Source organism: Oncorhynchus tshawytscha, linkage group LG26, assembly GCF_018296145.1.
Source record: "Oncorhynchus tshawytscha isolate Ot180627B linkage group LG26, Otsh_v2.0, whole genome shotgun sequence".
NCBI classification, from domain to species: Eukaryota; Metazoa; Chordata; class Actinopteri; order Salmoniformes; family Salmonidae; genus Oncorhynchus; species Oncorhynchus tshawytscha.
Window position 1 is genome coordinate 31,402,703 of NC_056454.1, and position 72,089 is coordinate 31,474,791.

General features: G+C 42.7%; 1 protein-coding gene across 1 annotated transcript; it reads right to left on the reverse strand.

The window, feature by feature from the left end:
* Positions 1-826: 826 nt before the first annotated feature.
* LOC112225530 (5-hydroxytryptamine receptor 2A-like) lies at positions 827-27,458 on the reverse strand. The gene is made up of 3 exons (XM_024389572.2): positions 25,976-27,458; positions 8,293-8,493; positions 827-1,978 (listed from the first exon to the last, which is right to left on the reverse strand). The coding sequence occupies exons 1-3, from the start codon at positions 26,451-26,453 to the stop codon at positions 1,122-1,124; spliced, it is 1,536 nt and encodes a 511-aa protein (XP_024245340.1). The 5' UTR covers positions 26,454-27,458; the 3' UTR covers positions 827-1,121.
* Positions 27,459-72,089: the final 44,631 nt, after the last annotated feature.

Sequence of the window (72,089 nt, forward strand, 5' to 3'; positions counted from 1 at the left end):
AATATGTATACATTTATGAACAACTAGCTTACTAAGATGAGTAATGATTAATAAATGGTGAACATACTGTTTGTAAATACCTTAAACGGTTTGTAATCCCGTACTTTGCCCAAAAACTTACACACTTTGCTTCTTCTTGGTCTGCAGTTAAAAACCAGGTCTGCTTTGGCCAGTCAGACATACACACTAAGAAAATGACTACCACACACTCACAAAGGATTCCATTTCTATTTTACTTTGATCGGAAACAGAAATCATTTAATTTGTGTCAAAAATAATATTGTACGTTGGCTGTCCCCCTGGGAATATCGATGCCACAATAAACTCCATCAAATAACACCAAACTCTTTCCACTGGAGTTAGACGTGATTACCCAGGCAACATCAACATTTTATTGAAGATATATTTTTTAAACATCAGTTCAACGCTTGAGTAGGGTTGAGATCAGAGGACCTTGTAGTAAAGTCGAGATGGTGGGTTCACCATGAATAAGAGGGAGGGGTTATAACAACAGATCACATCAATCATACTGTAGGTACAACAACACTTACTTCTAAAGGCATGGGACTCATTTGAACTAAGGTTGTTTAGTCCATTGATCTATGCCTAGGAATCCCTCAACATATCTTCATTTAGCCTACATCCCACCATTACACATTTCTGTATTTTAATACTGCGTCAAGGAAAACACAAGATCACAAGATAGGTTTCTCTCTTTGGTTAATGACAACAAAAACAGAACATACAGGTATTTATTTACGTATGTGCACAATGTATACACAAATATAGATTTTGTATGTGGTGTATGTTGTTTGTTTTGGGGGGGGCTGGCTGTTGCTGATAATATAGTATTAGCTCAGTTGTTCTCTTCTAGTGTTACTAGTTTAAGTTTTTGTGAGGCAGGTATTGTCTTTCCTCTCTCTGTTCTTCCTGTTTCCTATTTCCCTGTTTCCTGGCAGCATGAGTCTCACCCTGGAACTACTGAGCATGCTCCAGCACAGGAACCCCCATTCCAAGTGTTTCCCTACCAAAACAAGATGGAGATCTAAATAAAAATCTAATAAAAACCCAGCACATTCCACTAGGATTATGGGAGATTGAGTCCTTACAGGCTCACAGCCTCACACACAGCTGATGCTCTCATCTTTGTCCCTGGTTGCCTTCTGTTTGTGTGAGTTTGATTTGGTCCTCACAAGGTTTCGTAGGGAGTCCCTGGGTCCTCCACTGCTGTGGACCCCATTCCTGAGGGACCCCATTTCCTCCAGGGGCAGGTGGGTGGAGTTGTAGGCCAGCGGAGGGATGGTGTTAACCAGTATGAGCTGCAGAGGCTTCCTCTCCGGGCTGTACTGGCAGCGTACGTAGCGGGAGAAGGCTGCACGGTACGTCTTGTTGAACAAAGTGTACACCAGAGGGTTGATGGCTGAGGAGAGGTATCCCACCCACACAAACACATTCAGCAGCCCCCCCATCACCCCCGGATCACAGTTCACAGGGTCGCACACCACCGCCAACACATTGGTGATGAAGAAGGGACACCACATGACCACGAACAGGAAGAAGACCATTCCCAGGACCTTGGAGGCCTTCTGCTCGTTGCTGATTGACTGCATGGTGCGACGCCCGTACCGCGGGTCCACACCGACCCCACCGACCCCTCCTCCTACTCCTCCCGTGTCACGGCTGAGCGAACGCCTGAAGAAGAGCTTCTCTGAGGAGAGTGAGCCCTGCGGGAGGAAGCCCAGGGTCAGGGTGGCGATCCTCTTCGGCCGGGGCACCAGCTGGTCCAGGCAGAGGGTAGCCTCGTTCTGCAGGGCGCTGATGGTGAGGAAGTAGGTGAACACCATGATGGTGAGGGGGATGAAGAAGGCCACGAAGGAGCCCACCAGGACGAAACTGTCGTCTGTCAACAAGCAGCTGCCCTTTTTAAACACCTTGGTGTGGTCCCGCAGGCCTAGGACGGGGATGGGCATGGAGATACCTACAGAAAGACACAGAGGAGAGAGAGGTTAGTTTAGTATGAGGTGTGTGTGTGTGTGTGTGTGTGTGTGTGTGTGTGTGTGTGTGTGTGTGTGTGTGTGTGTGTGTGTGTGTGTGTGTGTGTGTGTGTGTGTGTGTGTGTGTGTGTGTGTGTGTGTGTGTGTGTGCTTACATGTGTGTGTATGTGTGTTCCACTTCTTATTTAAGATTTCAAATTGAAAAAGTAAAAGCAATTTTGTACAGCTTGTCTCTGCCTAAACGGTAAATAGCACTGTGGCACTTCAAGATTGTGCCAGTAATATCAAAATGCCTGGCCCTATAATGTACAGATCATTCTACGGGCAAAGCACACCTGTTGCTCATTCCCACCATAAATCAATCCACCACGGCAGGATCCTCTGGCATCAATAATGCAATAGTCCTCATATCACCACTGTGTGCCCACCAGGACAGATAAACCCTGCAATTTCCCCTCACAGGCCCAGCATTAGTGTCATTAGTGTCCAATAACTGGATTTGTGAGGGAGAGGGACAGAAGCATCTGGAGCCATTCACTAAGGCTTTCATCCCCATTGCAACACAGTGAGATGCAAAGACTAATAACCTTAGGGAGGGAGTGCAACTGGCCTGAAACTGATGGCCATTTTGGGGCTTAGACCAGGAAAATAGAGGGGGACGGTTGCCAGAACCAGCTCCAATTAAGATCACATCGCTTTAGGCTTTGGTAACAGATTCAATGATTTACAACCTCACATTTGCAAGGGCATTAGCCTATTTCCCCAATTCTGTCTGGTCTGGCATCTAGATCTGAAGGAATTAAATAGTCCCTCGTTTTTTTCACCATTTTACTACAGACCTGTCAAATTTAAGAGGCAAACATCCATCAACACACCTGCTGAATTCTGAAATTAAATAGACATTTAGTCTCTCTTTCTCTTCCCCCTGATAATCTCCTTCCTCTAAAGATAGAGGAGCTTGGAGAGAGAAAGGTGAAGTTTTTCTTTGAATTGATGTTTTCTTAACCACTATTTTTTGGCTGGCTTAGAGAAAATGCAGAAATGCAATTTCGTCAAGAGTATTAGCAAGTTGAGAAAGAGAATTCTTATTGTGTGTGGGTTGGGATGTGGAAGCAGTTGAAAGAGTCAAGACAATATTTTGTTACCAGATGGCCTTGGAACCCTGAATCAATCATATGACTGAAGTCCAACAATTCTTAATGTAAGCCTTTGTTTATGTTCCTGTATCTTTACTTCATTCTTCCCTAGTATTACAGGTTGTTTGGACTAGCTTCACATTGCCCTGGGTGTGTGTTCAGTGGTTCCCTGGGTGTGTGTTCAGTGGTTCCCTGGGTGTGTGTTCAGTGGTTCCCTGGGTGTGTGTTCAGTGGTTCCCTGGGTGTGTGTTCAGGGGTTCCCTGGGTGTGAGTTCAGTGGTTTCCGTAAAGCAGAGCAGCAGCAGCACCCCTGGCCCAGCAGTTGGAGACAGGCCAAAGAACACATACCTGATCCAGACATCTCAACCATGTTTCCACACTAACACGTCAACACCAGAGCCACAGATACACTGAGCTCCGGGTTAGAGATCACACTAGACAAAGACCTAGGATCAGCTCACCCTTCCCAAAACTTGAGCTTAACCTCAGGAAGAAGAAATGCTAGGAGGATAAATTTATTCCAATAAATACAGCTCAGCTAATTATCCCTCCATGTTTGCACAAAATCTTTCTGTGGCAGTTACATTGACATTGAACTGCTGATGCCAACATGTACATTGTTATGCCTTTGGTAATTGCGTGTTTCTTTGCTGAAACTATACCCAGTGTGTCTGAAGAGAGAGACATATAGCTCCAGGGAAGACACATCACAACATGACAGAAATACAGGAAGTTGTAGGAAGCTCCTGAATGATTTAATAGAAAGAGAAAGACTGCAGGTTACAAAGACCAAAGAGTATTATTATTTAATTGAGATTTGCAGTCTTAAAAAAATGATTAGTTGATATGAAACGTTTTTTATGCCATGGTTCAGGAACTTTCCTTGGTCATGGCGATTAGAGGTGTGTGTCAGTGTGAGGGTGTTTGTGTGTGTGTGTGTGTGTGGCTTTGTTTGTGCATAATGTGTGTGGCTTTGTTTATGCGTAATGTGTGTATGTGTGCACATTCGTTGTACAGGATGAGGTGTGTACGGGTAGACGTGTGGTCTGTGTATAGGTGGGATTTTGTAAGGTAAGTGATCTCTCTCTGTGGTAGGAGTCTTGTACAATAGGCTGGGCAGTAGCAGCACTGTGTTCCAGGGTTTGTTTGACAGCATACATCATCTCAGTTCTGTGTAACATCAGCTACTCTTCAGCTTCTATTTCTCTTCTCTCTTTCTTGGTCTGCCGTGTACAGATGGACGAGAGGAGAGGGGGATGATACATAACATGAAGATAAGCAGCAGTGACATAATCTTATTTAATTTGCAGGCAGCAGCGTATCATATGATAACTTTCCGCCTGGGGCCTGGAACCTGTGGAATGGTGAGTCATATCAGGGGTTCATTCCTCCCCACGTTGTGTGTTGTCACATAGAACCAGGGAAGCAGAGAGAGACAATGTCTCTCCCTGCCTACCTGGGTCTCTACACAGCATGACTGGATCATTAGTGGTGGTATTGAGACATTGGTTTGAAGCAATGGAAAGGAGCCACACAAGTCTGACAGGCAGTTTTTATTTATGATCTGATCGACCCTCTAATATTCTTAAATTATATACAAATTTACGTCTGGTTATTTGAACCCTAAATGTTGATGAAACTTCTACAGCAGGGCATGTCTCATTTTAGCAGCAGCTTCAGCGTCGATACAGAAATATTTGGGTGTGCTGACTTTCACGCAACATACAGTGGGATGAAAAAGTATGTGAACCCTTTAGAATTACCTGGATTTCTGCATAAATTGGTCATAATATTTTATCTGATCTTCATCTAAGTCACAACAATAGACAAACACAGTCTGCTTAAACTAAAAACACAAACAATTATAATTGTTCATCTCTCTTATATAAACATTCACAGCGCAGGTTGGAAAAAGTATGGAAACCATTGGATTTAATAACAGGTTGACCCTCCTTTGGCAGCAATAACCTCAAACAAACGTTTTCTGTAGTTGCGGATCAGACCTGCACACTCAGAAGGAATTTTGGACCATTCATCTTTACGAAACAGTTTAGGTTCCACAATATTCTTGGGATGTCAGGTGTGAACCGCTCTCTTGAGGTCATGCCACAGCATCTCAATCGGGTTGAGGTCAGGACTGACTGGGCCACTCCAGAAGGCGTATTTTCTTCTGTCGAAGCCATTCTGTTGCGTCACCTAACTTGTGTTGAGCTTCAATTGGCGGACAGATAGCCTTACATTATCCTGCAAAATGTCTTGATAAACTTGGGGATTCCTTTTTCCATAGATGCTAGCAAGCTGTCCAGGCCCTGAGGCAGCAAAGCAGTCCTAAACCATGATAATCCCTCCACCATAGTTTACAGTTGGGATGAGGTTTTGATGTTGGTGTGCTGTGCCTTTTTTTCTCCACACCCAGTCTTGTGTGTTCCTTCCAAACAACACAACTTTAGTTTCATCTGTCCAGAGAATATTTTGCCAGTAGTGCTGTGGAACATCAGGAGCTCTTTTGTGAACTTCAGATGTGCAGCAATGTTTTTTTGGACAGCAGTGGCTTCTCCCATGGTGTCCTCCCATGAACACCATTCTTGTTTAGTGTTTTACGTATTGTAGACTCATCAACAAAGATGTTAGCATCTTCCAGAGATTGCTGTAAGTCTTTAGCTGACACTCTAGGTTTCTTCTTAACCTCATTGAGCATTCTGCGCTGTGCTCTTGCAGTCATCTTTGCAGGATGGCCAATCCTAGGGAGAGTAGCAACAGTGCTGAACTTCTTCCATTTATAGACAATTTGTCTTACTGTGGACTGATGAACATCAAGGCCTTTAGAGATACTTTGTAACCCTTTCCAGCTTTATGCAAGTCAACAAATCTTAATCTTAGATCTTCTGAGATCTCTTTTGTTCGAGGAATGGTTCACATCAGTCAATGCTTCTTGTGAAGTGTTTTTTATAGGGAAAGGCAGCTTTAACATCTCCAATCTCGTCTCATTGACTGGACTCCAGGTTAGCTGACTCCTGACTGCAATTAGCTTTTGGAGAAGTCATTAGTCTAGGGGTTTACACACTTTTTCCAACCTACACTGTGCATGTTTAAATGATGTATTCAATATAGACAATAAAAATACAATAATTTGTGTGTTATTAGTTTAAGCACACTGTGTTTGTCTATTGTTGTGACTTAGATGAAGATCAGATCAAATTCTATGTCAAATTTATGCAGAAATCCAGGTAATTCCAAAGTGTTCATATACTTTTTCTTGCCACTGTACATGACACATGTTTGTTCTGTATGGAGCTAAGTCTGACGGCTTGATGCACCAGACTGCTTTAGTGGCTCAATCATTTCCTTTTCATGCTAGGCCATTGACTTGATCAGCTGGATATCAACTAGGCCATTATAAAGTCCTGATTGTTCAGTCGCCTTGGCTTTTACACTAAATAATATAGACCTTGAAACTCAAATTACAGTTGCTTATGAGTCATTCTCCTTTCATTCCCTCATTCACAGCCTCCATCCCTCCTTTGCTCTCACCCCACGGCACCTGGTGCCTTGCCCATATCCAACAGTAAAATGTTCAAATGTGGGGAGTTTTACAAAGACTTGGTTCTAAATATGCCCCTCCCCCAACGACCACACTTTTTTATATGAACAAATACAGACACATGGTCTCTGTCTGTCTCTCTCAAGGGAGCAGCATACACACTACCATTCAAAAGTTTGGGGTCACTTAGAAATTGCCTTGTTTTTAAAAGAAAAGCAATTTTTTTGGTCCATTAAAATAACATCAAATTGATCAGAAATACAGTGTAGACATTGTTAATGTTGTAAATGACTATTGTAGCTTGAAACAGCAGATTTTTTATGGAATATCTACATAGGTGTACAGAGGCCCATTATCAGCAACCATCACTCCTGTATTCCAATGGCACATTGTGTTAACTAATCCAAGTTTATAATTTTAAAAGGCTAATTGATCATTACAAAACCCTTTTGCAGTTATGTTAGCACAGCTGAAAACTGTTGTACTGATTAAAGATGCAATAAAACTGGCCTCCTTTGGACTAGTTGAGTATCTGGAATATCAGCATTTGTGGGTTCGATTACAGGCTCAAAATGGCCATAAATAAATAACTTTCTTCTGAAACTCGTAAGTCTATTCTTGTTCTGAGAAATTAAGGCTATTCCATGTGAGAAAATGCCAAGAAACTGAAGATCTGGTACAACGCTGTGTACTACTCCCTTCACAGAACAGCGCAAACTGGCCCTAACCAGAATAGAAGTGGGAGGTCCCCGGTGCACAACTGAGCAAGAGGACAAGTACATTAGAGTGTCTAGTTTGAGAAACAGACGCTTCACAAGTCCTCAACTGGCAGCTTCATTAAATAGTACCCGCAAAACACCAGTCTCAACATCAATAGTGAAGAGGCGACTCCGGGATGCTGGCCTTCTAGGTAGAGATGCAAAGAAAAAGCCAAAATGAAGCTGCCAGTTGAGGACTTGTGAGGCGTCTGTTTCTCAAACTAGACACTCTAATGTACTTGTCCTCTTGCTCAGTCTTTCTATTCTGGTTAGGGCCCGTTTGCGCTGTTCTGTGAAGAGAGTAGTACACAGCGTTGTACGAGATCTTCAGTTTCTTGGCAATTTCTCACATGTAATAGCCTTAATTTCTCAGAACAAGAATAGACTTACGAGTTTCAGAAGTAAGTTATTTCTTTCTTGACATTTTGAGCCTGTAATCGAACCCACAAATGCTGATGCTCCAGACACTCAACTAGTCCAAATAAGGTCAGTTTTATTGCTTCTTTAATCAGAATTTTTTTTTGCTGTGCTAACAATTGAAAAAGGGTTTTCTAATGATCAATTAGCCTTTTAAAATTACAAACTTGGATTAGCTAACACAACGTGCCATTGGAACACAGGAATGATGGTTGCTGATAATGGGCATCTGTATGCCTATGTAGATATTCCATTAAAAATAGCTGTTTCCAGCTACAATAGTCATTTACAACATGAACAATGTCTACACTGTATTTCTGATCAATTTGATGTTATTTTAATGGACATAAAATGTGTTTTTCTTTCAAAAAACAAGGACATTTCTAAGTGAACCCATACTTTTGAATGGTAGTGTACTTGTACAGGCTTTTCTTCCTGTTTCTTACCCACAGAGATGGTCCAGACAGCCATGATCTTGAGGCGGGCCTTGGTTCGGGAGTTGAAGCGGCTGTGGTGGAGGGGGTTTCTGATGGCGATGTAGCGGTCCAGAGAGATGGCACACAGGTGCATAATGGAGGCTGTGGAGAACAACACATCCAGATAGATCCAGACAGGGCACAGGTCAGAGGGCAGGGGCCACCAGTAGTCTGTATGGGGGAACACAGAGAAAACAATGAGCTCTGGAGAAGAAAAAAAAAATCTTTCTTTTTTTGCAGGGGAATTAAACAAAGATTACACAAGGCTGTCTTGTAATGGGAATACCAGTTACACAATATACAGTATGTGAGACTTTTAACACAGGTTTGTTTTTATGAAATCGGAGTTGGTTGTAAAACAAATTTGCAGTGGCATTGTGACATTTTTACAGAGTTGTTGGGTAATAATATCCTCTAAAAAGCTTCTTATGAGGTGACCAAAACATCAAATTGAAAGCATCAGATGCGTGGAGCCAAACCCTCTAAAACACAGACTTAAGCTACTTTAAGACACATACACACTGAGGTTAACACTCACAGCGCAAGGCAGCCTTTCACAGAATGTAGAAGGCTTTTTTATAATAAAATATTACTCTTGAGAAACTGTAACTACATCCCCCACAAAGACAAAACTTAATACAACCTCCAAATTAAAAGTTTACACAGTGACGTGCCGAATAAAGACCAGGCAGCAGAATCTGATAGTATGCGACAGATCCCCACACCAGGCCAACACAAATACACTGCCTGGATAATAACCTGGAGATAGGGAATGTCACTTTTGCATCCACAGTCAGACGTGGCAGTTACACTGTTTCTCCATTTTATCCTCTATTTCTCTCTCGCCATGGGGGAGTCACAGTCTCCCTCACTCCTCTCCTCCAGGTGAAGGAGAACCTTACATAAAGCCTGTTTATTTGGACTCAGTGACTCATTGTCATCACCATGGTCACGGACTGACTATGTGTGTCTCTTTCTCTTCTTCTCTCTCCATCGCTCTGCCTTTCTCCTTCTCTTCTTTCCTTTGCATGTCTTTCGTCCTTATCCCTTCTTTCCTTTTTCTCTCTCTCTATCTCCCTCTTTCATCTTTCTGAGGTAGAAAGTCATTAGACATCCAGCTGTCTCAGCATGCACCTCTGTGGTAAGATATTTCGGTCTGCCCATCTGAATGTTGAAATGGATGGAGGGAAGATAGAGGGAATCGGGTAGGGGAGATAAAATGGAGGCAGTCCATGTTTGCAGATTAGGATCTTATAATGATGATGTGTCACCTGCAGCCAATATAGTGTAGTACATTCCCTTATCTCTAATCAGTCTGCCTGAGTTGTCTCCATCCCACCCTGCAGGATTTAGCCTAAATTAGTCTTTCTGATCTGCAGCCAGAGAAGCAGAGAGAGCCTAATGATGCTGGTTTAAGGCCTTGCAGAGCAGCCACAGTGAATTACCCTTCAGTGCTGTTCGCAGAACGACCAATAACCCCAGTGACAAGAAGACTGCTGAAAAGTAACATTTTCACTCTTACTTTTCAGAAACCCAAAAACACTTGACACTGCAGTATTTTACAGCTCAGGCAGAGAAGTGCACACGCTTGTCTGAACACCCTAAGATAGAGGACACGTTCAGTTAAGTTCCAAAGAGGGAGGCTGTATATGTCCATGCAGATATTGGCAGGGGCATCAATTTGGGAACTGGAGACAAATGAAAGAGCTTTTCTCCTCAAACTTGCTGACACCTTCAAGCTTGTTTGCCTTCCCCCTGACCAAAGCTGCATTTGTATTTCCTACCAAACAGAGTGAGGAATGGTGAGACAGAGTGAGGAATGGTGAGACAGAGTGAGGAATGGTGAGACAGAGTGAGGAATGGAGAGAGAGAGTGAGAGAGAGTGAGAGAGAGAGTGAGAGAGAGAGAGTGAGAGAGAGAGAGAGAGAGAGAGAGAGAGAGAGAGAGAGAGAGAGAGATAGAGAGAGAGAGAGAGAGACATGGTGAGCTAGGGACCTTCATGACCACACAGTGTATACACCAAGTCTTTCATCAATGACAGACACAAAGAATATCTCCAAAGACCGCTAAAGGATTTAAGTTATGTGGACCCAACCGGCATAAAGAATTCTGAACAGGTTCTTTTTCTGACTTTATCTGGTTTAGTACTTCCAGTGATGCCTTATGTCAGGGGTGAATAGTGTATTTCTAACATGTTTCTCTTTACTCTATTTCTCCATCTCCCTTTCTCCCCCTCCTCCTCTCGCTCTCTGCCTCTGTAGGTCTAGATCAGGGGTGTCAAACTCATTTTGCACCCGGGGGCCGCGTTGGGTCTTCAACGAGGTCCGGAGGGCCTCACTGAAAATGTGTTATATTTCCTCAACGTCAGAAGAGGCAAAAAATAGTCCTCTATCCAACGTTTTGGGAATTTCCGATGCTCCCTGACTGTCTTGCTTTCATTCCGGTGATTATTAGCAACCTGGACACAGTCAAGAAACTTTAGGTCCATTATTATTTCTAGACAGTTAAGATTTTGTTTTAAAGTAAATTGAGTTTGCTCCCCCACAAAATATATATATATATATATATTTTAAACGCTAGCCATATGTTTGACACTTCTTTTTTCCGGATTCCACTTAAGTCCACTTGGAAAAGACCATCTGTAGAAATTCAAAAAGGTTACCATCCAGAATTAATCAAACTTAATAAAGCCTATCTCTCCAAGAACATGTGAAATCAACTCATTGACATGAAAGCTCACAGAACTCTAATCCACCAGGGCCAATACAATGGGTAAAAAAAGTGTTCTGACAAAAACAATCCTGTATAATGGCTGGAAGGCCTTTCGATTGTGATTCTGATTCAGAACATCAAGAGGTCTGCTCCTTTGAAAAGAGTAGAATCACAGTTATTACATTCGGTGCAGAACCTAGAAACACACCGTTGGACCATGTGAATGTGTGTATGTTGAAACAGGAAATATGTGTGTAATGATAACACTACGCTTCAAAATCAGGTGTGTCTTTAGAAGGAGAGCTGGAGAGAATTTGGAGATGGGAGAGTGGGTGAATATTTCTGAGATAGAATAGAGGAGAGTAGAAGGCAATTTGCCAATGTGTCATCTTCAGGCTCAAAGAGTGTCAGTCTATTCCACGCTGCTCTGATGGCACAATGACAGGAATAATACAGTCCAAATGAACAAGTTGCCTGAGAGAGAGAGGTGAAAGGCAGAGCAGGTGGGGAGAGAGAGTAAGAGAGAAAGAAGGAGGGAGAGCAGAAGGGAATTCATCCGCCAATTCTGTAGCAAAACGTTTCTTAAACGGAAACGAACGAAACGGGGAGGGACCTACAGTGCATTCGGAAATTATTCAGACCCCTTGACTTTTTCCACATTTTGTTACTTTACAGCCTTATTCTAAAATTGATTAAATTGTTTTTCCCCCTCATCAATCTACACACAAAATCCGACAATGACAAAGCAAAAACAGGTTTTTCAAAATGTTTGCCAATGTATCCCAGAACCCTCTCGGAAAAATTACATTTACATAAGTATTCAGACCGTTTACTCAGTACTATGTTGAAGCACCTTTGGCAGCGATTACAGCCTTGAGTCTTTTTGGGTATGACGCTACAAGCTTGGCACACCTGTATTTGAGGAGTTTCCCCCATTCTTCTCTGCAGATCCTCTCAAGCTGTCATGTTGGATGGGGAGCGTCTCTGCACAGCTATTTTCAGGTCTCTCCAGAGATGTTCGATCGGGTTCAACTCCGGGCTCTGGCTGGGCCACTCATGGACATTCAGTACTTTAGGTGTCTTTTGGCAAACTCCAAGCGGACTGTCATGTGCCTTTTACTGAGGAGTGGCTTCCGTCAAGCCACTCTACCATAAAGGCCTGATTGGTGGAGTGCTGCCGAGATGATTGTCCTTCTGGAAGGTTCTCCCACCTCCACAGAGGAACTCCAGAGCTCTGTCAGAGTGACCATTGGGGTCTTGGTCACCTCCCTGACCAAGGCCCTTTTCCCCCCGATTACTCAGTTTGGCCAGGTGGCCAGCTCTAGGAAGAGTCTGGGTGGTTCCAAACTTCTTCCATTTAAGAAATTATGGAGGCCACTGTGTTCTTGGAGACTTTTAATGCTGCAGAAATATTTTGGTACCCTTACCCAGTTCTGTACTTCTACACAATCCTGTCTCAGAGCACTACGGACAATGCCTTCGACCTCATGGCTTGGTTTTTGCTCTGACATGCGTTGTCAACTGTGGGATATTATATAGACAGGTGGTGTGCCTTTCCAAATCAAGTCCAATCAATTTAATTTTCCACAGGTGGACTCCAATAAAGTTGTTGAAAAAATTATAATTTCATCCATTTTAGAATAAGGCTGTAAGGGGATCTGAATACTTTACCTGAATCTATCCAACTGGAAACTCTGATTTGCTCTGTTAGCTTCCATTTGGTTCTGAAACGGTAAACCGTTTCCGTAACGGATACACCCAGGCGAGAGACCGGAGACAGAGAGTGGGGAGTGAGAGTGAGAGCATAGATGTACAGTAACTCATATCTCACGTTGCCCTCTTTAGCTGGTTGGGTTCTCTCCTCTCTCACCTGTCTCATGTGACCCTCAGACGTCTGCTGTCATGGGAACACATCTGCTGTCTGTCCAATAACTCAACCTCATACTGCCTGTATGAGATACTATAATAAAACCATATACTCCAGTATTTCTTACGAGATCCTATGAAAAGAAAAATATTGTCTGAATCCAAACTTGAGATATGTGTCGCTCTTGAGTAAATTATGCATGGAAACTCAAATGCAATTTAAGTTACAGTACCCACGTGGATTTATTTTAATTTACTGTTGAAGTCGGAAGTTTACATACACTTAGGCTGGAGCCATTAAAACTTTTTTTCAACCACTCCAAAAATGTCTTGTTAATAACAAACTATAGTTTTGGCAAGTCGGTTAGGACATCTACATCTACTAGGACATCTACTAAGTCAATTTTCCAACAATTGTTTACAGACAGATTATTTAATTTATAATTCACTGTATCACAATTCCAGTGGGTCAGAAGTTGACTGCCTTTAAACAGTTTGGAAAATTCCAGAAAATGATGTCATGGCTTTAGAAGCTTCTGATAGGCTAATTGACATCATTTGAGTCAATTGGAGGTGTACCTGTGGATGTATTTCAAGGCCTACCTTCAAACTCAGTGCCTCTTTGCTTAACATCATGGGAAAATCAAAAGAAATCAGCCAAGACCTCAGAAAAAAATTTGTAGACCTCCACAAGTCTGGTTCATCCTTGGGAGCAATTTCCAAACACCTTAAGGTACCACGTTCATCTGTGCAAACAATAGTACGCAAGTATAAACACCAAGGGACCACGCAGCTGTCATACCGCTCAGGAAGGAGAGGTGTTCTGTCTCCTAGAGATGAACATACTTTGGTGCGAAAAGTGCAAATCAATCCCAGAACAACAGCAAAGGACCTTGTGAAGATGCTGGAGGAAACAGGTACAAAAGTATCTATATCCACAGTAAAAACGAGTCCTATATTGACATAACCTGAAATGTGGCTCAGTAAGGAAGAAGCCACTGCTCCAATACCACCATAAATATAAGCCAGACTACGGTTTGCAACTGCACATGGGGACAAAGATCGTACTTTTTGGAGAAATGTCCTCTGTCCTGATGAAACAAAAATAGAACTGCTAGGCCATAATGACCATTGTTATGTTTGGAGGAAAAGGGGAACGCTTGCAAGCCGAAGAACACCATCCCAACCGTGAAGTACGGGGGTAGCAGCATCATGTTGTGGGGGTGCTTTGCTGCAGGAGGGACTGGTGCACTTTACAAAATAGATGTCATCATGAGGAAGCAAAATGATGTAGATATATTGAAGCAACAGCTCAAGACATCAGTCAGGAAGTTAAAGCTTGGTCTCAAATGGGTCTTCCAAATGGACAGTGAACCCAAGCATACTTCCAAAGCTGTGGCAAAATAGCTTAAGGATAACAAAGTCAAGGTATTGGAGTGTCCATTACAAAGCCCTGACCTCAATCCCATAGAAAATTTGTGGGCAGAACTGAAAAAGCGTGTGCGAGCAAGGAGGCCTACAAACTTGACTACGTTACATCAGCTCTGTCAGGAGGAATGGGCCAAAATTCACCCAACTTATTGTGGGAAGGTTGTGGAAGGCTACCCAAAATGTTTGACCCAAGTTAAACAATTTAAGGCAATGCTACCAAATACTAATTGAGTGTATGTACATTTTTGACCCACTGGGAATGTGATGAAAGAAATCAAATCTGAAATAAATAATTATCTCTACTATTATTCTGACATTTCACAGTCTTAAAATAAAGTGGTGATCCTAACTGACCTAAGACAGGGACTTTTACTAGGATTATAAGTCAGGAATTGTGAAAAACTGAGTTTAAATGTTTTTTGCTAAGGTATATGTAAACTTCCAACTTCAACTCTACAGGATGAACATGAGGTCTGATGGGGTGAAAAATCAAACTATCTCTTCCCACACCTTGTATCAGACATTTTCTTTTATGATCTTCATCGACAGTTCAGTATATGTAACCAACTCTGATTATAGCCACTGAACAAAAATATAAACGCAACATGTAAAGTGTACATTTTATCAATAGCAATTTGAATGCACAGAGATACCGTGTTGAGATCCTGAGGCCCATTGTCGTGCCATTCATCCGCCACCATCTCATGTTTCAAAATGATAATGCACGGCCCCATGTCGCAAGGATCTGTACACAATTCCTAGAAGCTGAAAATGTCCCAGTTCTTCGATGGCCTGCATACTCATCAGACATGGCACCCATGTTTGGGACCTGGCACCCATGTTTGGGATGCTCCCGATTGTCGTGTGCGACAGTGTGTTCCAGTTCCCGCCAATATCCAGCAACTTCGCACAGCCATTGAAGAGGAGTGGGACAACATTCCACAGGCCACAATAACAGCCGGATCAACTCTATGCAAAGGAGATATGTTGTGCTGCATGAGGCAAATGGTGGTCACACCAGATACAGACTGGATTTCTTATCCACTCCCCTACCTTTTTTAAGGTATCTGTGACCAACAGATGCATATCTGTATTCCCAGTCATGTGAAATCCATAGATTAGGGCATAATGAATGTATTTCCATTGACTGATTTCCTTTGAAAATGGTTGCAGGTTGCATTTATATTTTTGTTTAGTATATATCACAGGCAGACCCCTAGCACAGTAAAAAGGTTTACTTCCATGTTTGGAACATGAAGAGTGTCCTCTGTCCTCCTGCTGCTTGATGGACCGACACAGTAATCGCAACTTCTCTTATCTCTGATGTACATGTATCATGTATCATGTACAGTATATATCCCAGTTGAATGATAATGAGCTGGTCCTCTGAGATCATTTCTCTGGTCTGATCTTGGCTTGTTGCTCTGACTTTGAGGTTACTGAGCCCTGTCTGCACAGCTGGAAACAGACTTTGGAGGGGAAGATAGTGTAAAGTCATCTGGTGACGAGACTGATATCAAAGGCTTTATCCACAGAAGCAGGAGAGAGTAAATTCATGCTTTGTCACATGCAGAGAAAACAACACACAGTCTTGTCATCAGGGGAACTCAGGTCAGAGACACTGGGGTAGGGAGGTATGACAGCAGGGTATGAGTGAGGAAAAAGAGGGAAACTTATAATTAAGTTGAACTCCATCCATTGCCTTTTTAACTCACAATCTAATTAAGCCAACTACCACTATAATTTATGAGAGAGATAGAAAGGGCTGTTGAAGGACAAGGGACTGTCCATCTGACAGACAGAGAGTTATTGAAACAGGTGCTAATTGTGTGTGTGTGTCCATGCTTGCATGTGTGTTGGTGTGTGTGCGTGCAGTTGTGTGTCTCCTTGCGATCACTCTTGAGTGTGTGTGTGTGTAGTCTTCCGTGTAAGCTTATCATTTTGTCTGTTGAAGGGAGGTTTGTGGGGGTGTTGGCATTTCACGATTTCAGTTACTGCAGCTCACCACCTAAGCCCCCATTAAAAGAAAATTATGAACTCATCTTCCGCCTCGTTAAATCTGGGATGCTAATTAGGCGACAGACATGATATCGGTGATGGTCAAGACATAATTTCCTTTTTTTTATTGTGAAACCACACTTTCTGCACTGTTGTTCAAATAATGTGTTTTATTTAGTGTAGAATAAGCTTCTGTCTTGTCTGCATTCATCAATTTTTGGTCCTATGGACTTCATCAAGTGACATCCTAAGCAAATATGTTATCATTAAAAATATATATATTTGAATGTTTTTTTTGTATGATAATATATTAACTTAGGAGCTCACAGGCACCAAAGATATGGATGTCACTTAGGGCAGCCCCCCCGCAACTCTCTGATTCAGAGGGGTTGGGTTAAATGTAGAAGACACATTTCAGTTGAATGCATTCAGTTGCACAACGGACTAGGTATCCCCCTTTCCCTTTCCACTTGGTGAACTCAACAGGACCAAAAATGGATGAATGCAAAAAACATGTCTCTGTAACTAACAAATACAGTCATGAGTGGTAACTCTACAATTTACTCAAAAAGGCAAGGCACTCTGGGAAATATTTGAATAATGCTTTACTCGAAGCACTGTGTTAATTTAACACTGTTCCAGTGTTTGTATGGGTCCACAGACTCAACACGTTCAGTGTTGATTTAACACTGTGTGTTCATTTTCATCACCGGAGAATTTGCATTTGCAGAATGCTCAGATAGAAATGTATTGTGTAGATCAAAAATGACTGCCAAATATATTGGAAAAGTATAGAAGATTGTGTGTGGTTTATTCATGCTATTCTGTAGTCAACATGCAGTTCCAGTTCCATTAGTTGAATGCATCCAATCCAATAGTTTCAGAAAAGTAGTCACTACCTGAGATTTGTATTCACACATCTGTATTCAAATAGTTTTAAAAAGTAGTTTATTTCTGAGATCTGTATTTAAGTAGTTATTAAAGTAGTGATTTTGGGGGGATCTCTCTTCAAATAGTTATAGTTACCTCCAAAGTGAGTATTTGTTCCCCCAGAAAAATGGTTACTTTCAACAAAGCATAGATACAACTATAGTTATCCCAGGTCTTGTGTGTGTGTGTGTGTGTGTGTGTGTGTGTGTGTGTGTGTGTGTGTGTGTGTGTGTGTGTGTGTGTGTGTGTGTGTGTGTGTGTGTGTGTGTGTGTGTGTGTGTGTGTGTGTGTGTGTCCAATATGTCATGGTTGATGTCCCTATTCCTGGTCTGTCCCTATTCCTGGTCTTGACGTTGGTGTAAACAGGGTCCTGGAACTAGTTACAAGAGGACTGGAAGCAGTCAGAGACTCCATAAATCATACATCCCCAATCCATCACCTCTAACTGCTGCATTTACACAGTAAACTGCTGGTGGGCTCCAGTAGGTAGATGGTGAAACTACTAGTTATGTATAAATAAAGGCGGGAGGAGAAGCAAGAAAAGCTCTAATCTAATCCTCCTTTTCTGTAAGGGGAGGATTAGATTCCTCCTTTTCTGTAAGGGGAGGATTAGATTCCTCCTTTTCTGTAAGGGGAGGATTAGATTCCTCCTTTTCTGTAAGGGGAGGATTAGATTCCTCCTTTTCTGTAAGGGGAGGATTAGATTCCTCCTTTTCTGTAAGGGGAGGATTAGATTCCTCCTTTTCTGTAAGGGGAGGATTAGATTCCTCCTTTTCTGTAAGGGGAGGATTAGATTCCTCCTTTTCTGTAAGGGGAGGATTAGATTCCTCCTGTTCTCTTTCTCCCCTTACAGAAAAACCACATGACATTTCACATGTGAAATCAGCAAAAATGAGTTGTTATGATACGCACACAGTGCTTTTAGCTTACATATTTGACTCACATGACTACATTGCGTATGTTTATTTATACAGTAATTATTATTTAACGTGCATTCCAATATTTCTGTTACGACTTCACATCTGTGTCAACAACTGATTCAACCTGTGTTCCTACACTTTTGACTTCAAAGTAAATCTCAGCTTTGTTAAAGGTATACTCAAGAAAAACTATTATATTTATCATAGTGATTCTGGAGTAGCATTGAAACATAATAATATGCCCCACCAACATCAGACAACTATACAGAAAACCCTCAAATTGCTGAAATAAGTCAATTAAATCAATGATGAGAGTAGTCAGATGAATTTATAACTATATAAAACAGAAGTTCAGACTGCAGATGGCACACTTCTGCTATATGCAGAGATGTATTATAGGTAAGAAATGTGTAGGTGAATGTAACAGGCTTTGTGGTGCAGCAGACAGATCAGTGCACCTGAAATCCAGAGATTGTGAGTTCAATTCTCAGACTAGGTCATATTTTAGCTGAACAGTGTACCACTTATTTTAAAACAACCATACCATTACTTTACTTATAATGGCTTGGGACCATCTGGGACCTTCATGTGATGTCCTGATGACTGGTAAAACAAATGTCTTGAGAACATCTTCCAAAAATCCTAACATTCCTCTCAGCCAGTTTATGCTTGATCTGAAAATGTGGTCAGAGGCTTTGTATGGAGGGTGTAACAGAATTGTGGAGCCTCAGGAGGCATGCAGAGGCCAAATCAAGCTCCGTACCGCATCTCTGTAAACCATTCACATTTTGTAACAATGCGGAGGGCTCCGTATAGCTCCGCATTGACATTATTGGTTGATGGTAGGTGGGGGCTGGAAGTCCTGCATAAACAGAAACTAATTTCCTTGGGAAGTTCCTTCACAACAGCACTAATCTGCTCTGCGAAGCACAAAAAAGTATGTTTGCTCTGACTTCTGCGGGGGATTGACCATGCATAGCCTTTTAGGGAAAAAACATGAATGTCATGTGATCACATTTTCACGTGAAATGTCACATCTGAAGTGTTCCAAAAACACATGATTTCACATGTGAAATGTCATGCGATATGTTCCAGAAACACATTTTCTAATGATTTTCTACATGTAAAATTATGTTTTTTCAGATTTTTTTGCTATACTACAAAACTAACTCTAACTTCCTTCATACTAGACACAGAGACATAAAAAGGATATCCACAAGTTCATCTGACCCGGAGGAAGTAGATAAAGGGCCTCGTTGCCAAAATCCTGCATTATCATTTTATGTCTCAGCAGGGTCACCAGGTACATTTAAAAACAAATGTTTTTTACCAAGAACATACAGTACCAGTCAACCCAATTGAGATGGTTTGGGATAAGTTGAACCGCAGAGTGAAGGAAAAGCAGCCAACGATTGCTCAGCATATGTAGGAACTCCTTCAAACATGTTGGAAAAGCATTCCAGGTGAAGCTGGTTGAAAGAATGCCAAGAGTGTGCAAAACTGTCATCAAGGCAAAGGGTAGTTTGAAGAATCTCAAATATAAAATATATTATGATTTGTTTAACCCTTTTTTGGTTACTACATAATTCCATATGTGTTATTTCATGGTTTTGATCCCCTCACTATTATTCCACAATGTAGAAAATAGTAAAAATAAATAATAAAAACCCTTGAATGAGTAGGTGTGTCCAAACTTTTGGCTAGTACGCTATGTCCACATTCTCTCAAAAATAAGAGTATGGCTACGGTACAATGTTGCTCCCTGGTGTACAAAAAGGTCAAAGGTACCTTCAGTGGTACACAGGAACTCACATCATACTGGTCTGTATTTTTTAGGGTTCATGTGACTGCAAGGATAATCTAATATTGTGGTACATAGGGCTACCCAATATATTCAATATAAGGTACAATCATTACTGCAATTTGAAATGTAGGTGGGAGCAATGTATTGGCGGGGATTCATTAGCATATTTGGGGGAATGGTCTAAAATATGTTGTATTTGTGCCAACCGTCAGTAGAAATCTTGTACCAGTTTAAGGGATTTATTGTAATGTTGAAGAACATGGGCAACTCTTTTGTCAAGGTCAGTGCTACAATCTGTGTAAATCTTTTGAGTATCACATGCTTCCCTGTCATGAGCTTACAGAGCATTTTCCAGTAGCTTAATTCCAGCTGGTTCACATAAAGTTCATGTTTAAGTTTCAATAACTTTCTTTCAACTAGCTGCAAGTGGGTTATTGTAAAATTCACAGTTATTTACTGTAGCAAATCGGTCACACTCATTGACCTGATGGTGTAGCTGGGAAGTGAGTACAATGACATGCTGACTTGCTATAAATGAAATATGGTAAGGCTCTTTGGTATCACATGCAGCTATGTCAGGCTTTAAACACATGCTCTGGAACTTTTAGCAACTACTAAGTGTTTTGTAAACCACACACTTTGGGCTGGATGTGTAAATGTGTAGTTCATACATGCATAATCTATGAGCAGAGTTACTGTTTTACCTCAATTATCAATGACATCCCTAGTTTGAAAGCAACTGTTTCCCTCCACGTAGGCCAGCCCCTAGCAATTCAGGTTCTGTGAGCTTCAGCCCCTCGCCATATTTTAAAATATATATATATTTCACCTTTATTTAACCAGGTAGGCAAGTTGAGAACAAGTTCTCATTTACAACTGCGACCTGGTCAAGATAAAGCAAAGCAGTTCGACAGATACAACAACACAGAGTTACACATGGAGCAAAACAAACATACAGTCAATAATACAGTAGAAAAATAAGTCTATATACAATGTGAGCAAATGAGGTGAGAGAAGGGAGGTAAAGGCAATAAATAGGCCATGGTGGCGAAGTAAATACAATACAGCAATTAAAACACTGGAATGGTAGATTTGACAGTAGATGAGTATGCAAAGCAGAAATACTGGGGTGCAAAGGCGCAAAATAAATACAGTAGGGGAAGAGGAAGTTGTTTGGGCTATTTATAGATGGGATATATACAGGTGCAGTGATATATGAGTGACAGTTAGCAAGCGGCACATCATGCATCCACAGCAGAGCGAGAGCAATGACGTGGTGCACAAATCTGTACATTTGTGACATAGTACGCAATTTTCAGGGTCTGCTGCCAATCAGCAAGTAACGTTGCATGTTATCAACAGAAGAGTCAGTGAAGCCACAATAAGTTACTGGCATGTATTGCTCGTGGAAGCAAGTTGCCTGTAGGTTACTGGCAACATTTTGATAGTAAGTTATTGTGAATTTTACAATAACTTACTGACAAATTGTTTTCAGTTACGAAATGACAAATTCACACTGGTAACAAGTTTCCATTGAGTTACTGGAAAAAGCACAATAACCGCTTTACAGTGCAACTCATTACTGACACATTCTCTTACAAAGTTTGCAGAACAAACAGTGTCAAAAGAGGTGCTTGACTTGCATCGGCATAACATCGAAACACTTAAACTGCTACAACACTTTCACTGATGGTTGTGCATTGCCCTCAAACATCAAAGCGCTGGGATGATCGTACCTTACATTACAAATATTGTGTAGAAAATGTCACATTATACCTGCAAGGTACCGAACTGTACCAAGTGAGTTCATACGCTACATGACCAAAAGTATGAGGACACCTGTTTGTTGAACATCTAATTCCAAAATCATTGGCATTAATATGAAGTTGGTCCCCCCTTTACTGCTATAACAGCCTCCACTCTTCTGGGAAGCCTTTCCACTGGATGTTGGAACTTTGCTAAAGGGACTTGCTTCCATTCAACCACAAGAGCATTAGTGAGGTCGGACACTGATGTTAGGCGATTAGGTCTGGCTCGCAGTAAATGTTCTAATTCATCCCAAAGGTGTTCAAAAGGGTTGAGGTCAGGGCTCTTTGCAGGCCAATAAAGTTTTTCCACACCACTCTCAAAAAAATAATTCTGTATGAACCTCAGTCGGACTGCCAGATGGTGAAGCATGATTCATCACTCCAGAGAAAGCGTTTCCACTGCTCCAGAGTCCAATGGCAGCTAGATTTACACCACAACCAACGCTTGGTGTTGTGCAAGGTGATCTTAGTCTTGTGTGCGGCTGCTAGGCCATGGAAACTCATTTCATGAAGCTGTCGAGGAACAGTTATTGTGCTGATGTTGCTTCCAGAGGCAGTTTGGAACTCGGTAGTGAGTGTTGCAACCGAAGACAGATGATTTTTACGTGCTTCAGCACTTGGCGGTCCCGTTCTGTGAGCTTGTGTGGCCTACCACTTCATGGCTGAGACGTTTCCACTTCACAATAACAGCACATACAGTTGAATGGGGCAGCTCTAGCAGGGCAGAAATTTGACAAGCTGACTTGTTGGAAAGGTGGCATCCTATGACAGTGCCACATTGAAAGTCACTGAGCTCTTTAGTAAGGCCATTCTATTGCCAATGTTTGTCTATGGAGATTTCATGTTGTGTACTCGATTTCACAGCCGAATCCACTCATTTGAAGGGGTGTCCACATACCTTTGTATATATAGCGTATAGTGTGAAGTGTACCTGTGACTGTTTTTTTTTACCCTAGGGAACAACACTGTACCCTAACATACTGTCTATGAACACTTTCATTTAATTGTAAAAATGCAGAGCTTCTTGTAGATTTACTGCATTTTTACCGCAACTAGACAAAAATCTCAAGGAAACCATGACACAATGTTCTAAGAACATTCTAAAAATGTTATTGGAAACATTTCTGGAACAAACCGAGAACAAGATAAAACCTGCAGGGGACCATGACTGTTAAAATTGAATTAATGCCAATTATGCCTTTTAAGGTTCTTAGATGGGTGTAGACAACCTCAGGAGGTAGTCAGGCATGCATTGTGTCTGGATATCTTACAAGTCGCTTCGAGGCAAGCAACACTGAAGCATGCATGAGAGCACCAGCTGTTCTGGATGACTGTGTGATAATGCTCTCGGTAGCCGATGTGAGCAAGACCTTTAAACAGGTCAACATTCACAAAGCCCCGGGGCCAGACGGATTACCAGAATGTGTACTCAAAGCATGCACGGAACAACTGGCAAGTGTCTTCACTGACATTTTCAACCTCTCCCTGACCGAGTCTGTAATACCTACATGTTTCAAGCAGACCACAATAGTCCCTGTGCCCAAGGAAGCGAAGGTAACCTGCCTGAACGATTACCGCCCCGGAGCACTCACGTCTGTAGCCATGAAGTGCTTTGAAAGGCTGGTCATGGCTCACATCAACAGCATCCTCCCGGATACCCTAGACCCACACCAATTCACATACCGCCCCAACTGATCCACAGATGACGCAATCTCAATCGCACTCCAAACTGCCCTTTCACACCTGGACAAAAGGAACACCTATGTGAGAATGATATTCATTGACTACAGCTCAGCGTTCAACACCATAGTGCCCACAAAGCTCATCACTAAGCTAAGGACCCTGGGACTAAACACCTCCCTCTGCAACTGAATCCTGGACTTCCTGACGGGCCGGCCCCAGGTGGTAAGAGTAGGCAACAACACGTCTGCCACACTGATCCTCAACACGGGGGCCCCTCACAGGTGTGTACTTAGTCTAACCCTGTACTCCCTGTTCACCCACGACTGCATGGCCAAACACGACTCCAACACCATCATTAAGTTTGCTGATGACAGTGGTAGGCCTGATCACCAACAATCATGAAACAGCCTATAGGGAGGGGGTCAGAGAACTGGCAGTGTGGTGCCAGGACAACAACCTCTCCCGCTATGTTAGCACCAGGTATAAACGAGACTGTTGTCTCGTCCCTCTCACCCCCTGTCTCTTCCCTCTCTTCTCTCTGCCTCTCTCTCTGATGTTTCTCTCCCAGTCCCTCCCTTGATTGAAGCATCAGGAACTCTGTCATTCCCATTGCTTGTTTTTCGCCTCTCGAAACCACTTGTTTATTTTCCTCCGCTTGTCTCTCTCCGTCTGTGAATGACCTGTTGCCCTGCTATCACACATCTGGTTCTCTGACAGCAGATAATGACATGGCTTTGTTTTGTTCTGTGTGTGGTCGTGTCTGAGAGGAAGCTGCTGAGGCTCATTCTCATGCCATCTGACTCTAGTTTTGCTGCTGCTTGATTGACATGAACACTACCCGTGTCTGGCTAAATAGCTGAGCACAAACCAAGTTTCTAACCTTAGCCAAACAAACGCTACACACAGTCCACCCCCCCCCTCTCTCTCTCTCTCTCTCTCTCTCTCTCTTTGTCTCTGTCTGTGTCTCTCTCTCCCCTCTCTCTCTGCCTACTGTATCTGTCTCTTTCTATTGTTTTCTCTCTCTCTCTCTCTCTCTCTCTCTCTCTCTCTCTCTCTCTCCCTCTCTCTCTGCCTACTGTATCTGTCTCATTCTCTCCTTCTCTTTCTATTGTTCTCTCTCTCTGTCTCTGTCTCTGTCTCTGTCTCTGTCTCTCTGTCTCTGTCTATCTCTCTCTCTCTCTCTCTCTCTCTCTCTCTCTCTCTCTCTCTCTCTCTCTCTCTCTCGCTCTCTCTTTACATGTCTCAAGTCCATCATCCAGGGGATTAGTTACACTTTTACCAAGGGAGCAATCTTCCTCTCATAAAGACAGTCTAAAGAGTGAAGGTCTGAGGATAAGGGGATTATATGAAACACATCTTCCCCTAGTTCAGCAGTTGTCAGAAGACGGCTGTATGTTCTCCATCTCATGATTTAAGCAAAACCAAGAAACTAGAGCTGTAGCTATGTTTCAATCCAATTGGCGACATATTTTCATCCAAATATTCAAAAATCTGCATAAAGAAATTATGTAATTTTCCAACTAGTGGTGTTTCCACCAAACTGACTTGTTGCAGATAAACATCAGTGCATGATGACGTGCTTTTTTTCTTAAGTTTTCATGTACCGCATATAAATCTAATGATCAATGTGTTTCCATCGCATTTTCAACTTTTGTCCCAAAAACTGTTGCCTTAAATAGCAACTGTGACTACTCTGGTCTTGGCACCTGCGTGCTAGCCAACAGCTCGCAGTTACAGTGCAGGTACTGCATGCTGTGTCTGAGCCCGTATGTCTGCACGCTGTGTCTGAGCCCATATGTCTGCACGTTGTGTCTGAGCCCATATGTCTGCACGCTGTGTCTGAGCCCGTATGTCTGCATGTTGTGTCTGAGCCCGTATGTCTGCATGCTGTGTCTGAGCCCGTATGTCTGCATGTTGTGTCTGAGCCCGTATGTCTGCATGTTGTGTCTGAGTCTGTATGTCTGCATGTTGTGTCTGAGTCTGTATGTCTGCATGCTGTGTCTGAGCCCGTATGTCTGCATGTTGTGCCTGAGCCCGTAAGTCTGCATGCTGTGTCTGAGCCCGTATGTCTGCATGCTGTGTCTGAGCCCGTATGTCTGCATGCTGTGTCTGAGCCCGTATGTCTGCATGTTGTGTCTGAGCCCGTATGTCTGCATGCTGTGTCTGATCCCGTATGTCTGCATGTTGTGTCTGAGCCCGTATGTCTGCATGTTGTGTCTGAGCCCGTATGTCTGCATGTTGTGTCTGAGTCTGTATGTCTGCATGCTGTGTCTGAGCCCGTATGTCTGCATGTTGTGTCTGAGCCCGTATGTCTGCATGCTGTGTCTGATCCCGTATGTCTGCATGTTGTGTCTGAGCCCGTATGTCTGCATGTTGTGTCTGAGTCCGTATGTCTGCATGCTGTGTCTGAGCCCGTATGTCTGCAAGCCAAAGACACATTTCCATTGTTAATCAAACAATGGGACAATTACGTTTTTGATCTTGAGCTGGAACGCACTCACCATAGAGAATGGTGACCATGGAGACAGGCATGACCAGGATGCCCAGAAGCATGTCAGCAACGGCCAGCGACATCAGGAAATAGTTGGTGGCATTCTGGAGCTTCTTCTCCAGAGACACAGCCATGATAACCAGGATGTTACCCGTCACTGTAACGGCGATGACCGCCAGGATCAGCAACGCTGCCCAGTTCTTGTCCACTGCCGTCATCCCCGTTGCACACAGCGATGATGCCAGGATCCTCCCTTCTTCACTGTAACCCCTGACGCCATGAGTCCAGTTGCCTGACGGAAAGTAATTCACATCGGCGTCTTCATTCCTGTTACACCCGTTTGAAAAATTCCTGCCTCCATTTCCCAGAAGTCCCTCTGACCCGGGAAGCCAAGGTTCAGGGTTAAAGGGCGGAATAGTTACAGCTTGGACAGCAGACGAGATCAACTCTGATCCGTTCCCGTGCAGGTTCATTATGTCAGTTCCCATACACCTCCAGCACTTTACTTATAACAACACACTTACTCCTACAGGTCTCTTACAAGAGAGGAGCAATAGGGATGTGTCGGGTCCTTAAAAGTCTCCACATGGTCTCCATCATCGTGCTCAGAGCAACGTGTCAAAAAACGCCACAGAACAATAGAGGTCTATGACTTTCGCTCTGTTGCAAGTATCCCAAACCAGAGAGCAATTACCCTAAGCTCTATTTCTCACATTCAATCCTTTTCTCAGGTCCACATTATCACCTGTTGATCAGAGGTTGAATCCATTTGGATTCAGGAAAGTAGAATCATTAGAATGTGCTCAACTCTAGCACTCCAGTTTGGTGAGAAAGGTATCCACACTGTCAGATTGCACCGATTGCTCGGTTAAATCCTTACGTCATCTTAGCGATGGAGAAGATTAGACATGAGATGTGTGTGTGTGTGTCAGATAATCCTCAGGTGTCTTTGCTGCTCCTGCTAGGGTTTACAGCTGTGTGTGTGAGTGCTATGGAAATGATTCAGAAGCCTGATGAGTGACGACAGGTGTCACACACACTATCTCTCTCTTTCTCAGTCACACACACACACACACATTCACACACATATATACACACACACACACACACACACACTTCCAGCCAGGTCCGTCCTCTGAGCTGGGAGGGAGACGAGTTTTGCCAGATGTGATGGATGGAAAATCCTAGTTTGGGAAAAACAGTCACCCTAAAAACATTCCTCTACTTTTCTTCCATTTTTCCTCTTTTTCTTCCTTATTCCTTCAGCCCTTTAATCCAGCCTCATCAGAGCCTACATTGTTTTCTTTCCTATTTGACAAGTGACAGGTTGTCCAGGTCCCCTGATTATTAGGAAGTTCCCACTTCAGCCGTCAGTTACTGAGCAGTATTCCACTGTGTGCTGTTTCTGTTTTCTCACAGACACTCACATACGCTCTCCGTGCCTCACATTCTCTCTCTCTCGCTCTCTCACACACTTTCTGTGTTCTGTTCCACTCTCCATGCACCTTTCTCTCCCTCCCTGTTTCACACTCCCTCTTTCACTGCCCCTCCCCTCCCCTCTCTCACTGCCCCTCCCCTCTTTCACTCAATTTGTGTGCTCTTTCTCTCTCTCTTTCTCTCTCTGCCTCTCTCTCTCTCTTGACACAGTCCAGTTCACTGTAGGTCTTCCGTGTACACACAGTAGCATTAGAAGTTATGTGAGAGCTCATAAAAGTACTGCTTTGCATTGATAAATAAGCTGAATCCAGGGAGCATAGTGTGCATGCAGGGGTCATTCTGAGTGCTGTCTGAGCACAATAAACCCCCCTGCTGTACACACCGAAGCACCACCTTTTTCCCCCCACTCTGGGGGCTTTCACACACTTGCTTAAGCAGAAACATGTAGGAGGATATAAAGTACGACACACAACTGGGTCCTGGACTTCCTGACGGGCCGCCCCCAGGTGATGAAGGTGGGAAACAACACCTCCACGTCGCTGATCCTCAACACTTGGGCCCCACAAGCGTGTGCTGCTCAGCCCCCTGCTGTACTCCCTGTTAACATATGACTGCATGGCCACGCACGCCTCCAACTCAATCATCAAGTTTGCAGACGACGTAACAGCCTGATTACCAACAATGACGAGACAGCCTACAGGGAGGAGGTGAGGGCACTTGGAGTGTGGTGCTACGAAAATAACCCCTCACCCAATATCAACAAAACAATGGGGCTGATTGTGGATTTCAGGAAACAGCAGAGGGAGCACCCCCCTATCCACATCGACAGGACCACAGAGGAGAAGGTGCAAAGCTTCAAGTTCCTCGGTGTACACATCACTGATAAACTGAAATAATACACCCACAAAGACAGTGTAGTGAAGAAGGCGCAACAGCACCTCTTCAATCTCAGGAGGCTGAAGAAATGTAGCTTGGCACCTAAAACCCTGACTAACTTTTACAGATGCACAATTGAGAGCATCCTGTCGGGTTGTATCACCGCCTTGTACGGCAACTGCACCGCTCATCAGACTGTTAAATAGCCATCACTAGTACAGACTGTTAAATAGCCATCACTAGTACATTAGAGGCTGCTGCCCTATAAACGGTTGAAGTCGGAAGTTTACATACACTTAGGTTGGAGTCATTAAAACTCGTTCTTCCAACACTCCACAAATTGCTTGTTAACAAACTATAGTTTTGGCAAGTTGGTTAGGACATCTACTTTGTACACGATACAAGTCAATTTTCCAACAATTGTTTACAGACAGATTATTTAACTTATAATTCACTGTATCACAATTCCAGTGGGTCAGAAGTTTACATACACTAAGTTGACTGTGCCTTTAAACAGCTTGGAAAATTCCAGAAAATGATGTAAAGGCTTTAGAAGCTTCTGATAGGCTAATTGACATAATTTGAGTCAATTGGAGGTGTACCTGTGGATGTATTTCAAGGCCTACCTTCAAACTCAGTGCCTCTTTGCACGACATCATGGGAAAATCAAAAGGAATCAGCCAAGACCTCAGAATTTTTTTTGTAGACCTCCACAAGTCTGGTTCATCCTTGGGAGCAATTTCCAAACGCCTGAAGGTTTGAGTTAGATTTTATTTTTACAGGGACAGTGCACATTAATCAACGTTTCAGTAAAAGTGCCGGTTTTAGCCAGCCGGCTAATTTTCAACAGCAGTCCCTGGGCAGGTTATTAAAAACAATTACAATATAGACAATCATTGAGCAGTGAACACACGCAGAGCAACATAGGACAAGCAAGACATAGCATACAGACAGAGCAACATAGAACAAAAAGCAGCAAGACAGGTACCAAGTTCATCTGTACAAACAATAGTACGCAAGTATAAACACCATGGGACCACGCAGCCGTCATACCGCTCAGGACGGAAACCCATTATGTCTCCTAGAGATGAACGTAGTTTGGTGCAAAAGTGCAAATCAATCCCAGAAGAACAGCAAAGGACCATGTGAAGATGCTGGAGGAAACAGGTACAAAAGTATCTATATCCACAGTTAAACGAGTCCTATATCGACATAACCTGAAAGACCGCTCAGCAAGGAAGAAGCCACTGCTCCAAAACCACCATAAAAATGCCAGACTACGGTTCGCAATGACCTCTGGTCTGATTATGGGGGTGCTTTGCTGCAGGAGGGACTGGGGCACTTCACAAAATAGATGGCATCATGAGGGAAGACAATTATGTGGATATATTAAAGCAACATCTCAAGACATCAGTCAGGAAGTTAAACTCGGTCGCAAATGGGTCTTCCAAATGGACAATGACCCCAAGCATACTTCCAAAGTTGTGGCAAAATGGCTTAAGGACAACAAAGTCAAGGTATTGGAGTGGCAATCACAAAGCCCTGACCTCAATCCCACAGAAGGTTTGTGGGCAGAACTGAAAAAGCATGTGCGAGCAAGGAGGCCTACAAACCTGACTCAGTCACACCAGCTCTGTCAGGAGGAATGGGACAAATTTCAGCCAACTTATTGTGGGAAGCTTGTGGAAGGCTACCCTAAACGTTTGACCCAAGTTAAACAATTTTAAAGGCAATGCTACCAAATACTAATTGAATGTATGTAAACTTCTGACCCACTGGGAATGTGATGAAAGAAATCAAAGCTGAAATAAATCATTCTCTCTACTATTATTCTGACCTTTCACATTTTTAAAATAAAGTGGTGATCCTAACTGACCTAAGACATGGAATTTGTACTTGGATTAAATGTCAGGAATTGTGAAAAACTGAGTTTAAATGTATTTGGCTAAGGTGTATGTAAACTTCCAACTTCAACTGTATCACTGGCCAGTTTAATAATGGAACACTAGTCACATGAATAATGTTTACATATTTTGCATTACTCATCTCATATGTATACTGTATTCTATTCTCTTCTACTGCATCTTAGTCTGTGCTGCTCTGACATTGCTCGTCCAAATATTTATATATTCTTAATTCCATTCTTTTACTTTAGATTTGTGTGTATTGTGTGTATTGTTATGAAATTGTTAGATATTACTTGTTAGATTTTACTGTACTGTTGGAGCTAGAAACACAAGCATTTCGCTACACCCACAATAACATCTGCTAAACACGTGTATGTGACCAATAACATTTGATTTGATGTGACACATAAAAATAAACATAACATATTTAGGTACATACTCAAACATACATACATGTATGCACGCATGCAGGCAGACAGGGACAAGGAACACAGACATTTCTCTGCATCCAACAGCATGAGCTTGAGTCATGAAAGAGATAGCGGTAATGCTAGGATAAAATGGGATTAGGATGATAGAGATAAATGATTGAATGAGCCAAAAAAAGAAGAGAGAGAGAACAGATGTGCCTTTGGCTAACTGTTCGTGTGTTGAACCTGAAAGAAGATTCTGTATAATGCAAGCCAGTGTGCGGTTGAAAGGTGTTTCTGTTTTGTATGTTAGTGTTTCTTAAGTAGATTCCTTCCCATTTTTACATTTTAGTCCTTTATCCAGAGCGATGTAAAGTTAGTGCATTCATCTTAAGATAGTGGGGTGATATGTCTTCTCCTGTCACTGTACTGGAGATTCATTATCTCCCTTATTAGTAGAGTAGTGAATAAATACAATGTTGTATCAACTCATACAGCAGATACAGTGGGGCAAAAAAGTATTTAGTCAGCCACCAATTGTGCAAGTTCTCCCACTTAAAAAGATGAGAGAGGCCTGTAATTTTCATCATAGGTACACTTCAACTATGACAGACAAAAGGAGAAAAAAAGTCCAGAAAATCATATTGTAAGATTTTTAATGAATTTATTTGCAAATTATGGTGGAAAATAAGTATTTGGTCAATAACAAAAGTTTTTCTCAATACTTTGTTATATACCCTTTGTTGGCAATGACAGAGGTCAAATGTTTTCTGTAAGTCTTCACAAGGTTTTCACACACTGTTGCTGGTATTTTGGCCCATCCCTCCATGCAGATCTCCTCTAGAGCAATGATGTTTTGGGGCTGTTGCTGGGCAACACGGACTTTCAACTCCCTCCAAAGATTTTCTATGGGGTTGAGATCTGCAGACTGGCTAGGCCACTCCAGGACCTTGAAATGCTTCTTACGAAGCCACTCCTTCGTTGCCCGGGCGGTGTGTTTGGGATCATTGTCATGCTGAAAGACCCAGCCACGTTTCATATTCAATGCCCTTGCTGATGGAAGGAGGTTTTCACTCAAAATCTCACGATACATGGCCCCATTCATTCTTTCCTTTACACGGAATGATGTTTCCACCCCATGCTTCACAGTAGGTATGGTGTTCTTTCGATGCAACTCAGCATTCTTTGTCCTCCAAACACGACGAGTTGAGTTTTTACCAAAAAGTTCTATTTTGGTTTCATCTGACCATATGACATTCTCCCAATCTTCTTCTGGATCATCCAAATGCTCTCTAGCAAACTTCAGACGGGCCTGGACATGTACTGGCTTAAGCAGGGGGACACGTCTGGCACTGCAGGATTTGAGTCCCTGGCGGCGTAGTGTGTTACTGATGGTAGGCTTTGTTACTTTGGTCCCAGCACTCTGCAGGTCATTCACTAGGTCCCCCTGTGTGGTTCTGGGATTTTTGCTCACCGTTCTTGTGATCATTTTGACCCCACGGGGTGAGATCTTGCGTGGAGCCCCAGATCGAGGGAGATTATCAGTGGTCTTGTATGTCTTCCATTTCCTAATAATTACTCCCACAGTTGATTTCTTCAAACCAAGCTGCTTACCTATTGCAGATTCAGTTTTCCCAGCCTGGTGCAGGTCTACAATTTTGTTTTTGGTGTCCTTTGACAGCTCTTTGGTCTTGGCCATAATGGAGTTTGGAGTGTGACTGTTTGAGGTTGTGGACAGGTGTCTTTTATACTGATAACAAGTTCAAACAGGTGCCATTAATACAGGTAACGAGTGGAGGACAGAGGAGCCTCTTAAAGAAGAAGTTACAGGTCTGTGAGAGCCAAAAATCTTGCTTGTTTGTAGGTGACCAAATATTTATTTTCCACCATAATTTGCAAATAAATTCATTAAAAATCCTACAATGTGATTTTCTGGATTTATTTTTCTCATTTTGTCTGTCATAGTTGAAGTGTACCTATGATGAAAATTACAGGCCTCTCTCACCTTTTTAAGTGGAAGAACTTGCACAATTGGTGGCTGACTAAATACTTTTTTGCCCCACTGTAGATACAGTGAAATGTGTTGTTTTACAGGGTCAGTCATAGTAGTACAGCACCCCTGGAACAAATTGGGGTTAAATGCCTTGCTCAAAGGTACATTGACTGATTTTCCCCTTGTCTGCTCAGGAATTTGAACCAGTAACCTTTCGGTCAATACTCTAACCACTAGGCTACCTGCCACATAGTATTAGTAGGAGTCATGGTAGATACTATGAAGATACAGCCAGCACCACATAACAGAGACTCGGCTAATTTGTTTGCCCTTTCAATTAGCTATATGCTAATTCATGTAGCAGAGCGCTATACTGTAGCGGTGTTGGCGTGAATTAACGCTGAAATAAACCTGATATGAGCGGAGGCTGCTGCCTGACAAAGATACTGTAGCTGCCTACATTTAAACACACACGCCAGACAACACACACAGGCACACACAGACACGGACATACATGAACATACACATCCCCACACACACAAACACATACTGGAGTGGTAAAACGTTGCAGTCACAGACACATTCACTATATTACCACTTTGACAGTCAGACACACACTCAAAGCACTGTTAACATAACAAGACTATTGAATGCTTCTGCAGGGAAAGCATAAATCATACAACTCATACACAGCTGCTGGTCTTTGCCAACAGAAGTCTATCATAACAGAAGTCTATCACAACAGAAGGATATCATAACATTGCAATGTCAGCTACAGTGCACTATGGCATCAACTAGAAGGAATATTGAAACCTTAAGCCACAAATTCCATTGATAGAGGTGACAGCTGAGAGTGTCCCAACCAAACGTATCCTATAGCTTGGCCCTGCTACCGCTGAGCTGGGTCACTTGCTGTGATTCCTATCGTACCAGTCTGCTCCTCTTACTGCTCTCTCACTCCTCTTTCGCTGCTCTCTCACTCTTCTCTCACTGCTCTCTCATTCCTCCTTCACTCCTCCTGGCCAAATCATTTATCCCAGACAAGGGAGGTCCATTCATTTATGACCGAAACGCTAAATAAAAGTGCCAATAAAATCAAGCATTCGTGGAGATTTACTGTGATCGAGCAAAATAATGTAATTCTTTGTCATGATCCACCCCAAAATTACTCTAATTGGAATTTATTTATTTATTTATTTCTGCCATTTTTATAAGCGCTCTATATTCTAAATTGTATTATCTAAAGTCCAAGTGGGCTGGGCTTAGTGACTTCCACATGTCGTACGCCACATGAATTTGATTGGCATCTAGATGTCAGATATTGGATGGGGCAGCAAAATGAGATCCAGATCACTGTTTGATTGAATTACATGTTAAACAGAAGAAATAAACAAAGCAATTAACAAATGGAAATACAAATTAAATACATTTTCACCACCAATTATCAGACTCTTGTGCTACTCAGGGGCTTTTAAAATGGAGACTGAATAATGTGTTTGAGAGTATTTAAAACAGCACAAGGAAATTTAACTTTTAAACAAATGAGTCAGGCTACTCTGTAGTTGTGTTTAATGTACATTTCCATATAGTTTCGAAGATATTCGTAATAACTACAATTTTAATTATCTCACAGGTTGTGAACGTATACTGTATACTCTTTTGGCACCTAGATGATGAATACTAAGGTGGTAAAACAGCAGATGGAACAAAGGAGAATATGTGAGGCCAAGCTTAATATTTCACACTGGCCAGACAGCCTATGCTCTCACTTGCTGTTCAGCAAAGGTCACACACACACACACACACACACACACACACACACACACACACACACACACACACACACAAATTATGCAGAAATCAATTTTTTTGGCGATATTCAAAATGTGTTTTTATTAACCTTCATCTGGCCTTTCAGAGAGAGGAAGTCATCCAACCTCCCTTCCAATTGTCATATTAATGGCAGAGGGCTTGATGGAGAGTTCCATGTTTACCATCACACCTAACCTCACTGTCACACCTTACCTCACTACATCAGTGTCATTTCAGATTATATGGAAGATTAACTTTAGTAAATTACTATCTGTACTGTATTTTACTGTATTAATTTACTGTAAGTCTGGTGTAATCAATATGCATTCCCTCATGTGTTATAGGTCATGATGATAGCCCCATGTCAGACATAACATATGTTCTGTCCTTGGGCTCATCTTTCAGGAGGCAGGTCAGGTGGCTTAGCAATATTGGTCAGTAAGGACAAGGATTTTCCCCATTTTTGCCTACTGAAGCCTACCTCAGATAAAACAAATGTAGAGTGGATGACAGAGAGAACAGAGATTGGCTCAATAGACCATAACATTCATGTTGCTGACTGTAGTCCTAAACAATGTCCTCCATCACCTCCCTTCTCCACAACACTTCATCTTGATAAACAACCTGTCCTCGCTGTTCACAAAGACAGATACAGTCATCCCTCCCTCCCTCCCTCAACCCTTCCTCCCTCGTTTTATCTGCTTACACCATTAATAATGTGCGGATATACAAAAGTGATCGATAGCTATGAGAGGAAAAGGAAATAAACTGATGTAAAAAGTCAAAGGTCACCCAGTTAAAAGACTTATGTAAATAAATCATGTTGTTCTCAATCAACAGTTACTGTCTGTGCTATGATATAATTCAATGAGACGAGAACGGAGGGAAGCAAACAGATGTTAAACCTCTGTAAAGGTCAAAGGTCACTGTGATCCATCACATCCCATTGGAAGGCTGATTGATCTATATCTCACAAGAGTTATAGATGGACATTGTAAATCAACAGTAACTAACTGGTTATCTAGATCTCACTGATCTAAGATACTATGCTACAGAGTGGCATTTCCATCCACATCGACATGGCCACAGTGGAGAGGGTGAAAAGCGTGCAAATCACTGACAATACGAAATGGTCCATCCATCCACTCAAACAGACAGTGAGGTGAAGAAGGTGCAAGAGTTTCCTACGGACATGAAGCTTGGCATTCAGGCCAAAGAGTTCAATCTTGGTTTCATCAGACCAGAGAATATTGTTTCTCATGATCTGAGAGTCCTTTAGGAGGCCTTTTGGCAATCTCCAAGCAGGCTGACATGTGCCTTTTACTGAGGAGTGTCTTCCGTCTGGCCACTCTACCATAAAGGCCTGATTGGTGGAGTGCTGCATAGATGGTTATCCTTCTGGAAGCTTCTCCCATATCCAAAGAGTAAATTTGGAGCTCGGTCAGAGTGACCATCGGGTTCTTGGTCACCCCCCTGACCAAGGCCCTTCTCCACTGATTGCTCAGTTTGGCCTGGCGGCCAGCTCTAAGAAGAGTCTTGGTGGTTCCAAACTTCTACCATTTAAGAATGATGGAGGTCACTGCATTCTTGGGGACCTTCAATGCTGCAGAAATGTTTTGGTACCCTTCCACAGATCTGTGCCCCGACACAATCCTGTCTCGGAGATCTACGGAGAATTCCTTCGACCTTATGGCCTGGTTTTTGTTTGACCTTATACAGACAGGTGTGTATCTTTCCAAATCATGTCCAATCAATTGAATTTACCACAGGTGGACACCAATCAAGTTTTAAAGACATCTCAATGATTATTAATGGAAACAGGATGCACCTGAGCTCAATTTCGAATCTCATAGTAAAAGTTCTGAATACTTATGTAAATAAGAATGGTAGAAACTCCTCAAATACAGGTGTGCCAAGCTTGTAGCATCAACCCAAGAAGACTCAAGGCTATAACCCGCTGCCAAAGGTGCTTCAACAAAGTACTGAGTAAAGGGTCTGAATACTTATGTAAATGTGATATTTCTGTTTTAAATGTGTAATAATATATATATACTGAACAAAAACATAAATGCAACTTGTAAAGTGTTGGTCACATGTTTCATGATCTAAAATAAATAAAAAACATAAATGTTCCATATGCACAAAAAGCTTATTTCTCACATTTCTTTATATCCCTGTAAGTGACTATTTCTCCTTTGCAACATTATCCATCCACCTGACAGGTGTGGCATATCAACAAGCTGATTAAAGAGCATGATCTTTACACAGGTGCACCTTGTCCTGGGGACAATAAAAGGCAACCTCCAACTTCCTTTTAGAGAATTTGGCAGTACGTCCAACTGTACAAATTACCTCGACTAACCTGTACCCTCGCACATTGAGTCGCACATTGAGTACCAGTACCAGTATATATACCCTCGTTATTGTTATTTTATTGTGTTATTTTTATTATTTGTTTCTTTAGGTTATTTGTTAACTCTTCCTTGAACTGAATTGTTGGTTAAGGGCTTGTAAGTCATTATATCACGGTAAGGTCTACTACCCCTGTTGTATTTGCCACATGTGACAAATAAAGTTTGATTTGTAACCACGCCATCCCAGGACTTCCACATCTGGCTTCTTCATTTGCGGGATCGTCTGAGACCAGCTACTCGGACAGCTGATGACACTCTGGGTTTGCACAACCAAATAATTTCTGGGAATTTCAGATCAGGGAAGCTCATTTGCGTGCTCGTCATCCTCACCAGTGTCTTGACCTGACTGCAGTTCGGCGTCATAACCAACTTCAGTATGCAAATGCTCACCTTCGATGGCCACTGGCATACTGGAGAAGTGTGATCTTCACAGATGAATCCTGGTTTCAACTGTATCGGGCAGATAGCATCGTGTGAGTGAGCGGTTTGCTGATGTCAACATTGTGAACGGAGTACCCCATGGTGGCGGTGGGGTGTGGTTATGGTATGGGCAGGCATAAGCTGCGGACAATGCAAACAATTGCATTTTATCAATGGCAATTTGAATGCACAGGGATACCATGACGAGGTCTTGAGGCCCATTGTCGTGCCATTCATCTGCCACCATCACCTGAGTGGTGCAGCGGTCTAAGGCACTGCATGTCAGTGCAAGAAGCATTACTACCGTGATAGGTCCCATAAGGCGGCGCATAATAATTTTCCTGATAACGCACGGCCCCATGATGCAAGGCTCTGTACACAATTCCTGGAAGCTGAAAATGTCCCAGTTCTTCCATAGCCCTGCATACTCACCAGAGATGTCACCCATATTTGGGATGCTCTGGATCAACGTGTTCCAGTTTCTGCCAATATCCAGCAACTTCGCACAGCCATTGAAGAGGAGTGGGATAACAGTCCACAGGCCATAATCAACAGCCTAATCAACTCTATGCAAAGGAGATGTGTTGCACTGCATGAGGCAAATGGTCGTCACACCAGATACTAACTGGTTATCTGATTCAGGCCCATAACTATTTTTGAAGGTATCCATAACCAACAGATGCATATCTGTATTCCCAATTATGTGAAATCCATAGATTATAATTTATTTCCATTGACTGATTTCTTTATATGAAATGTAAAAAACTGTAAAATCTTTGAAATTGTTGCATGTTGTGTTTCTATTTTTGTTTAGTGTATGTATATATATATAATATCATGTACAGTATGCTAAAACTATATACAGTATATATTAAACATCAAGGACACCTGCTCTTTCCATGACATAGACTGACCAGACGAATCCAGTTGGAAGATATTATCCCTTATTGATGTCACTTGCTAAATTCACTTCAATCAGTGTAGATGAAGGGGAGGAGACAGGTTAAAGAAGGATTTTTAAGCCTTGAGACAATTGAAACATGGATTGTGTATGTGTGCCATTTTAAGAGGGTGTATGGGCAAAATATTTAAAGTGCCTTTGAACAGGGTATGGTAGTAGGTGCCAGACGCATTAGTTTGGGTCAAGAATTGCACTGCTCGTGGGTTTTTCACGATCAACAGTTTCCTGTTTGTATCAAGAATGCTCCACTACCCAAAGGATATCCAGCCAACTTGACACAACTCTGGGAAGCATTGTGGTCAACATGGGCCAGCATCCCTGTGGAACGCTTTCGACATCCGGTAGAGTTCATGCCCAAACAAATTTGTTATTTATTTTATTTCACCTTTATTTAACCAGGTAGGATAATTGAGAACAAGTTCTCATATACAACTGTGACCTGGCCAAGATAAAGCAAATCAGTGCGACACAAACAACAGCACAGAGTTACACATGGAATAAACAAACATACAGTCAATAACACAATAGAAAATGTATATATACAGTGTGTGCAAATGAGGTAAGATAAGGGAGGAAAGGCAATAAATAGGCCATAGTGGAGAAATCGTTTCAATTTTGCAAATAAACACTTGTGTGATAGTTATGCAGAAGGTGAATGTTCAAGAAGAGATACTGGGGTGCAAAGGAGCTAAAAAATTAAATAAATAAATAACAGTATGGGGATGAGGTACTTGGATGGGCTATTTACAGATGGGCTATGTACAGGTGCAATGATATGTGAGCTGCTCTTACAGCTGGTGCTGAAGCTGGAGATATGAGCCTCCAGCTTCAGTGATTTTTGCAATTCGTTCCAGTCATTGGTAGCAGAGAACTGGAAGGAAAGGCGGCCAAAGGAGGAATTGGCTTTGGGGACGACCAGTGAAATACAGTGCCTTTGCGAAAGTATTCGGCCCCCTTGAACTTTGCGACCTTTTGCCACATTTCAGGCTTCAAACATAAAGATATAAAACTGTATTTTTTTGTGAAGAATCAACAACAAGTGGGACACAATCATGAAGTGGAACGACATTTATTGGATATTTCAAACTTTTTTAACAAATCAAAAAGTGAAAAATTGGGCGTGCAAAATTATTCAGCCCCTTTACTTTCAGTGCAGCAAACTCTCTCCAGAAGTTCAGTGAGGATCTCTGAATGATCCAATGTTGACCTAAATGACTAATGATGATAAATACAATCCACCTGTGTGTAATCAAGTCTCCGTATAAATGCACCTGCACTGTGATAGTCTCAGAGGTCCGTTAAAAGCGCAGAGAGCATCATGAAGAACAAGGAACACACCAGGCAGGTCCGAGATACTGATACTGAAGAAGTTTAAAGTCGGATTTGTATACAAAAAGATTTCCCAAGCTTTAAACATCCCAAGGAGCACTGTGCAAGCGATAACATTGAAATGGAAGGAGTATCAGACCACTGCAAATCTACCAAGACCTGGCCGTCCCTCTAAACGTTCAGCTCATACAAGGAGAAGACTGATCAGAGATGCAGCCAAGAGGCCCATGATCACTCTGGATGAACTGCAGAGATTTACAGCTGAGGTGGGAGACTCTGTCCATAGGACAACAATCAGTCGTATATTGCACAAATCTGGCCTTTATGGAAGAGTGGCAAGAAGAAAGCCATTTCTTAAAGATATCCATAAAAAGTGTTGTTTAAAGTTTGCCACAAGCCACCTGGGAGACACACCAAACATGTGGAAGAAGGTGCTCTGGTCAGATGAAACACAAATTGAACTTTTTGGCAACAATGCAAAACGTTATGTTTGGCGTAAAAGCAACACAGCTCATCACCCTGACCACACCATCCCCACTGTCAAACATGGTGGCGGCAGCATCATGGTTTGGGCCTGCTTTTCTTCAGCAGGGACAGGGAAGATGGTTAAAATTGATGGGAAGATGGATGGAGCCAAATACAGGACCATTCTGGAAGAAAACCTGATGGAGTCTGCAAAAGACCTGAGACTGGGATGGAGATTTGTCTTCCAACAAGATTTGATCCAAAACATAAAGCAAAATCTACAATGGAATGGTTCAAAAATAAACATATCCAGGTGTTAGAATGGCCAAGTCAAAGTCCAGACCTGAATCCAATCGAGAATCTGTGGAAAGAACTGAAAACTGCTGTTCACAAATGCTCTCCATCCAACCTCACTGAGCTCGAGCTGTTTTGCAAGGAGGAATGGGAAAAAATGTCAGTCTCTCGATGTGCAAAACTGATAGAGACATACCCCAAGCGACTTACAGCTGTAATCGCAGCAAAAGGTGGCGCTACAAAGTATTAACTTAAGGGTGCTGAATAATTTTGCACGCCCAATTTTTCAGTTTTTGATTTGTTAAAAAAGTTTGAAATATCCAATAAATGTCGTTCCACTTCATGATTGTGTCCCACTTGTTGTTGATTCTTCACAAAAAAATACAGTTTTATATATTTATGTTTGAAGCCTGAAATGTGGCAAAAGGTCGCAAAGTTCAAGGGGGCCGAATACTTTCGCAAGGCACTGTATACCTGCTGGAGTGCGTGCTACGGGTGGATGCTGCTATGGTGACCAGTGAGCTGAGATAAGGCGGGGCTTTACCTAGCAAAGACTTATAGATGACCTGGAGCCAGTGGTTTTGGCGACGAATATGAAGCGAGTGCCAGCCAACGTGAGCATACAGGTTGCAGTGATGGGTAGTATATAGAGCTTTGGTGACCAAACAGATGGCTCTGTGATAGACTGCATCCAATTTGCTGAGTAGAGTGTTGGAGGCTATTTTGTAAATGGCATCGCCGAAGTCAAGGATCGGCATGATAGTCAGTTTTACGAGTGTGTTTGGCAGCATGAGTGAAGGATGCTTTGTTGCGAAATAGGAAGCCAATTCTAGAATTAATTTTGGTTTGGAGATGCTTAATGTGAGTCTGGAAAGAGAGTTTACAGTCTAACCAGACACCTAGGTATTTGTAGTTGTCCACATATTCTAAGTATGAACCGTCCAGAGTAGTGATGCTGGACGTGCGGGCAGCGATCGGTTGAAGAGCATGCATATAGTTTTACTTGCATTTAAGAGCAGTTGGAGGCCACGGAAGGAGAGTTGTATGGCATTGAAGCTCGTCTGGAGGTTAGATAACACAGTGTCCAAAGAAGGGCCAGAGGTATACAGAATGGTGTTGTCTGTGTAGAGCTGGATCAGAGAATAATCAGCAGCAAGAGCAACATTATTTTAATTTAACTTTTTTTATTTCACCTTTATTTAGCTAGGTAGGCAAGTGCAACTGTGACCTGGCCAAGATACAGCATAGCAATTTGATACATACAACAACACAGAGTCACACATGGAATAAACAAAACATACAGTCAATAATACAGTAGAAAAAAGAAAATCAGTCTATATACAGTGAGTGCAAATGAGGTAAGATAAGGGAGTTATAAGGCAATAAATAGGCCATGGTCGCGAAGTAATTACAATATAGAAATTAAACACTGGAATTGTAGATGTGCAGAAGATGAATGTGCAATTATAGATACTGGGGTGCAATGGAGCAAGATAAATAAATAAATACAGTATGGGTATGAGGTAGATAGATGGGCTGTTTAAAGATGGGCTATGTACAGGTGCAGTGATCTGTGAGCTGCTCTGACAGCTGGTGCTTAAAGCTAGTGAGGGAGATATGAGGCTCCAGCTTCAGTGATTTTTGCATTTCGTTCCTGTCAATTGCAGCAGAGAACTGGAAGGAAAGGCGACCAAAGTAGGAATTGGCTTTGGGGGTGACCAGTGAGATATACCTGCTGGTGCACGTGCTACGAGTGGGTGCTGCTATGGTGACCAGTGAGCTGAGATAAGGCGGGGCTTTACCTAGCAGAGACTTGTAGATAACCTGTAGCCAGTGGGTTTGGAGACAAGTATGAAGCGAGGGCCAACCAACGAGAGCGTACAGGTCGCAGTGGTAGGTAGTGTATGGGGCTTTGGTGACAAAATGGATGGCACTGTAATAGACTGCATCCAATTTGTTGAGTAGAGTGTTGGAAGCTATCTTATAGATGACATCGCCGAAGTCGAGGATCGGGAGGATGGTCAGTTTTACGAGGGTATGTTTGGCAGCATGAGTGAAGGATGCTTTGTTGCGATATAGGAAGCCGATTCTAGATTTAATTTTGGATTGGAGATGCTTAAGTGAGTCTGGAAGGAGATTTTACAGTCTAACCAGACACCTAGGTATTTGTAATTGTCCACGTATTCTAAGTCAGAGCCGTCCAGAGTAGTGATGCTGGACGGGTGGGCAGGTGCAGGCAGTGATCAATTGAATAGCATGAATTTAGTTTTACTTGCATTTAAGAGCAGTTGGAGGCCATGGAAGAGGGAGTTGTATGGCATTGAAGCTCGTCTGGAGGTTAGTTAACACCGTGTCCAAAGAGGGGCCAGAAGTATACAGAATGGTTTAGTCTGCATAGAGTTGGATCAGAGAATCACCAAGAGCGACAGCAGCAAGATCGACATCATTGATGTATACAGAGAAGAGAGTCGGCCCGAGAATTGAACCCTGTGGCACCATAGAGACTACCAGAGGTCCGGACAACAGGCCCTCCAATTTGACACATTGAACTCTATCAGAGAAGTAGTTGGTAAACCAGGCGAGGCAATTACTTGAGAAACCAAGGCTTTCGAGTCTGCCAATAAGAATGTGGTGATTGACAGAGTCGAAAGTCTTGGCCATGTCGATTAATACGGCTGCACAGTAATGTCTCTTATCGATGGTGGTTATGATGTTGTTTAGGACCTTGAGCGTGGCTGAGGTGCACCCATGACCAGCTCTGAAACCAGATTGCATAGCGGAGAAGGTACGGTGGGATTCGAATTGGTCGGTAATCTGTTTGTTAACTTGGTTTTCGAAGACCTTAAAAAGGCAGGGTAGGATAGATATAGGTCTGTAGCAGTTTGGGTCTAGAGTGTCACCCCCTTTGAAGAGGGGGATGACCGCGGCAGCTTTCCATACTTTGGGATTCTCAGACGATACGAAAGAGAGGTTGAACAGGCTAGTAATTGGGGTTGCAACAATTTTGGCAAATCATTTTAGAAAGAGAAGGTCCAGATTGTCTAGCCCGGCTGATTTGTAGGGGTCCGAGATTTTGCAGCTCTTTCAGAACATCAGCTATCTGGATTTGGGTGAAGGAGAAATGGTGGGGGCTTTGGCGGGTTGCTGTGGAGGGTGCCGGGCAGTTGACCGGGGTAGGGGTAGCCAGATGGAAAGCATGACCAGCCATAGAGAAATGCTTATTGAAATTCTCAATTATAGTAGATTTATCGGTGGTGACAGTGTTTCCTAGCCTTAGAGCAGTGGGCAGCTGGGAGGAGGTGCTCTTATTCTCCATAGACTTTACAGTGTACCAGATTTTTTTTGAGTTTTTACTACAGGATGCAAATTTCTGTTTAAAAAAACTAGCCATAGCTTTCCTAACTGCCTGTGTATATTTGTTCCTAACTTCCGTGAAAAGTTACATATCACGGGGGCTGTTCGATGCTTATGCAGAACGCCACAGGATGTTTTTGTGCTGGTCAAGGGCAGACAGGTCTGGAGTGAACCAAGGACTATATCTATTCCTAGTTCAATTTTTTTTGAATGGGGCATGCTTATTTAAGATGGTGATGTATACAGAGAAAAGAGTCGGCCCGAGAATTGAACCCTGTGGCACCCCCCTAGAGACTGTTCTGAGGGCAAAAGGGGGTGCAACTCAATATTTGTGTTCCTAATATTTTGTATACTCAGTGCATATATATTTTTATATTTCGGACTCTGCTCAACATTGCTCTATCTCATATTTCTTAATATCTTTTTCTTTCTGAGATTTGTGTGTATTGTTTTGTATTGTTAGGCATTTTGCTGCAACTGCAAAAACATCTGCAAAATATGTGCACGTGACCAATAACATTTGATTTGATTTGCACGAGTTGACTGTCATTGTTAAATGCAATGATGTGTAAGATGTAGAGAACTGAACAGAGTGACATTGGTATCAATAAGTTGTTGACCTATGGTAGTACATAAGGCCTGTAGATAACAACACCAGAACCTTACTCACAGATCGTCAACAAAAAGAGCCTGTGTTAAAGGCCCAATGCAGACGATTTTATATTAATATCAAATCATTTCTGGGTAACAAGGAAGTTCCTTACTGTAATAGATTTCCATTATAATTGGCAAAAATAGATTTGGAGCAAAAAGCTATTTCTCAAGCAAGAATTTTGCTAGGACTGTCTGGGAGTGGTGGAGTGGGGAGGGAGAAACTTAAAGCTGTTATTGGCAGAGAAGTTTGGAACTCTCTTTGTTATTGGTCTAGTAACCACTTTACCACATGGTGATGTCACCATGCAAAGCTGAAACTCCCGCCCATGCAAACCTGCTGATTAGAAGTTCCTGTGTAGATTGTATTTTCAACCAACAACTATCAGGAAATAAGAACTGATCAAATGTTTTCACACTTTTAAAGTGTTAGTTTCATCAGATGTTGTACAATACGATATAAAACACAGGAAAAAAATCTGCATTTTGACTGCGCTGGACCTTTAAGAATTTACAGCTATTCCTGACCCTGAAGGACTGGTAACAGGGTGAGCTGGGAACATTGCCTCAGGTGTCCTTCCTGAGAAAGAGAAAGAGAAAAAGAACATGACATTTACAAAGTCATAAAAGACAGCTTATATTGAGTAAGATTCTTTTTACTCACTTTCATCATGGGTGGATAGCCTCTACAATGATTCAGCTGAACACAATAATGAACCCTCTGAGTAAAATTACTTAATTGTCATGACCTTTCTCCTGTTATGGAGATGGGTGGGAAAATGATAGCTAAATGTCATTTCACAGGGTCTTCACCTCAACTTACCCCCCTCTCCTCTCCACTCCTCTCCTCCTCGTCTCTCCTCTCTTAGCTCCAAAATCACTCTCAATTCCTCCCCCTCACACTCTAATCTTCCTCTTCACTCTCTTCCTTCGTTTCTCTTCTCCTCTCTTTCTTTCTCCTCTCCTGTTCAATCTCCGGCATCATGTCACTCTCACATTCCCCCCCATCTCTCGTGTCACCCAGGGGGGGACAGAGCTGCTCTGTACTGGGGCTTATGTCTCAACAGGACACAGAAGGTTGTTGTGTCCATGGGCAAGGTGCTGTGTTGGTTGACGCTGCTGCTGCCATACTGTACCTGCCAGGCACATGATGAGTTGAGGGAGAGGTTCAATCAATGACATCCGAGACAGGCCCCTGAGACCCCTACCGTACATCCATGACTGGAGGAGTCCAAATGGATGTTTGACATAAACTCATGATAACACTGCCTCTCTCTCTCGTACTAGGTCTCTTTTGCTCTTTCGCTTCCTTTATCTCTTCCCCTCCTTCTTTCTCCCTCTCTCTCTTTCTTCCCCCTCTTTTTCTCTCTGGCTAAACCTGTTATGCTGTTTGTTTTCCTCAGCACCCGTGGGGCTAAATTAGGGTGCATTAGTTCCCAGCAGTGTTGGAGCGTTACACACACACACACACACACACACACACACACACACACACACACACACACACACACACACACACACACACACACACACACACACACACACACACACACACACACACACACACACACACTCGTTAAGACCCTCTGCTCTTTCTTTCAGCCTCCCACAAATCACAGAGATAAATACCCTCGATTTGATTAATTAAAACAAAGTGCCTTCAGAAAGTATTCATACCCCTTGACTAATTCCACACATTGTTGTGTTACAGCCTGAAATCATAATGGATTAAATAAAACAATTTCTCACCCACCTACACACAATACCCCATATTGACAAAGTAACATTTTGTTGTTGATATGTTTGCTAATTTATTGAAAATTAAATACAGAAATATCTCATTTACATAAGTATTCACACTCCTGAGTCAATACTTTGTAGAAGCACCTGTGTCAGCGATTACAGCTGTGAGTCTTTCTGGGTAAGTGTCACGCCCTGACCATAGAGAGCCCTTGGATTCTCTATAGTGGTTTAGGTCAGGGTGTGACTAGGGGGGTGTTCTAGAATGTGTATTTCTATGTTGGTGCTTTTGTATGGTTCCCAATTAGAGGCAGCTGGTAATCGTTGCCTCTAATTGGGGATCATATTTAGGAAGCCCTATCGCCCACTTGCTTTGTGGGATATTGTTTGTGTTAGTGTGTTTGGCACTATGTCGTCACGGTCTTTGTAAGTTTTGTTTCTAGTTTCACTTTGAATAAAAAAGATGTGGAACTCAATTCACGCTGCGCCTTGGTCTGCTCATTTTGAAGTTCATGCCAGTAAATCTCTAAGAGCCTTCCACACCTGGATTTTGCAACATTTCCCCATTATCCTTTATAAATTCTTCAAGCTAATTGGTTGTTGATCATTGCTTGACAACCATTTTCAGGTCTTGCCATGGATTTTCAAGTAGATTTAATAGATTTAAGTCGAAACTATAACTCGGCCACTCGGGAACATTAACAGTCTTCTTTGTAAGCAACTTCATCTCCCAGTTTCTGGTGGAAAGCAGACTGAACCAGGTTATCCTCTAGGATTTTGCCTGTGCTTAGCTCCATTAGATTAGTTTAGTCTTCTGTTTGATCTGCTTTTTTTTACCCATAAACCAATATGTGCCCTTTGTGAAGCGTTGGATAACCTCTGGTCTTTGTTGTTGAATCTGTATTTGAAATTCACTGCTCGACTGAGGGACCTTGCAGATAATTGTGTGTGGGATACCGAGATAAGGCAGTAATGTCAAACACTATTATTGTACACAGAGTCCATGCAACTTATTATTTGACTTGTTAAGCACATTTTTACTTCAGAACTTATTTAGACTTGCCATAACAAAGGGGTTGAAAACGTATTGACATTTTAGCTTTTCATTTTTATATAATTTAAACATAATTCCACTTTGACATTATAGGGTGTTGTGTGTAGGCCATTTGCAAAAAAACTCAATTTAATAAATGTTTAATTCTGGCTGTAACACAACAAAAATTCAAGGGGAGTGAATTATTTCTGAAGGCACTGTACTTGTAGAGAAGACTTCTACGAGAAACTCACAAACTTTGATGTTGCTTTTGTCCTCCTGCCCTTGACTTGTACCCTCTGTGCCAGCCCTGTGCCCTGCTATGCTGTATTACATGGTAATGGGATTTCACAACTAGGGCAGAACTGCATGGCACAAAGGTATACATGTGGATGGCCAGAGTTTTTGAGCTGTGAAGCAATTCACATAGCTTCAATAAATCTAACTTAATGGCATGTGTTGGCATACACGCCAACACACAAACAAATCACCATCATTCTCAGTGAAGTATTGTCTACTTTTCAAGTAACTGTGAAGTATTAAGGTTGAATGCCTAGTCCAGCTCTAATCCCAGACAGCACCTGTAAAAGCGTCGGCGTGTGGACACTTGTCAGGGGAATGATGTTTGTGGTGATGAGTGAAAGTGGAAGTCTTAACTCGTGGCAATATGTTGATGAAGTTGAGATGTGACTTTGAATAGACTTACGCAGTGGCTTGGACTGTTTCTACTATGATCCACTGCACTTGTCATTACATACAGTAAACATGTACTGTCAGGTCCAAAATTATTGGCACCTTGATAAGCAAAAAATTCTAAATGAAATAAATAATACAAATAATAATAATTTGCAAAGTTATACTATTGTATACTAATACAATTGTTCAGATCAGATTGTTGCGTTGTGGCCATAGACATAATCCATAGAAGGGTTTTGCAATTTTGCTGGCATCCAGGCGGTGAGGGTAGGCAGCAACACATCCACCACACTGACCATCAACACAGGCCCCTCAGGGGTTGCCTCCTGCACTCCCTGTTCACCCACTACTGCGTGGCCTCGCACAACTACAACACCAACAAGTTTGCTGACGACATGACGGTGGTAGGAATAATCACAGATGACAATGGTACAGCCTATAGGGAGGAGGTCAGAGACCTGGCGGTGTGGTGCCAGGGCACAACCTCTACCTCAATGTCAGCAAGACAAAGAAGCTGATTGTGGACTACAGGAAACGGACGGGCGAGCTCGCCCCCATCCACATCGATGGGGCTTTAGTCAAACGGGTCAAGACTGCTAAATAGGACTGCTAAAAAGCAAATCAAATGGCTTCCTGAACCGTTTTTGTTTTGCACTAACTTTCTTGCACTGATTTTATGCACACACATTGGAACCTACCCACACACTCACACATATCTGCCCTGTTGCATAGTAACTTTTCCTCTACCTATATGTAAATAGCTACCTCAATTACTTCGTAACCCTGCAAATCGACTCTGTACTGGTGCTCCCTGTATATAGCCACTTTATTTTTACTCATTATTGTTATTCGTTATTCACTGTGTATTTATTCCTTGTGTAACTATTTCAATTTTTTATTTAAATGTTCTATATTTATCTTTAACTTTACATTGTTGGAAAATGACCCTTGACTAAGCATTTCACTGTTAGTCTAGACCTGTTTACAAAGCATGTGACACATTCAATTGAATTTAATGTTAAACTCATGGGTAGTTCGTTGGGTACAGTAGCAATGGCTGCCAGGCCTGAATTGAATGAGAAATCTATGGATTATATTTCTATGGTTGGTTGAGGATGTCAGTTTGCTTTGGCAAATTTTCTAATACAATTGTGAGAAAAGCATACAGTTTGGAAAGAAAATGCCTACTGCTGAAAATAGAAGACTAATGTGTCTGTAGAAGCTAAAAAATGTTTTTTTAAACTTTGGAGCACTGTTTTTCATAGTAACTTCCCAATGGGTAAAGACATCAATTCAATATCTATTCTACGTTCAATTTCATTGAAATTATGTGGAAACAACACTGATTTGACCAGTGTGTGCTCAGTGGGTTATCTTGAGACCCTGCTTACAAATGTTCCCCATGTGTGGAAGTCCTAAAAACCTCTCTGCTCAACTGTATGCCACCATGCAAATGTGATTATAGATGCATGCAAGGCTTTATTATAAAGGGGATTTGTTATCATTAAATTGTAAATTGTACTCATTTTGCCATAGGAGACTTTTTTGCAGTTTTAGAGCAATTTTTCTGTAGTAATTATTTTTTTGCAATGGGGTTAAGATACATTTTTGCAATTTTATAATGCATTTCATGTAATTCTACTCGTTTTGCAATGGGGCAGAGAGATATTTTTGCCATTTTAAAGATCATTTCCTGAGATTCTATCCATTTTGCCATGGGGTGGAGAGATTTTGGGGCCAAGCTTCCTGCCATTCAGGACATATATACTAGGCGGTGTCAGAGGAAGACCCCAAAAATTGTCAAAGACTCCAGTCACCCGTTCTCTCTGCTACCACAAGACAAGCGGTACTGGAGCGCCAAGTCTAGGTAAAAAAGACTCCTCTACCCCAAGCCGTAAGACTGCTGAACAATTAACCAAATGGCCACCTGGACTATTTACATTGACACCCCCCTCCATATGTTTTTTTCACTGCTGCTACGAGCTGTCTATTTTCTATGCATAGTCACTTTACCCATACCTACATGTACAAATGATCTTGACTAACATGTACCCCTGCACATTGACTCAGTACTGGTACCCCCCCTGTATATAGCCTCGTTATTGATATTTTATTGTGTTGCTGTTTATTATTCTTTAATTTAGTAAATATATATTTTCTTAACTGTTTCTTGAACCTCATTGTTGGTTAAGGCCTGTCAGTAAGTGTTCACGGTAAGGTTTACACCGGTTGTATTCGGCGCATGTGAAAAATAACCTTGGATTTGACGAGGAAATTGTTAATTGACCACAAAATCTACATTTTGCATTGGCCATCTCGGTCTCCGGACTTGAACCCCATTGAAAACCTATGGTTTGACCTGAATACATCAGTCCATACACTCAGTCCATACGCTCAGATGAAGGATATCAAGGATCTGGAAAGATGGTTTAAGATCCCTCCCAATGTGTTCTCCAATCTCATAAAACACTTCATAAAACATTTGCGGAATATTGAAAACAGGGGTGCCAATAATTTTTACCTCTATCTTTTGAATCTTTTTTGTATTACTTGTTAAACAAAATCTATTTCGCTGAGCAATTGTATTAGTATAAATTATATAATTTTCAAATGTTTTGGAGCATACAAGATAGCTCAATATCTGTAATATTTATTTTTGTACAGTATTTTTTTGCTCATCTTTATCAAGGGTGGCAATAATTATGGACCTAACTGTATACGATGCACACAGCCCTGAGAACTTTTTCTAGGAATTCTCTTTCACTATCCACATCTAAGCGTCTCAGTCAGAATATAGCTAGGTCCCAACAGAGCCACAGAGACAGCCACCTCACTGAATTTATCATATGGCTGCTGGCATAGCTGTAATTGAAACTTTATGAAGTGTGAAACCTTTTTCACCGTTTGAAAGTTCCAATTCATTTTTTTCTATGCCTCTTCCATACAATTATATATCGCATTAAACTTCCACAATTTCCACTCCACCCCAAACAGCCAAGGCAACTGGTCTGGTTGCTTGAGTGTTGCTTCTGTTTGACGAGATGTTTTCGGCTGTGGTGGACATTTTAAATGAAGGGGAAAGGAATTAGGACATTTGTGCCAGAAGGGGAGAATATTATTTTGTCACATGTTTGTGTCCAATTGTCTGTCTATTGCGTACAGGCATCTGCCAAAGAAAGAGAAACTATGTCTCTCTGTACGTCTTCTTTCTCTCCACCGCCATCACCCCGATTCTATTCATTAGCCTTCTGTTTGACCTTGGCCTCATGGCGAGTGCTCAGTATGTGGCGGGCTAGTGAGACTAATGGTGTTTACTGAATTACTGAGACTGTAGCAGCTCTCATCATCTTTTTATGACTGACTTCCTTCTCTGTTCCCTCTCTTTGGTTTTATGGTAGAAAAATGCAGATGCTGTAGACCATGAGGTAGGTTGTTCGTTTTTAAAGGATATTAACAATATTTCATGTCTATGTTCTTAGCTGTAAGTGCATGTGTGTGTGTTTGAATACATACAATGTGTGTGTCTGCGTTTTATACAGTGCATTCGGAGTATTCAGACCCTGTCCCTTTTCCCCATTTTGTTATGTTACAGCCTTATTCTAAAATGGATTTTTTTTTAATTAAAAAACATTCTCATCGATCTACACAAAATACCCAATAACGACAAGGAGAAAAACGTTTCTTTGACATTTTTGTTAATTTATTACAACTAAAAAAACGAAATACCTTATTTACATACGTATTCAGACCTTTTGCTATGAGACTCGAAATTGAGCTCAGGTGCATCCTGTTTCGATTGATTATCCTTGAGATGTTTCTACAACTTGATTGGAGTCCACTTGTGGTAAATTCAATTGATTGGAAATTATTAAGTTGACAGTGCATGTCAGAGCAAAAACCAAGCCATAAGGTCAAAGGAATTGTCTGTAGAGCCCAGAGACAGGCTTGTGCCAAGGCACAGATCTGGGGAAGGGTACCAAAACATTTCTGCAGCATGGAAGGTTCCCAAGAACACAGTGGTCTCAATCATTCTTAAATGGAAGATGTTTGGAACCACCAAGACTCTTCCTAGAGTTGGTGGTCTGGCCAAACTCAGCAATCGGGGTAGAAGGGCCTTGGTCAGGTATGTGACCAAGAACCCAATGGTCACTCTGGCAGAGCTCTAGAGTTGCTCTGTGGAGATTGGAGAACCTTCCAGAAGGACAACCATCTCTGCAGCACTCCACCTATCAGGCCTTTATGGTAGAGTGGCCAGACAGAAGTCACTCCTCAGTAAAATGCACATGACAGCCCTCTTGGAGTTGGCCAAAAGGCAAAGGACTCTCAGACAATGAGAAACAAGATTCTCTGGTCTGATGAAACCAAGATTGAACTCTTTGGCCTGAATTCCAAGTGTCACGTCTGGAGGAAACCTGGCACCATCCCTACGGTGAAGCATGCTGTTGGCAGCATCATGCTGTGGGGATGTTTTTCAGCTGCAGGGACTGGGAGACTAGTCAGGATCGAGTGAAAGATGAACGGAGCAAAGTACAGAGAGATCCCTGAGGAAAACCTGCTCCAGAGCACTCAGGACCTCAGACTGGGGCGAAGATTCACCTTCCAACTGGACAACGACCCTAAGCACACAGCCAAGACAACGCAGGAGTGGCTTCGGGACTAGTCTCTGAATGTCCTTGAGTGGCCCAGCCAGATTCATGAAAGGAAAAAAGCTATTTCATATATTACAATAAGGCTGTAACATAACAAAATGTGGAAAACGTGAAAGGGTCTGAATACTTTCGGAATGCTATGTATGTGTCTTATGCGTGCAACAAGCCCTTGTTCCGAATGGGGGCTGTGCTCAACGGGGTGTTTTTGTGTTTGTTTGCATGTTTGTCCTTTAATTTGACTCTCTCCCTCTGCTCTTCTAAATATTAAGTGTCAATCAAAGTGTGACCTGAACAGTGGCCTTCAGAAGGCAGTAGCAGTGGAGCACTGTGGGGAGTGGTACATCTGATGGAGATCTTCAAGAAATAACCACATAGATCATTAAATGAGAACCAGAAGGGACAGAACTGGGATATAATAACGTGACACCAGAAACAACAGGCTTCCAAAAAGAGAATAAGCTTCACACACTCCAATAATGAATTTACTTTGATGATGTGTTTGTTTTTTTCAGTTTGGAAGCGAGCGCTGTTACACACTGTTATCAATTCATGAACTGGAGATCACTCTAATAGAATGTATACTGTGCAGCCCGAGGCAGGCGTTTCACAAATTTAGAAGTTGATTTCTATTAATTTCTTGAAATGACAGATTTAATGGGATTCACCTATGGCAGGGGTGTCAAACTCATTCCATGGTGGGCCTAGTGTCTGCCGGTTTTTGGTTTTTCCTTTAAAACCTAGACAACCAGGTGAGGGGAGTTCCTTAATCATCAGTGACCTCAATTCTTCAATCAGGTACAAGGGAGGAGCGAAAACCCGCAGACACTCGGCCCTCCATGGAATGAGTTTGACACGTGCTCAATGGCACAACCTCCACAGCATCATAAGAAATCTAATAAAAATCACAGCACCCCACAAGCAACACAAAAACACAAAAACAAAAACAACGCCTTGTACCAGAATAAGTTAATTTATTTCAGATCATGAGGTATTATATTTATGGCTTCGATACTCCTCCATGCAAAAGGACAGTCTGCTGTCCATTGTTTAAGTGAAAGCAGTTGTGCAGCCCAGGAATACATTTTCCTAATACAGCACCATATCATGTTCCAAGATCGCGTAGCAGTCGGACGTGTTTTGTCTTGTCCCATCCTGTCCCGTGTAAATATAATTTTCCACAATTTTTTTGGTGTATATTTTGTATATATTCTAACTTTACATCTATGTGCTGAATATACTCTCCTGCAACCCATGTCACCCAATGTGGTACGGATCTGCTATTTTTATACTTTAGAACCGGAACCCCCATCAGCAGCTAGCCAGCTAACTATCTACTAGCTAGCAGTGCCACTGCTAGCGGTCTTCACCGTTAACTCGGACACCAGCAAGCCTCAGCTCGGTCAATACCTGCCAGTCTTCCCCGCTCTATATCAACCCAGAGCATATATCGGACTGCTTTTTCTCTACCACATCTCTGGATTCCCACCGCAAGCTCTGAACCTTTAAAGCAGATCATCGCAGCAAGCTAGCTGCAACCCGAGTGGCTACTCCTGGTTAACGTCTCTGTCCTGAAGCAAGCACAAGTTATCCTTGAGCTAGCCTTGAGCTAGGCCCATCTCTCGGCTTGCCGAAGCCCAGGGGCTTGGGCTACAATACCTCTTTTGCCAATTTGCCTGGACCCTTTACTGCCGAAACGGAGCCCCGCTGATCCATCACGACTGGTCTGCTGACGTAAACATCCGAGGTGGATTCAACAGGCGTTTCTGTTGCGACATTGCCGAAGGCCCATCTGCTATCCCCGGCCCGCTAGCTGTCTGAATCGCCGTGTCTCCAGCTCATTGCTACTCATTGGAGCCTATGATCACTCAGCTATACATGCCTCTCCCTAATGTCAATATGCCTTGTCTGTTGCTGTTTTAGTTAGTGATTATTGTCTTATTTGACTGTAGAGCTCCCAGCCCTGCCCAATATGCCTTAGATAGCCCTTTTGTCCCACCCCCCCACACATGCGGTGACCTCAACTGGCTTAACTGGTGCCTCTAGAGACAAAACCTCTCTCATTGTCACTCAATGCCTAGGTTTACCTCCACTGTACTCACATCCTACCATACATTATGCCTTGAATCTATTCTTCCACGCCCATAAATCTGCTCCTTTTACTCTCTGTTCCGAACACACGAGACAACCAGTTTTTATAGCCTTTAGCTGTACCCTTATCCTACTCCTCCTCTGTTCCTCTGGTGATGTAGAGGTTAATCCAGGCCCTGCAGTCCCCAGCACCACTCCCATTCCGCAGGCGCTCTCATTTGTTGACTTCTGTAACCATAAAAGCCTTGGTTCCATGCATGTTAACATTAGAAGCCTCCTCTCTAAGTTTGTTTTATTCACTGCTTTAGCACACTCACCAAAACCTGACGTCCTAGCAGTGTTTGAATCCTGGCTTAGGAAGTCCACCAAAAATCCTGAAATTTCTATCCCCAACTACAACATTTTCTGACAAGATAGAACTGCCAAAGGGGGCGGAGTTGCAATCTACTGTAGAGATAGCCTGCAGAGTTCTGACATACTATCCAGGTCTGTGCCCAAACAAATCGAGCTTCTACTTTTAAAAATCCACCTTTCCAGAAACAAGTCTCTCACCATTGCCACTTGTTGTAAACCCCCCTCAGCCACCAGCTGTGCCCTGGACACCATATGTGAATTGATTGCCCCCATCTATCTTCAGAACTAAACTGGGGTATGCTTAACACCCCGGCCATCCTACAATCTAAGCTAGATGCCCTTAATCTAATACAAATTATCAAGGAACCTACCAGGTATAACCATAGATTTTAGATATCATCCTGACCAACTTGCCCTCTAAATACACCTCTGCCATCTTCAACCAGGATCTCAGCGACCACTGCCTCATTGCCTGCGTACGTAATGGGTCCGCGGTCAAATGACCACCCCTCATCACTGTTAAAGGCTCCCTAAAACATTTCAGCGAGCAAGCCTTTCTAATTGACCTGGCCCGGGTATCCTGGAAGGATATGACCGCATCCCGTCAGTAGAGGATGCCTGGTTGCTCTTTAAAAGTGCTTTCCTCTCCATCTTAAATAAGCATGCCCCATTCAAAAAATGTAGAACTAAGAACAGATTTAGCCCTTGGTTCACCCCAGACTTGACTGCGCTTGACCAGCACAAAAACATAATGTGGCGTTCTGCATTAGCATTGAATAGCCCCCGTGATATGCAACTTTTCAGGGGAGTCAGGAACCAATATACAAATCAAATCAAAGTTTATTTGTCACGTGCACCGAATACAACAGGTGTAGACCTTACAGTGATTACTTACAGGCTCTAACCAATAGTGCAAGAAAGGTATTAGGTGAACAATGGGTAAGTAAAGACATAAAACAACAGTAAAAGGACAGGCTATATACAGTAGCGAGGCGATAAAAGTAGCGAGGCTACATACAGACACCGGTTAGTCAGGCTGATTGAGGTTGTATGTACATGTAGATATGGTTAAAGTGACAATGCATAGATGATGAACAGAGAGTATCAGTAGCGTAAAAGGAGGGGTTGGCGGGTGGTGGGTGGGACACAATGCAGATAACCCGGTTAGCCAATGTGCGGGAGCACTGGTTGGTCAGCCCAAATGAGGTAGTATGTACATGAATGTATAGTTAAAGTGACTATGCATATATGATAAACAGAGAGTAGCAGCAGCGTAAAAAGAGGGTTTGGGGGTTTTGGGGGAGCACACAATGCAAATAGTCCGGGTAGCCATTTGATTACCTGTTCAGGAGTCTTATGGCTTGTGGGTAAAAACTGTTGAGAAGCCTTTTTGTCCTAGACTTGGCACTCCGTATCCACTTGCCATGCGGTAGTAGAGAGAACAGTCTATGACTGGGGTGGTGTGTTTGAACAATTCTAGTTTGTTGTTGATGTGGAAACCAAGGAACTTGAAACTCTCATCCTGCTCCACTACAGCCCCGTCGATGAGAATGGGGGCGTGCTCGGTCCTCCTTTTCCTGTAGTCCACAATCATCTCCTTAGTCTTGGTTACGTTCAGGGATAGGCAGTTAATCTGGAACCACCCAGCCAGGTCTCTGACCTCCTCCCTATAGGCTGTCTCGTCGTTGTCGGTGGTCAAGGCTACCACTGTTGTGTCATCAGCAAACTTAATGATGGTGTTGGAGTCGTGTTTGGCCATGCAGTCGTGGGTGAACAGGGAGTACAGGAGGGAACTGAGCAGGCACCCCTGGGGAGCTCCAGTGTTGAGGATCAGCGTGGCAGATGTGTTGCTGGGTGGGAAAGGGCAGTGTGGAGTGCAATAGAGATTGCATCATCTGTGGATCTGTTGGGGCTGTATGCAAATTGGAGTGGGTCTAGGGTTTCTGGGATAATGGTGTTGATGTGAGCCATTACCAACCTTTTAAAGCCCTTCATGGCAACAGACGTGAGTGCTATGGGTCTGTAGTCATTTAGGCAGGTTGCCTTTGTGTTCTTGGGCACAGGGACTATGGTGGTCTGCTTGAAACATGTTGGTATTACAGACTCAATCAGGGACATGTTGAAAATGTTAGTGAAGACACCTGCCAGTTGGCCAGCACATGCCCGGAGCACACGTCCTGGTAAAATGTCTAGCCCAGCAGCCTTGTGAATGTTGACCTGTTTGAAGGTCTTATTCACATCGGCTACGGAGAGCGTGATCACACAGTCATCCGGAACAGCTGATGCTCCCATGCATGCCTCAGTGTTGCTTGCCTCGAAGAAAGCATAGAAGTGATTTAGCTCGTCTGGTAGGCTCGTGTCACTGGGCAGCTCACGGCTGGGCTTCCCTTTGTAGTCTGTAATAGTTTGCAGGCCCTGCCACATAAAACGAGCGTGGGAGCCGGTGTAGTATGATTCAATCTTAGCCCTGTATTGACACTCTGCCTGTTTGATGGTTCGTCGCAGGGCATCGCAGGATTTCTTGTAAGCTTGTGTTAGAGTCCTTTACCTTGAAAGCGGCAGCTCTACCCTTTAGCTCAGTGCGAGTGTTGCCTGTAATCAAAGGCTTCTGGTTGGGGTATGTACGTACAGTTACTGTGTCGACGACGTCTTCGATGCACATTTTGATAAATCCTGTGACTGATGTGGTGTACTCCTCAATGCCCTGCTCAATGTCCTAATCGATAGAATAATTGCTATCGATAAAAGACTGTACTGTGCAGCCGTCTTCATCGACCTGGCCAAGGCTTTCGACTCTGTCAATCACCGCATTCTTATCGGCAGACTCAATAGCCTTGGTTTCTCAAATGACTGCCTCACCTGGTTCACCAACTACTTCTCAGATAGTTTGTCAAATCGGAGGGCCTGTTGTCCGGACCTCTGGGAGTCTCTATGGGGGGTGCCACAGGGTTAAATTCAATGATGTTGCTCTTGCTGCAGGTGATTCTCTGATCCACCTCTACGCAGATGACACATTTCTGTATACATCTGGCCCTTCTTTGAACACTGTGTTAACAAACCTCCAAACGAGGTTCAATGCCATTACAACACTCCTTCCGTGGCCAACTGCTTTTAAATGCTAGTAAAACTAAATGCATGCTCTTCAACCGATTGCTGCCCGCACCCACTCACCCGACTAGCATCACTACTCTGGACAGTTCTGACTATATGTGGACAACTACAAATACCAAGGTGTCTGGTTAGACTGTAAACTCTCCTTCCATACTCACATTAAGCATCTCCAATCCAAAGTTAAATCTTGAATCGGCTTCCTATTTCTCAACAAAGCCTCCTTCACTCATGTTGCCAAACATACCCTCGTAAAACTGACTATCCTACTGATCCTTGACTTCGGCGAAGTCATTTACAAATAGCCTCCAACACTCTACTAAGCAAACTGGATGTAGTCTATCATAGTGCTGTCCGTTCTGTCACCAAAGCCCCAAATTGGATGTAGTCTATCACAGTGCCATCCGTTTCGTCACCAAAGCCCCTTATACCACCCACCACTGCGACCTGTATGCTCTCGTTGGCTGGCCCTCGTTACATATTCGTCGCCAAACCCACTGGCTCCAGGTCATCTATAAGTCTTTGCTTGGTAAAGCCCCGCCTTATCTCAGCTCACTGGTCACCATAGCAGCACCCACCCGTAGCACGCACTCCAGAAGGTGTATTTCACTGTTCATCCCCAAAGCCAAAACTTAATTTGGCCGCCTTTCCTCCGTGTTCTCTGCTGCCAATGACTGGATCGAATTGCAAAAATCACTGAAGCTGGAGACTTATATCTCCCTCTCTAACTTTAAGCATCAGCTGTCAGAGCAGCTTACCGATCACTGTACCTGTGCCCAGCCCATCTCTAAATAGCACACTCATCTACCTCATCCCCATATTGTTATTTATCTTCTTTTGCACCCCAGTATCTCCACATGCACATCCTCATCTGCACATCTATCACTCCACTGTTAATGCTAAATTGACATTTTGTCGCCTCTATGGCCTATTTATTGCCTTACCTCCCTAATCTTCTACATTTGCACACCCTGTACATAGATTTTTCTATTGTGTTATTGACTGTATGTTTGTTTATGTGTAACTCTGTGTTGTTGTTTTTGTCGCACTGCTTTGCTTTATCTTGGCCAGGTCACAGTTGTAAATGAGAACTTGTTCTCAATTGGCCTACCAGGTTAAATAAAGGTGAAATAAAAAAATAAAATAAAAAATGTGTGTCCAACAGTAGTAAAATAAAGGACAGAGATTGTTGTGGTTAAGATAAATAAAGTAAAATGTCACCTGCATACAATGATATTACATGTTGATCTCCATGCCCCGAATTGAGCCCCGAATTGATGCTAGGGGTTCTGTGGCTGAAGAAAATACATAACTAGAGACATCTGTGCCCGAACTGCACATTTTAGAGTGGCTTTTTATTGTCCCCAGCACAATGTGCACTTGTGTAATGATCACACTGTTTAATGGATAATCTTGGCAAAGGAGAAATAAGCTGTTAATGCTTATTTTTTTATATATTTTTTAATTTGACCCCTTTTTCTCCCCAATTTCATGGTATCACATTGTTTTTTACTATCTTGTCTCATTGCTACAACTCCCGTATGGGCTCAGGAGAGACGAAGGTTGAAAGTCATGCGTCCTCCGATACACAACCCAACCAAGCCGCACTGCTTCTTAACACAGCACGCATCCAACCCGGAAGCCAGCCGCACCAATGTGTCAGAGGAAACACCATGCACCTGGCAACCTTGGTTAGCACACACTGCGCCTGGCCTGCCACAGGAGTCACTGGTGTGCGATGAGACAAGGATATCCCTACCGACCAAGCCCTCCCTAACCCAGACGACGCTAGGCCAATTGTGCGTCGCCCCACAGACCTCCCGGTCGTGGCCGGTTGCGACAGAGCCTTGGCGCGAACCCAGAGTCTCTGGTGGCACAGCTGGCGCTGCAGTACAGCGCCCTTAACCACTGCTCCACCCGGGAGGCCCGTTAATGCTTATTAAAAATGTCTGTGAACTTTTATTTCAGCTCATTACACATGGGACCAACACTTTACATTTTGCGTTTATATTTTTGTTCAGTATATACACTCCTTGTTTTCCATGAAAACATACATGAAATTAGTTGCAAAATGAATAGGAAATATAGTAAAATGTTGACAAGGTTATAAATAATGATTTTTCATTGAAATAATAATTGTGTCCTTCTTTGCTTTCGTCAAAGAATCCTCCATTTGCAGCAATTACAGCCTTGCAGACCTTTGGCATTCTAGTTGTCAATTTGTTGAGGTAATCCGAAGAGATTTCACCCCATGCTTCCTGAAGCACCTCCCACAAATTGGATAGGCTTGATGGGCACTTCTTACGTACCATACGGTCAGTTGCTCCCAAAACAGCTCAATAGGGTTGAGATCCGATGACTGTGCTGGCCACTCCATTATAAAAAGAATGCCAGCTGACTGCTTCTTCCCTAAATAGTTATTGCATAGGAGCTGTGCTTTGGGTCATTGTCCTGTTGTAGGAGGAAATTGACTCCAATTAAGCGCCGTCCACAGAGTTTGGCATGGCGTTGCAAAAGGGAGTGATAGCCTTCTTTCTTCAAGATCCCTTTTACCCTGTACAAATCTCCCACAATACCACCATCAAAGCACCCCCAGACCATCACATTGCTTCCACAATGCTTGAAAGATGGGGTCAAGCACGCCTCCAGCATATTTAAAAAAATTCTTTGTTTTCTTTGTGATCCGAACACCTCAAACTTAGATTAGTCTGTCCATAACACTGTTATCCAATCTTCCTCTGTCCAGTGTCTGTGTTCTTTTGCCCATCTTAATCTTTTATTTTTATTGTCTGAGATATGGGTTTTTCTTTGCCTAGAAGGCCAGCATCCCTGAGTCACCTTTTCAATTGACATTGAGACAATTTACAATTTAATGACGCTGCCAGTTGAGGACTTGTGAGGCGTCTGTTTCTCAAACTAGACCCTCTATTGTACTTGTCCTCTTGCTCAGTTGTGCACCGGGGCCTCCCACTCCTCTTTCTATTCTGGTTAGTTTGCACTCTTCTGTGAAGGGAGTAGTACAGTAGTATCAACAGATATTCCAGATACTCAACTAGTCTAAAGGACAGTTTTATTGCTTCTTTAATCTGGACAACAGTTTTCAGCTGTGCTAACATAATTGCAAAAGGTTTTTCTAATGATCAATTGTCCTTTTAAAATGATGAACTTGGATTAGCTAACACAACGTGCCATTGGAACACAGGAGTGATGGTTGCTGATAATGGGCCTCTGTACGCCTATGTAGATATTCCATAAAGAATCTGCCGTTTCCTGCTACGATAGTCATTTACAACATTAACAATGTCTACACTGTATTTCTGATCAATTTTATGTTATTTTAATGGACCAAAAATGTGATTTTCTTTCAAAAAGAAGGACATTTCTAAGTGACCACAAACTTTTGAATGGTAGTGTATATATATATATATATATATATATATATATATATATATATATATATATATATATATATATATATATATATATATATATATATATATATATAATATATATATAATACAATAATAATATGATAATAAGTCCAATATAGCACAACTAGGACTAAAGTGAGTGTCAGCAATATGTATCCACGATATGTGCAGTCAACTAGTATATTTAGGGTTTATGAAGTGAATATTGTGATTATTATTAAGTAGTCCTGTTTAAGGCTGGTTCAAACTTCTGAGATAGATGAGACCCTTTTTTAAAGTATACATTACTAATGTGTCCTGGCCAGCGTCATAGGCCTAACTCTTATGTTTTAAATCCAAAGGAAAGGAATAGATTATCCCTCTCAAGGTCAATAACCAGAGAAAAAATACATAAAAAGCACTTGACATCACTATGTTAATTGAGAACTAATTTGATTATTTAGGTATCATTATAGTATATTAAAGAGAGAGATTCGTTCAACTCTCCATATAATTCTCATATTAAATTAGGGCAAACAGATGTTGGGCTATAACTGCTGAAGTAGCGTACAGTTCCGCTGTACTGTACGTAACCACATGTGGGAAGCACTCGTTTTGACCCCTTGGGACAGAGCAGGCTGCTCCTTAGGAGCAGGGTGATATAATGACTTGGGTCCGCTCGGGGCACCGGTAGAGTCAAAATGAATACCATCCATTCACATAATTTTTCAGTTGGCCTAGCTACATTTCTTGTAAATTCCATCTTGCGATTCAGTTAATTGATTCATTTCAATATAATTGTCCAACGAAGAGCTGGAAATAATAATTGAAAGGCACATCCCTGGCCCAGGAGTGTGAAGGTGAACGGAAAGGCTCTGGAGCAACGAACCGCCCTTGCTGTCTCTGCCTGGCCGGTTCCCCTCTTTCCACTGGGATTCTCTGCCTCTAACCCTATTACAGGGGCTGAGTCACTGGCTTACTGGTGCTCTTTCATGCCGTCCCTAGGAGGGGTGCGTCACTTGAATGGGTTGAGTCACTGATGTGATCTTCCTGTCTGGGTTGGCGCCCCCCTTTGGGTTGTGCCGTGGCGGAGATCTTTGTGGGCTATACTCGGCCTTGTCTCAGGATCGTAAGTTGGTGGTTGAAGATATCCCTCTAGTGGTGTGGGGGCTGTGCTTTGGAAAAGTGGGTGGGGCTATATCCTTCCTGTTTGGCCCTGTCCGGGGGTATCATCGGATGGGGCCACAGTGTCTCCTGACCCCTCCTGTCTCAATTTGTTATATCTGGAGTACTTCTCCTGTCTTATCCGGTGTCCTGTGTGAATTTAACTATGCTCTCTCTAATTCTCTCTATCTCTCTTTCTTTCTCTCTCTCGGAGGACCTGAGCCCTAGGACCATGCCTCAGGACTACCTGGCATGATGACTCCTTGCTGTCCCCAGTCCACCTGGCCGTGCTGCTGCTCCAGTTTCAACTGTTCTGCCTGCGATTATTATTATTTGACGATGCTGGTCATTTATGAACATTTGAACATCTTGGTCATGTTCTGTTATAATCTCCACCCGGCACAGCCAGAAGAGGACTGGCCAACCCTCATAGCCTGGTTCCTCTATAGGTTTCTTCCTAGGTTTTGGCCTTTCTATGGAGTTTTTCCTAGCCACCGTGCTTCTACACCTGCATTGCTTGCTGTTTGGGGTTTTAGGCTGGGTTTCTGGACAGCACTTTGAGATATCAGCTGATGTACGAAGGGCTATATGAATACATTTGATTTGATTTGTTTTGATAAATGTGGGCTTCGCACACATACTGTAGCCTGCTTGTTGCTATCTCTCTTATTAGTTTGGCAATTGGCCAAGTTTCTTCAAAATTCATTCAACCAATTCATTAACATTATTCATTGTTCTTTCTATGGGAGATTTTTTTTAAAGAAGAAAAAAAGAAGGATAATCGACACGTGATGATATCATGTTGCCCACACTAATATTTTTTTTTATTCATATATCAATTTTCCCATTATCATGGCTTAATTCGTACAAAAGTAAATTCCATTTATTTTTTAAAGAGGGAGAGACAGCAACGGAAATGAATGTACTGTGTGCATACAATTTCAGCTTCTTAGGCTGTACGACATTAGATCTCTCGCAGTGTATTTCCACATGCCATTTAAATTCTTGGGGAGCATTCCAAAATAATTGTCCAGATCATAGCAGTCATCATGCTGCCTTGTTCACTTTGTTCGCTCTGTACCATCACTCATTCATATATCTTTATGTACATATTCTTTATCCCCTTACACTTGTGTCTATAAGGTAGTAGTTTTGGAATTGTTAGCTAGATTACTTGTTGGTTATTACTGCATTGTCGGAACTAGAAGCACAAGCATTTCGCTACACTCGCATTAACATCTGCTAACCATGTGACAAATACAATTTCATTTGATTTTTGATTTGATTTGATTTGTTAGTTTGTTACTTAAACAAATAGATTATGGCTACAGCCTACAAATTAATGGGTTTTCATTCATGCTACATAGCCAATAGTCATTAAAGCGTTATTCATTTAGACAGATCACCTGAATGCTGCTGGGATTGTCTTTTCAATAGGTGTGTAAGTGACGGCATTAACAACACATACCTTTCTCTTTTGTGTCTTTGAACCATAGCTTGAGCAGTTCAATAGTCCAGTGCCTCATCTGTTGTACATCGTCTGTTGACAGGCTGTCTTGTATTGTATACATTTTATTCAATGCCATTTCCATTGTTCTCCTTGTCCAGGTTATCCGGGAATCAGGTAGCTTCTTTTGCTGATTTCAGTGTGATGTCTCTTTCCTTCCATTTGACACGTAGTTATGTGGGGTAACATTACACCAAAGAGAACAGGATTTGTTGTTCCCATAGCTTTTTCTTTATGGGGTCAAATTCATTGCATTTCATGTAGAGGTCTCTGCTTATGTCAGCGTTAATTTAATATAGATCTAATGGCCCCAAATATCAAATGTCCGACAGCCGTAGAACTTTATCTTTGTCCCTATAGTTAAAAGGAACCCCTGGTTGCTGCTTGTGTCTGAAGTCCTCCATCTCGTTTAATCGTTCAATAAGCCCCATAATGATGTATTTTTGTTCATCCACAGTTTTCTGGAGCATTGCTAGTGTTATTTTCTCCAGGGTTTTGACCTCCTCTGTGTGTTTGCCCAGTTCAGTCATATCAGTTTTAATAATGTTTTATTCATCTACAGTTTTTCATTGCCAGTGCGAATTTCTGTTAGTAGGCCCTAGTGTCTCTAAACTTACATTAGTCGAGTCGTCAGCTACTTGGTCCATGGTTGTGTTGTTTCAGTGTGTTTGTTTGTCTATATTTCTATACCGGAAATCTGTCTACTGGCATTGTCACACAGGGTTTGGCAATGTAACACAGGTTTTGCATTGTAACACAACGTAAACGGTTGATGTTGTTGTCTTGAAGGCATCCAGGTTTAATTCCCTGAGACTGAGTCAGAGAGGGAGAATGTGAGTTAGAGAGGAATGGTTGCACGCCATAGCCAGACAGTGTGTTGAGACTGCTGTAGAGTCTGCTGACTGATGAGAGAGAGAGCGAGTGAGAGAGTAAAGAATGAATGAGGCTGAGAATTTGTCCAAGAGTGACTTTTAGCTTTCCACCATGAGTGTCTACTGTTGGCTATGTGTACATTTCATTCATTGGCCGTGTAACTGGTTTCACAACATAACTTAATACAAATGCATTCACAGCCCTTTGTAATGGAAGAAAGGGGTCTATATTTTAAAGTGAGTGCACAGTGTAAGAGTGAGACTCCAGAGTGACCATAGACGTGTATATGTGAGGTCTGTCCTGATTATTTTTTCTTTAGCATTCACCCTCTGGTCCAACAGCTGCAACTGAGTTCTATTTTGGTTGGAGATAAATGAGGTGCCTTGTGTGGAATAGGAATACACTATTATCAGGATGAAATGTCTGATGAGTGGATAGCGTGTGACTGGCTAGGAATAAAACTGACAGGTTCATTTTTCTCCGCCTCCTCAACTGGAAATAACTAGCTTGGATGCCAGTTAGCCAGCTTAATTGTCACTGCATTGGATTGGCATAAGAAATATGGTGGATCATTTGTCTACACCTTTCTTAGAGCCTCTGAATTAGCTGTTGGAGCTAACACAATACTAGACGTATCAGGAGTCACAAAAACGTAGTTCACTGAACCCCCTCTGTTATAATAAGTGCAACCCTAACCCCGAAGGATCATGTCCACAGCCTGGTTCAACCCTAACTCTAGCCAAAGCCCTAACCCTAGGTTCATGTCCACAGCCTGGTTCAACCCTAACTCTAGCCAAAGCCCTAACCCTAGCTATATGTCCACGGCCTGGTTCAACCCTATCCACAGCCATAACCCTAACCTAACCTCAATCCTACTGGTATGCAGGCCTAAAGAAAATCATTATGGAAAGCACAGATTGTAACGTACTCTGTTCCACGGAGACATGGCTCTCTCGGGATATGTTGTCAGAGTCGGTACAGCCACCTAGATTCGTTGTGCGTTGCACCGACAGGAATAAACACCTCTCTAGGAAGAAGATGGGCGGGGGTGTATGTTTCATGATTAACATCTCATGGTGTAATTGTAACAACATACAGGAACTCAAGTCCTTTTGCTCACCTGACCTACAATTCCTCACAATCAAATGCCGACTGTATTATCTTCCAAGAGAATTCGCCTCGGTTATTGTCACAGCCGTGTATATCCCCCTAAAGACGATACCACAACGACATTAAAGGAACTTCACTGGACTTTATGCAAACTGGAAACCGTATGTCCTGAGGCTGCATTTATTGTAGCTGGGGATTTTAACAAAGCAAATTTGAGAACAAGGCTACCTACATTCTGTCAGCATATTGACTGTAGCACTCACACTGGAAAAACACTGGATCACTGCTACTCTAACTTCCGCGATGCATACAAGGTCATCCCCCGCCCTCTTTCAGCAAATCTGACCACAACTCCATTTTGCTCCTCCCTTCCTATAGGCAGAAACTCAAACAGGATGTACCTGTGCTAAGGACTATTCAACGCTGGTCTGACCAATTCGGAATGCACGCTTCAAGATTATTTTGATCACAGGGACTGGGACATGTTCCGGTAGCCTCAGAGAATAATATTGATGTATACGCTTATTCGGTTTATAAGGAAGTATAAAGTGTAAATGAGATGTTGTACCTACTGTGACTTAAAACCTAGCCTAACCAGAAACCGTGGAACGATGGCGGCATTCATGCAAAACTGAAAGCGCAAACCACCGCATTTAACCATGGAAAGGTGACTGGGAATATGGCCTGAATACAAACAGTGTAGTTATTCCCTCCGCAAGGCAATCAAAAAAGCTAAATGTCCGTATAGAGACAAAGTGGAGTTCAATGGCTCAGAGACGAGACTCATGTCTCAGAACAAAAATAGACTGCCTGTAACGATCTGAGTGTAGTGGGTGAGGAGTCAAGTGCAGGAAGCAGAGAGTTCAGGTGAGTGCTATTTTAATGCACCGACAAACGGCGAACATAAGCCAACCCTCACGAACACACAGGGCGTAATGAACAAACAAATGCCCCCAAACAGGGGGACTTAAAACGGTCCAGGGAAAACCCTCAAAATGGGAAAAACACAAAACCCATAGACGTGCACACAAGTACACTAAACAGATGGTCACAATAATTAATCCCGCACAAGGAACTCTGCGGGCCGACTGACTAATAAAGCCTACTACCTAATTCAAAACAGGTGCACTCAATCAACACATAAGGAGGGGGAGGAAATAATCAGTAGCAGCTAGTAGGCCGGCGACGACGACCGCCGAGCGCCACCCGAACGGGAAGGGGAGTGTCCTTCGGTCGGAGTCGTGACACTGCCGAGTTTCAGAAGAAAGTTATTTGTTTCTGGACATTGAGCCTGTAATCAAATTCACAAATGCTGATGCTCCAGATACTCAAATAGTCTGAAGAAGGCCAGTTTTACTGCGTCTTTAATCAGAACAACAGTGTTCTGCTATGCTAGCATAATTGCAAAAGGGTTTTCTAATGAGCCTTTTAAAATTAGAAACTTGGATTAGCTAACACAACATGCCATTGGAACACAGGAGTGATGGTTGCTGATAATGGGCCTCTGTGCGCCTATGAAGATATTCCATAAAGAATCTGCCGTTTCCATCTACAATCGTCATTTACAACATTAGCAATGTCTACACTGCATTTCTGATAAATGTTGTGTTATTTTAAATGGACAAGAATGTGCTTTTATTTAAAAAACAAGGACATTTCTAAGTGACCCCAAACTAATGAATGGTGGTGTATATATTCTTATTCCATTCCTTTATTTAGATTGTGTGTAGTAGGTAGTTGTGGTGGAATTGTTAGATTACATGTTAGTTATCGCTGCACTGTCGGAACTAGAAGCACAAGCATTTCGCTACACTCGCAATAACATCTGCTAACCATGTTACGGGATTCTTCTGTTGAAGGAGAGGCGGACCAAAACGCAGCGTGGTTATTGTGATACATCTTTAATAAAGATGAAAATAGAACAATATACAAAAACAAGAAATGTGAAAAACCGAAAACAGCCCTATCTGGTGTAACAAACACAAAGACAGGAACAATTACCCACAAACCAACACCAAACAGGCTACCTAAATATGGTTCCCAATCAGAGACAATGACTAACACCTGCCTCTGATTGAGAACCATATCAGGCCAAACACAGAAAGACACACAACATACAATGCCCACTCAGATCACACCCTGACCAAACAAAACATAGAAACATACAAAGCAAACTATGGTCAGGGTGTGACAAACCATGTGTATGTGACCAATACAATTTGATTTCAAATCAAATCAAATCAAATTTTATTTGTCACATACACATGGTTAGCAGATGTTAATGCGAGTGTAGCGAAATGCTTATGCTTCTAGTTCCGACAATGCAGTAATAACGAACAAGTAATCTAACTAACAATTCCAAAAAACTACTGTCTTATACACAGTGTAAGGGGATAAAGAATATGTACATAAGGATATATGAATGAGTGATGGTACAGAGCAGCATAGGCAAGATACAGTAGATGATATCGAGTACAGTATATACATATGAGATGAGTATGTAAACCAAGTGGCATAGTTAAAGTGGCTAGTGATACATGTATTACATAAGGATGCAGTCGATGATATAGAGTACAGTATATACGTATGCATATGAGATGAATAATGTAGGGTAAGTAACATTATATAAGGTAGCATTGTTTAAAGTGGCTAGTGATATATTTACATCATTTCCCATCAATTCCCATTATTAAAGTTGCTGGAGTTGAGTCAGTGTCATTGACAGTGTGTTGGCGGCAGCCACTCAATGTTAGTGGTGGCTGTTTAACAGTCTGATGGCCTTGATATAGAAGCTGTTTTTCAGTCTCTCGGTCCCAGCTTTGATGCACCTGTACTGACCTCGCCTTCTGGATGACAGTGGGGTGAACAGGCAGTGGCTCGGGTGGTTGATGTCCTTGATGATCTTTATGGCCTTCCTGTAGCATCGGGTGGTGTAGGTGTCCTGGAGGGCAGGTAGTTTGCCCCCGGTGATGCGTTGTGCAGACCTCACTACCCTCTGGAGAGCCTTACGGTTGAGGGCGGTGCAGTTGCCATACCAGGCGGTGACACAGCCCGCCAGGATGCTCTCGATTGTGCATCTGTAGAAGTTTGTGAGTGCTTTTGGTGACAAGCCGAATTTCTTCAGCCTCCTGAGGTTGAAGAGGCGCTGCTGCGCCTTCTTCACGATGCTGTCTGTGTGAGTGGACCAATTCAGTTTGTCTGTGATGTGTATGCCGAGGAACTTAAAACTTGCTACCCTCTCCACTACTGTTCCATCGATGTGGATGGGGGGGTGTTCCCTCTGCTGTTTCCTGAAGTCCACAATCATCTCCTTAGTTTTGTTGACGTTGAGTGTGAGGTTATTTTCCTGACACCACACTCCGAGGGCCCTCACCTCCTCCCTGTAGGCCGTCTCGTCGTTGTTGGTAATCAAGCCTACCACTGTTGTGTCGTCCGCAAACTTGATGATTGAGTTGGAGGCGTGCGTGGCCACGCAGTCGTGGGTGAACAGGGAGTACAGGAGAGGGCTCAGAACGCACCCTTGTGGGGCCCCAGTGTTGAGGATCAGCGGGGAGGAGATGTTGTTGCCTACCCTCACCACCTGGGGGCGGCCCGTCAGGAAGTCCAGTACCCAGTTGCACAGGGCGGGGTCGAGACCCAGGGTCTCGAGCTTGATGACGAGCTTGGAGGGTACTATGGTGTTGAATGCCGAGCTGTAGTCGATGAACAGCATTCTCACATAGGTATTCCTCTTGTCCAGATGGGTTAGGGCAGTGTGCAGTGTGGTTGAGATTGCATCGTCTGTGGACCTATTTGGGCGGTAAGCAAATTGGAGTGGGTCTAGGGTGTCAGGTAGGGTGGAGGTGATATGGTCCTTGACTAGTCTCTCAAAGCACTTCATGATGACGGATGTGAGTGCTACGGGGCGGTAGTCGTTTATCTCAGTTACCTTAGCTTTCTTGGGAACAGGAACAATGGTGGCCCTCTTGAAGCATGTGGGAACAGCAGACTGGTATAGGGATTGATTGAATATGTCCGTAAACACACCGGCCAGCTGGTCTGCGCATGCTCTGATGGTGCCGTTGGGGATGCCGTCTGGGCCTGCAGCCTTGCGAGGGTTAACACGTTTAAATGTCTTACTCACCTCGGCTGCAGTGAAGGAGAGACCGCATGTTTTCGTTGCAGGCCGTGTCAGTGGCACTGTATTGTCCTCAAAGCGGGCAAAAAAGTTATTTAGTCTGCCTGGGAGCAAGACATCCTGGTCCGTGACTGGGCTGGATTTCTTTCTGTATTCCGTGATTGACTGTAGACCCTGCCACATGCCTCTTGTGTCTGAGCCGTTGAATTGAGATTCTACTTTGTCTCTGTACTGGCGCTTAGCTTGTTTGATAGCCTTGCGGAGGAAATAGCTGCACTGTTTGTATTCAGTCATGTTACCAGACACCTTGCCCTGATTAAAAGCAGTGGTTCACGCTTTCAGTTTCACACGAATGCTGCCATCAATCCACGGTTTCTGGTTAGGGAATGTTTTAATCGTTGCTTTGGGAACGACATCTTCAACGCACGTTCTAATGAACTCGCACACCGAATCAGCGTATTCGTCAATGTTGTTGTCTGACGCAATACGAAACATCTCCCAGTCCACGTGATGGAAGCAGTCTTGGAGTGTGGAGTCAGCTTGGTCGGACCAGCGTTGGACAGACCTCAGCGTGGGAGCCTCTTGTTTTAGTTTCTGTCTGTAGGCAGGGATCAACAAAATGGAGTCGTGGTCAGCTTTTCCGAAAGGGGGCGGGGCAGGGCCTTATATGCGTCGCGGAATTTAGAGTAACAATGATCCAGGGTCTTTCCACCCCTGGTTGCGCAATCGATATGCTGATAAAATTTAAAGTCTTGTTTTCAGATTAGCCTTGTTAAAATCCCCAGCTACAATGAATGCAGCCTCCGGATAAATCGTTTCCAGTTTGCAGAGAGTTAAATAAAGTTTGTTCAGAGCCATCGATGTGTCTGCTTGGGGGGGATATATACGGCTGTGATTATAATCGAAGAGAATTCTCTTGGTAGGTAATGCGGTCTACATTTGATTGTGAGGAATTCTAAATCAGGTGAACAGAAGGATTTGAGTTCCTGTATGTTTCTTTCATCACACCATGTCACGTTGGCCATAAGGCATACGCCCCCGCCCCTCTTCTTACCAGAAAGATGTTTGTTTCTGTCGGCGCGATGCGTGGAGAAACCCGCTGGCTGCACCGCTTCGGATAGCGTCTCTCCAGTGAGCCATGTTTCCGTGAAGCAGAGAACGTTACAGTCTCTGATGTCCCTCTGGAATGCTACCCTTGCTCGGATTTCATCAACCTTGTTGTCAAGAGACTGGACATTGGCAAGAAGAATGCTAGGGAGTGGTGCACGGTGTGCCCGTCTCCGGAGTCTGACCAGAAGACCGCTTCGTTTCCCTCTTTTTCTGAGTCGTTTTTTTGGGTCGCTGCATGGAATCCACTCTGTTGTCCTGGTTGTAAGGCAGAACACAGGATCCGCGTCGCGAAAAACATATTCTTGGTCGTACTGATGGTGAGTTGACGCTGATCTTATATTCAGTAATTCTTCTCGACTGTATATCATGAAACCTAAGATGACCTGGGGTACTAGTGTAAGAAATAACACGTAAAAAAACAAAAAACTGCATAGTTTCCTAGGAACGCGAAGCGAGGCGGCCATCTCTGTCGGCGCCAGAAGCTAATGATTTGATTTGATGTGGGAACCACAATGCCCGTATGACTATAATAATGCTAACAAATACATTATTTCTCAGTGAGATATTGTAGTGAGTGGTCTGCATATTCATTTCAGGCAATACATTTGGAATATTATTTCAGAATGTTGTTTGACACAGCAGCTTCACTTGAGAAAGAACAGAGACTTACTCAGGAGGTCGACATTTCTTTCTTTCGTTCTTTCTCTCTCTCTCTCTCTCTCTCTCTCTATATGTAAATGTCAGTGGTGGCGGTCCAGTGCCTGTTGGCAGCCAAGGTGTGTGTTCTTGAAGATGAACAGGAGTCAGCTCCTGGCCAAATGGGAGAGGAGAGAGCGACCATG

Bases quoted from the DNA above. Each gene is read 5' to 3' on its own strand.
- LOC112225530 (XM_024389572.2), bottom strand. From the start codon at position 26,453: ATGGGAACTGACATAATGAACCTGCACGGGAACGGATCAGAGTTGATC. The intron at 8,494-25,975 runs GTGAGTGCGTTC...TCCCCCATACAG, and splicing joins CATGGTCACCATTCTCTATG to ACTACTGGTGGCCCCTGCCC. The intron at 1,979-8,292 runs GTAAGAAACAGG...GTCTTTCTGTAG, and splicing joins TGTCTGGACCATCTCTGTGG to GTATCTCCATGCCCATCCCC.